Here is a 72,089-nt window from a genome sequence, read left to right as displayed (position 1 = left end):
TGCCACTGTGCAGGAGAATCCGTATAGGTGTTCGAGTGTTCGAACCGTATTGCGCAAGAAATGGTATGTAAACCCCGTATTTACATATCTGTCACTGTGCAGGAGAATCCGTATAGGTGTTCGAGTGTTCGAACCGTATTGCGCAAGAAATGGTACGTAAACCCCGTATTTACATATCTGCCACTGTGCAGGAGAATCCGTATAGGTGTTCGAGTGTTCGAACCGTATTGCGCAAGAAATGGTACGGAAAACCCGTATTTACATATCTGCCACTGCGGAGGAGAATCCGTATAGGTGTTCGAGAGTTCAAAACGTAATGCGCAAGAAATGGTATGTAAACCCCGTATTTACATATCTGCCACTGTGCAGGAGAATCCGTATAGGTGTTCGAGTGTTCGAACCGTAATGCGCAAGAAATGGTATGTAAACCCCGTATTTACATATCTGCCACTGTGCAGGAGAATCCGTATAGGTTTTCGAGTGTTCGAACCGTATTGCGCAAGAAATGGTATGTAAACCCCGTATTTACATATCTGCCACTGTGCAGGAGAATCCGTATAGGTGTTCGAGTGTTCGAACCGTAATGCGCAAGAAATGGTATGTAAACCCCGCATTTACATATCTGCCACTGTGCAGGAGAATCCGTATAGGTTTTCGAGTGTTCGAACCGTATTGCGCAAGAAATGGTATGTAAACCCCGTATTTAAAGATCTGCCACTGTGCAGGAGAATCCGTAGAGGTTTTCGAGTGTTCGAACCGTATTGCGCAAGAAATCGTATGTAAACCCCGTATTTACATATCAGCCACTGTGCAGGAGAATCCGTATAGGTGTTCGAGTGTTCGAACCGTATTGCGCAAGAAATGGTATGTAAACCCCGTATTTACATATCTGCCACTGTGCAGGAGAATCCGTATAGGTGTTCGAGTGTTCGAACTGTAATGCGCAAGAAACGGTATGTAAACCCCGTATTTACATATCTGCCACTGTGCAGGAGAATCCGTATAGGTGTTCGAGTGTTCGAACCGTATTTCGCAAGAAATGGTATGTAAACCCCATATTTACATATCTGCCACTGTGCAGGAGAATCCGTATAGGTGTTCGAGTGTTCGAACCGTATTTCGCAAGAAATGGTAAGTAAACCCCATATTTACATATCTGCCACTGTGCAGGAGAATCCGTATAGGTGTTCGAGTGTTCGAACCGTATTGCGCAAGAAATGGTATGTAAACCCCGTATTTACATATCTGCCACTGTGCAGGAGAATCCGTATAGGTTTTCGAGTGTTCGAACCGTATTGCGCAAGAAATGGTATGTAAACCCCGTATTTACATATCTGCCACTGTGCAGGAGAATCCGTATAGGTTTTCGAGTGTTCGAACCGTATTGCGCAAGAAATGGTACGTAAACCCCGTATTTACATATCTGCCACTGTGCAGGAGAATCCGTATAGGTGTTCGAGTGTTCGAACCGTATTGCGCAAGAAATGGTATGTAAACCACGTATTTACATATCTGCCACTGTGCAGGAGAATCCGTATAGGTGTTCGACTGTTCGAACCGTAATGCGCAAGAAATGGTATGTGAACCCCGTATTTACATATCTGCCACTGTGCACGAGAATCCGTATAGGTGTTCGAGTGTTCGAACCGTATTTCGCAAGAAATGGTAAGTAAACCCCGCATTTACATATCTGCCACTGTGCAGGAGAATCCGTATAGGTGTTCGAGTGTTCGAACCGTATTGCGCAAGAAATGGTATGTAAACCCCGTATTTACATATCTGCGACTGTGCAGGAGAATCCGTATAGGTGTTCGAGTGTTCGAACCGTAATGCGCAAGAAATGGTATGTAAACCCCGTATTTCCATATCTGCCACTGTGCAGGAGAATCCGTATAGGTGTTCGAGTGTTCGACCCGTATTGCGCAAGAAATGGTATGTAAACCCCGTATTTACATATCTGCCACTGTGCTGGAGAATCCGTATAGGTGTTCGAGTGTTCGAACCGTATTGCGCAAGAAATGGTATGTAAACCCCGTATTTACATATCTGCCACTGTGCAGGAGAATCCGTATAGGTGTTCGAGTGTTCGAACCGTAATGCGCAAGAAATGCTATGTAAACCCCGTATTTATATATCTGCCACTGTGCAGGAGAATCCGTATAGGTGTTCGAGTGTTCGAACCGTATTGCGCAAGAAATGGATTGTAAACCCCGTATTTACATATCTGCCACTGTGCAGGAGAATCCGTATAGGTGTTCTAGTGTTCGAACCGTATTGCGCAAGAAATGGTACGGAAAACCCGTATTTACATATCTGCCACTGCGTAGGAGAATCCGTATAGGTGTTCGAGTTTTCGAACCGTAATGCGCAAGAAATGGTATGTAAACCCCGTATTTACATATCTGCCACTGTGCAGGAGAATCCGTATAGGTGTTCGAGTGTTCGAACCGTAATGCGCAAGAAATGGTATGTAAACCCCGTATTTACATATCTGCCACTGTGCAGGAGAATCCGTATAGGTGTTCGAGTGTTCGAACCGTATTGCGCAAGAAATGGTATGTAAACCCCGTATTTACATATCTGCCACTGTGCAGGAGAATCCGTATAGGTTTTCGAGTGTTCGAACCGTATTGCGCAAGAAATGGTATGTAAACCCCGTATTTACATATCTGCCACTGTGCAGGAGAATCCGTATAGGTGTTCGAGTGTTCGAACCGTATTGTGCAAGAAATGGTATGTAAACCACGTATTTACATATCTGCCACTGTGCAGGAGAATCCGTATAGGTGTTCGACTGTTCGAACCGTAATGCGCAAGAAATGGTATGTGAACCCCGTATTTACATATCTGCCACTGTGCACGAGAATCCGTATAGGTGTTCGATTGTTCGAACCGTATTTCGCAAGAAATGGTAAGTAAACCCCGCATTTACATATCTGCCACTGTGCAGGAGAATCCGTATAGGTGTTCGAGTGTTCGAACCGTATTGCGCAAGAAATGGTATGTAAACCCCGTATTTACATATCTGCCATTGTGCAGGAGAATCCGTATAGGTGTTCGAGTGTTCGAACCGTAATGCGCAAGAAATGGTATGTAAACCCCGTGTTTCCATATCTGCCACTGTGCAGGAGAATCCGTAGAGGTGTTCGAGTGTTCGACCCGTATTGCGCAAGAAATGGTATGTAAACCCCGTATTTACATATCTGCCACTGTGCTGGAGAATCCGTATAGGTTTTCGAGTGTTCGAACCGTATTGCGCAAGAAATGGTATGTAAACCCCGTATTTACATATCTGCCACTGTGCAGGAGAATCCGTATAGGTGTTCGAGTGTTCGAACCGTAATGCGCAAGAAATGCTATGTAAACCCCGTATTTATATATCTGCCACTGTGCAGGAGAATCCGTATAGGTGTTCGAGTGTTCGAACCGTATTGCGCAAGAAATGGTATGTAAACCCCGTATTTACATATCTGCCACTGTGCAGGAGAATCCGTATAGGTGTTCTAGTGTTCGAACCGTATTGCGCAAGAAATGGTACGGAAAACCCGTATTTACATATCTGCCACTGCGTAGGAGAATCCGTATAGGTGTTCGAGTGTTCGAACCGTAATGCGCAAGAAATGGTATGTAAACCCCGTATTTGCATATCTGCCACTGTGCAGGAGAATCCGTATAGGTGTTCGAGTGTTCGAACCGTAATGCGCAAGAAATGGTATGTAAACCCCGTATTTACATATCTGCCACTGTGCAGGAGAATCCGTATAGGTGTTCGAGTGTTCGAACCGTATTGCGTAAGAAATGGTATGTAAACCCCGTATTTACATATCTGCCACTGTGCAGGAGAATCCGTATAGGTGTTCGAGTGTTCGAACCGTATTGTGCAAGAAATGGTATGTAAACCCCGTATTTACATATCTGCCACTGTGCAGGAGAATCCGTATAGGTGTTCGAGTGTTCGAACCGTATTTCGCAAGAAATGGTAAGTAAACCTCATATTTACATATCTGCCACTGTGCAGGAGAATCCGTATAGGTGTTCGAGTGTTCGAACCGTATTGCGCAAGAAATGGTATGTAAACCCCGCATTTACATATCTGCCACTGTGCAGGAGAATCCGTATAGGTGTTCGAGTGTTCGAACCGTAATGCGCAAGAAATGGTATGTAAACCCCGTATTTACATATCTGCCACTGTGCAGGAGAATCCGTATAGGTGTTCGAGTGTTCGAACCGTATTGTGCAAGAAATGGTATGTAAACCCCGTATTTACATATCTGCCACTGTGCAGGAGAATCCGTATAGGTGTTCGAGTGTTCGAACCGTATTGCGCAAGAAATGGTACGTAAACCCCGTATTTACATATCTGGCACTGTGCAGGAGAATCCGTATAGGTGTTCGAGTGTTCGAACCGTATTGCAAAAGAAATGGTACGGAAACCCCGTATTTACATATCTGCCACTGCGCAGGAGAATCCGTATAGGTGTTCGAGTGTTCGAACTGTAATGCGCAAGAAATGGTATGTAAACCCCGTATTTACATATCTGCCACTGTGCAGGAGAATCCGTATAGGTGTTCGAGTGTTAGAACCGTAATGCGCAAGAAATGGTATGTAAACCCCGCATTTACATATCTGCCACTGTGCAGGAGAATCCGTATAGGTTTTCGAGTGTTCGAACCGTATTGCGCAAGAAACGGTATGTAAACCCCATATTTACATATCTGCCACTGTGCAGGAGAATCCGTAGAGGTTTTCGAGTGTTCCAACCGTATTGCGCAAGAAATGGTATGTAAACCCCGTATTTACATATCTGCCACTGTGCAGGAGAATCCGTATAGGTGTTCGAGTGTTCGAACCGTATTGCGCAAGAAATGGTATGTAAACCCCGTATTTACATATCTGCCACTATGCAGGAGAATCCGTATAGGTGTTCGAGTGTTCGAACCGTAATGCGCAAGAAATGGTATGTAAACCCCGTATTTACATATCTGCCACTGTGCAGGAGAATCCGTATAGGTGTTCGAGTGTTCAAACCGTAATGCGCAAGAAATGGTATGTAAACCCCGTATTTACATATCTGCCACTGTGCAGGAGAATCCGTATAGGTGTTCGAGTGTTCGAACCGTAATGCGGAAGAAATGGTATGTAAACCCCGTATTTACATATCTGCCACTGTGCAGGAGAATCCGTATAGGTGTTCGAGTGTTCGAACCGTATTTCGCAAGAAATGGTAAGTAAACCCCACATTTACATATCTGCCACTGTGCAGGAGAATCCGTATAGGTGTTCGAGTGTTCGAACCGTATTGCGCAAGAAATGGTATGTAAACCCCGTATTTACATATCTGCCACTGTGCAGGAGAATCTGTATAGGTGTTCGAGTGTTCGAACTGTAATGCGCAAGAAATGGTATGTAAACCCCGTATTTACATATCTGCCACTGTGCAGGAGAATCCGTATAGGTGTTCGAGTGTTCGAACCGTATTGCGCCAGAAATGGTAGGTAAACCCCGTATTTACATATCTGCCACTGTGCAGGAGAATCCGTATAGGTGTTCGAGTGTTCGAACCGTATTGCGCAGGAAATGGTATGTAAACCCCGTATTTACATATCTGCCACTGTGCAGGAGAATCCGTATAGGTGTTCGAGTGTTCGAACCGTATTGCGCAGGAAATGGTATGTAAACCCCGTATTTACATATCTGCCACTGCGCAGGAGAATCCGTATAGGTGTTCGAGTGTTAGAACCGTAATGCGCAAGAAATGGTATGTAAACCCCGCATTTACATATCTGCCACTGTGCAGGAGAATCCGTATAGGTTTTCGAGTGTTCGAACCGTATTGCGCAAGAAATGGTATGTAAACCCCGTATTTACATATCTGCCACTGTGCAGGAGAATCCGTATAGGTGTTCGAGTGTTCGAACCGTATTGCGCAAGAAATGGTATGTAAACCCCACATTTACATATCTGCCACTGTGCAGGAGAATCCGTATAGGTGTTCGAGTGTTCGAACCGTATTGCGCAAGAAATGGTACGTAAACCCCGTATTTACATATCTGCCACTGTGCAGGAGAATCCGTATAGGTGTTCGAGTGTTCGAACCGTATTGCGCAAGAAATGGTACGGAAAACCCGTATTTACATATCTGCCACTGCGTAAGAGAATCCGTATAGGTGTTCGAGTGTTCGAACCGTAATGCGCAAGAAATGGTACGTAAACCCCGTATTTACATATCTGCCACTGTGCAGGACAATCCGTATAGGTGTTCGAGTGTTCGAACCGTAATGCGCAAGAAATGGTATGTAAACCCCGTATTTACATATCTGCCACTGTGCAGGAGAATCCGTATAGGTGTTCGAGTGTTCGAACCGTATTTCGCAAGAAATGGTAAGTAAACCCCATATTTACATATCTGCCACTGTGCAGGAGAATCCGTATAGGTGTTCGAGTGTTCGAACCGTATTGCGCAAGAAATGGTATGTAAACACCGTATTTACATATCTGCCACTGTGCAGGAGAATCCGTATAGGTGTTCGAGTGTTCGAACCGTAATGCGCAAGAAATGGTATGTAAACCCCATATTTACATATCTGCCACTGTGCTGGAGAATCCGTATAGGTGTTCGAGTGTTCGAACCGTATTGCGCAAGAAATGGTATGTAAACCCCGTATTTACATATCTGCCACTGTGCAGGAGAATCCGAATAGGTGTTCGAGTGTTCGAACCGTATTGTGCAAGAAATGGTACGTAAACCCCGTATTTACATATCTGCCACTGTGCAGGAGAATCCGTATAGGTGTTCGAGTGTTCGAACCGTATTGCGCAAGAAATGGTACGGAAAACCCGTATTTACATATCTGCCACTGCGCAGGAGAATCCGTATAGGTGTTCGAGTGTTCGAACCGTATTGCGCAAGAAATGGTATGTAAACCCCGTATTTACATATCTGCCACTGTGCAGGAGAATCCGTATAGGTGTTCGAGTGTTCGAACCGTAATGCGCAAGAAATTGTATGTAAACCCCGCATTTACATATCTGCCACTGTGCAGGAGAATCCGTATAGGTGTTCGAGTGTTCGAACCGTATTGCGCAAGAAATGGTAGGTAAACCCCGTATTTACATATCTGCCACTGTGTAGGAGAATCCGTATAGGTGTTCGAGTGTTCGAACCGTATTGCGCAAGAAATGGTACGTAAACCCCGTATTTACATATCTGCCACTGTGCAGGAGAATCCATATAGGTGTTCGAGTGTTCGAACCGTATTGCGCAAGAAATGGTACGGAAAACCCGTATTTACATATCTGCCACTGCGCAGGAGAATCCGTATAGGTGTTCAAGTGTTCGAACCGTATTGCGCAAGAAATGGTATGTAAACACCGTATTTACATATCTGCCACCGTGCAGGAGAATCCGTATAGGTGTTCGAGTGTTCGAACCGTAATGCGCAAGAAATGGTATGTAAATCCCGTATTTACATATCTGCCACTGTGCAGGAGAATCCGTATAGGTGTTCGAGTGTTCGAACCGTATTGCGCAAGAAATGGTATGTAAACCCCGTATTTACATATCTGCCACTGTGCAGGAGAATCCGTATAGGTGTTCGAGTGTTCGAACCGTAATGCGCAAGAAATGGTTTGTAAACCCCGTATTTACATATCTGCCACTGTGCCGGAGAATCCGTATAGGTGTTCGAGTGTTCGAACCGTATTGCGCAAGAAATGGTATGTAAACCCCGTATTTACATATCTGCCACTGTGCAGGGGAATCCGTATAGGTGTTCGAGTGTTCGAACCGTAATGCGCAAGAAATGGTATGTAAACCCCGTATTTACATATCTGCCACTGTGCAGGAGAATCCGTATAGGTGTTCGAGTGTTCGAACCGTATTGTGCAAGAAATGGTATGTAAACCCCGTATTTACATATCTGCCACTGTGCAGGAGAATCCGTATAGGTGTTCGAGTGTTCGAACCGTATTGCGCAAGAAATGGTACGTAAACCCCGTATTTACATATCTGGCACTGTGCAGGAGAATCCGTATAGGTGTTCGAGTGTTCGAACCGTATTGCAAAAGAAATGGTACGGAAACCCCGTATTTACATATCTGCCACTGCGCAGGAGAATCCGTATAGGTGTTCGAGTGTTCGAACTGTAATGCGCAAGAAATGGTATGTAAACCCCGTATTTACATATCTGCCACTGTGCAGGAGAATCCGTATAGGTGTTCGAGTGTTAGAACCGTAATGCGCAAGAAATGGTATGTAAACCCCGCATTTACATATCTGCCACTGTGCAGGAGAATCCGTATAGGTTTTCGAGTGTTCGAACCGTATTGCGCAAGAAACGGTATGTAAACCCCATATTTACATATCTGCCACTGTGCAGGAGAATCCGTAGAGGTTTTCGAGTGTTCCAACCGTATTGCGCAAGAAATGGTATGTAAACCCCGTATTTACATATCTGCCACTGTGCAGGAGAATCCGTATAGGTGTTCGAGTGTTCGAACCGTATTGCGCAAGAAATGGTATGTAAACCCCGTATTTACATATCTGCCACTATGCAGGAGAATCCGTATAGGTGTTCGAGTGTTCGAACCGTAATGCGCAAGAAATGGTATGTAAACCCCGTATTTACATATCTGCCACTGTGCAGGAGAATCCGTATAGGTGTTCGAGTGTTCAAACCGTAATGCGCAAGAAATGGTATGTAAACCCCGTATTTACATATCTGCCACTGTGCAGGAGAATCCGTATAGGTGTTCGAGTGTTCGAACCGTAATGCGGAAGAAATGGTATGTAAACCCCGTATTTACATATCTGCCACTGTGCAGGAGAATCCGTATAGGTGTTCGAGTGTTCGAACCGTATTTCGCAAGAAATGGTAAGTAAACCCCACATTTACATATCTGCCACTGTGCAGGAGAATCCGTATAGGTGTTCGAGTGTTCGAACCGTATTGCGCAAGAAATGGTATGTAAACCCCGTATTTACATATCTGCCACTGTGCAGGAGAATCTGTATAGGTGTTCGAGTGTTCGAACTGTAATGCGCAAGAAATGGTATGTAAACCCCGTATTTACATATCTGCCACTGTGCAGGAGAATCCGTATAGGTGTTCGAGTGTTCGAACCGTATTGCGCCAGAAATGGTAGGTAAACCCCGTATTTACATATCTGCCACTGTGCAGGAGAATCCGTATAGGTGTTCGAGTGTTCGAACCGTATTGCGCAGGAAATGGTATGTAAACCCCGTATTTACATATCTGCCACTGTGCAGGAGAATCCGTATAGGTGTTCGAGTGTTCGAACCGTATTGCGCAGGAAATGGTATGTAAACCCCGTATTTAGATATCTGCCACTGCGCAGGAGAATCCGTATAGGTGTTCGAGTGTTAGAACCGTAATGCGCAAGAAATGGTATGTAAACCCCGCATTTACATATCTGCCACTGTGCAGGAGAATCCGTATAGGTTTTCGAGTGTTCGAACCGTATTGCGCAAGAAATGGTATGTAAACCCCGTATTTACATATCTGCCACTGTGCAGGAGAATCCGTATAGGTGTTCGAGTGTTCGAACCGTATTGCGCAAGAAATGGTATGTAAACCCCACATTTACATATCTGCCACTGTGCAGGAGAATCCGTATAGGTGTTCGAGTGTTCGAACCGTATTGCGCAAGAAATGGTACGTAAACCCCGTATTTACATATCTGCCACTGTGCAGGAGAATCCGTATAGGTGTTCGAGTGTTCGAACCGTATTGCGCAAGAAATGGTACGGAAAACCCGTATTTACATATCTGCCACTGCGTAAGAGAATCCGTATAGGTGTTCGAGTGTTCGAACCGTAATGCGCAAGAAATGGTACGTAAACCCCGTATTTACATATCTGCCACTGTGCAGGACAATCCGTATAGGTGTTCGAGTGTTCGAACCGTAATGCGCAAGAAATGGTATGTAAACCCCGTATTTACATATCTGCCACTGTGCAGGAGAATCCGTATAGGTGTTCGAGTGTTCGAACCGTATTTCGCAAGAAATGGTAAGTAAACCCCATATTTACATATCTGCCACTGTGCAGGAGAATCCGTATAGGTGTTCGAGTGTTCGAACCGTATTGCGCAAGAAATGGTATGTAAACACCGTATTTACATATCTGCCACTGTGCAGGAGAATCCGTATAGGTGTTCGAGTGTTCGAACCGTAATGCGCAAGAAATGGTATGTAAACCCCATATTTACATATCTGCCACTGTGCTGGAGAATCCGTATAGGTGTTCGAGTGTTCGAACCGTATTGCGCAAGAAATGGTATGTAAACCCCGTATTTACATATCTGCCACTGTGCAGGAGAATCCGAATAGGTGTTCGAGTGTTCGAACCGTATTGTGCAAGAAATGGTACGTAAACCCCGTATTTACATATCTGCCACTGTGCAGGAGAATCCGTATAGGTGTTCGAGTGTTCGAACCGTATTGCGCAAGAAATGGTACGGAAAACCCGTATTTACATATCTGCCACTGCGCAGGAGAATCCGTATAGGTGTTCGAGTGTTCGAACCGTATTGCGCAAGAAATGGTATGTAAACCCCGTATTTACATATCTGCCACTGTGCAGGAGAATCCGTATAGGTGTTCGAGTGTTCGAACCGTAATGCGCAAGAAATTGTATGTAAACCCCGCATTTACATATCTGCCACTGTGCAGGAGAATCCGTATAGGTGTTCGAGTGTTCGAACCGTATTGCGCAAGAAATGGTAGGTAAACCCCGTATTTACATATCTGCCACTGTGTAGGAGAATCCGTATAGGTGTTCGAGTGTTCGAACCGTATTGCGCAAGAAATGGTACGTAAACCCCGTATTTACATATCTGCCACTGTGCAGGAGAATCCATATAGGTGTTCGAGTGTTCGAACCGTATTGCGCAAGAAATGGTACGGAAAACCCGTATTTACATATCTGCCACTGCGCAGGAGAATCCGTATAGGTGTTCAAGTGTTCGAACCGTATTGCGCAAGAAATGGTATGTAAACACCGTATTTACATATCTGCCACCGTGCAGGAGAATCCGTATAGGTGTTCGAGTGTTCGAACCGTAATGCGCAAGAAATGGTATGTAAATCCCGTATTTACATATCTGCCACTGTGCAGGAGAATCCGTATAGGTGTTCGAGTGTTCGAACCGTATTGCGCAAGAAATGGTATGTAAACCCCGTATTTACATATCTGCCACTGTGCAGGAGAATCCGTATAGGTGTTCGAGTGTTCGAACCGTAATGCGCAAGAAATGGTTTGTAAACCCCGTATTTACATATCTGCCACTGTGCCGGAGAATCCGTATAGGTGTTCGAGTGTTCGAACCGTATTGCGCAAGAAATGGTATGTAAACCCCGTATTTACATATCTGCCACTGTGCAGGGGAATCCGTATAGGTGTTCGAGTGTTCGAACCGTAATGCGCAAGAAATGGTATGTAAACCCCGTATTTACATATCTGCCACTGTGCAGGAGAATCCGTATAGGTGTTCGAGTGTTCGAACCGTATTGCGCAAGAAATGGTATGTAAACCCCGTATTTACATATCTGCCACTGTGCAGGAGAATCCGTATAGGTGTTCGAGTGTTCGAACCGTATTGCGCAAGAAATGGTATGTAAACCCCGTATTTACATATCTGCCACTGTGCAGGAGAATCCGTATAGGTGTTCGAGTGTTCGAACCGTATTTCACAAGAAATGGTAAGTAAACCTCATATTTACATATCTGCCACTGTGCTGGAGAATCCGTATAGGTGTTCGAGTGTTCGAACCGTATTGCGCAAGAAACGGTATGTAAACCCCGCATTTACACATCTGCCACTGTGCAGGAGAATCCGTATAGGTGTTCGAGTGTTCGAACCGTAATGCGCAAGAAATGGTATGTAAACCCCGTATTTACATATCTGCCACTGTGCAGGAGAATCCGTATAGGTGTTCGAGTGTTCGAACCGTATTGCGCAAGAAATGGTACGTAAACCCCGTATTTACATATCTGCCACTGTGCAGGAGAATCCGTATAGGTGTTCGAGTGTTCGAACCGTATTGCGCAAGAAATGGTACGTAAACCCCATATTTACATATCTGCCACTGTGCAGGAGAATCCGTATAGGTGTTCGAGTGTTCGAACCGTATTGCGCAAGAAATGGTATGTAAACCCCGTATTTACATATCTGCCACTGTGCAGGAGAATCCGTATAGGTGTTCGAGTGTTCGAACCGTATTGCGCAAGAAATGGTATGTAAACCCCGTATTTACATATCTGCCACTATGCAGGAGAATCCGTATAGGTGTTCGAGTGTTCGAACCGTAATGCGCAAGAAATGGTATGAAAACCCCGTATTTACATATCTGCCACTGTGCAGGAGAATCCGTATAGGTGTTCGAGTGTTCGAACCGTAATGCGCAAGAAATGGTATGTAAACCCCGTATTTACATATCTGCCACTGTGCAGGAGAATCCGTATAGGTGTTCGAGTGTTCGAACCGTATTGCGCAAGAAATGGTACGTAAACCCCGTATTTACATATCTGCCACTGTGCAGGAGAATCCGTATAGGTGTTCGAGTGTTCGAACCGTATTGTGCAAGAAATGGTATGTAAACCCCGTATTTACATATCTGCCACTGTGCAGGAGAATCCGTATAGGTGTTCGAGTGTTCGAACCGTAATGCGCAAGAAATGGTATGTAAACCCCGTATTTACATATCTGCCACTGTGCAGGAGAATCCGTATAGGTGTTCGAGTGTTCGAACCGTATTGCGCAAGAAATGGTATGTAAGCCCCGTATTTACATATCTGCCACTGTGCAGGGGAATCCGTATAGGTGTTCGAGTGTTCGAACCGTAATGCGCAAGAAATGGTATGTAAACCCCGTATTTACATATCTGCCACTGTGCAGGAGAATCCGTATAGGTGTTCGAGTGTTCGAACCGTATTGCGCAAGAAATGGTATGTAAATCCCGTATTTACATATCTGCCACTGTGCAGGAGAATCCGTATAGGTGTTCGAGTGTTCGAACCGTAATGCGCAAGAAATGGTATGTAAACCCCGTATTTACATATCTGCCACTGTGCAGGAGAATCCGTATAGGTGTTCGAGTGTTCGAACCGTAATGCGCAAGAAATGGTATGTAAACCCCGTATTTACATATCTGCCACTGTGCAGGAGAATCCGTATAGGTGTTCGAGTGTTCGAACCGTATTGCGCAAGAAATGGTACGTAAACCCCGTATTTACATATCTGCCACTGTGCAGGAGAATCCGTATAGGTGTTCGAGTGTTCGAACCGTATTGCGCAAGAAATGGTATGTAAACCCCGTATTTACATATCTGCCACTGTGCAGGAGAATCCGTATAGGTGTTCGAGTGTTCGAACCGTATTTCACAAGAAATGGTAAGTAAACCTCATATTTACATATCTGCCACTGTGCTGGAGAATCCGTATAGGTGTTCGAGTGTTCGAACCGTATTGCGCAAGAAACGGTATGTAAACCCCGCATTTACATATCTGCCACTGTGCAGGAGAATCCGTATAGGTGTTCGAGTGTTCGAACCGTAATGCGCAAGAAATGGTATGTAAACCCCGTATTTACATATCTGCCACTGTGCAGGAGAATCCGTATAGGTGTTCGAGTGTTCGAACCGTATTGCGCAAGAAATGGTACGTAAACCCCGTATTTACATATCTGCCACTGTGCAGGAGAATCCGTATAGGTGTTCGAGTGTTCGAACCGTATAGCGCAAGAAATGGTACGTAAACCCCGTATTTACATATCTGCCACTGTGCAGGAGAATCCGTATAGGTGTTCGAGTGTTCGAACCGTATTGTGCAAGAAATTGTATGTAAACCCCGTATTTACATATCTGCCACTGTGCAGGAGAATCCGTATAGGTGTTCGAGTGTTCGAACCGTATTGCGCAAGAAATGGTACGTAAACCCCGTATTTACATATCTGCCACTGTGCAGGAGAATCCGTATAGGTATTCGAGTGTTCGAACCGTATTGCGCAAGAAATGGTATGTAAACCCCGTATTTACATATCTGCCACTGTGCAGGAGAATCCGTATAGGTGTTCGAGTGTTCGAGCCGTAATGCGCAAGAAATGGTATGTAAACCCCGTATTTACATATCTGCCACTGTGCAGGAGAATCCGTATAGGTGTTCGAGTGTTCGAACCGTATTGCGCAAGAAATGGTACGTAAACCCCGTATTTACATATCTGCCACTGTGCAGGAGAATCCGTATAGGTGTTCGAGTGTTCGAACCGTATTGCGCAAGAAATGGTACGTAAACCCCGTATTTACATATCTGCCACTGTGCAGGAGAATCCGTATAGGTGTTCGAGTGTACGAACCGTATTGCGCAAGAAATGGTATGTAAACCCCGTATTTACATATCTGCCACTGTGCAGGAGAATCCGTATAGGTGTTCGAGTGTTCGAACCGTATTGCGCAAGAAATGGTATGTAAACCCCGTATTTACATATCTGCCACTGTGCAGGAGAATCCGTATAGGTGTTCGAGTGTTCGAACCGTATTGCGCAAGAAATGGTACGTAAACCCCGTATTTACATATCTGCCACTGTGCAGGAGAATCCGTATAGGTGTTCGAGTGTTCGAACCGTATTGCGCAAGAAATGGTATGTAAACCCCGTATTTACATATCTGCCACTGTGCAGGAGAATCCGTATAGGTGTTCGAGTGTTCGAACCGTAATGCGCAAGAAATGGTAGGTAAACCCCGTATTTACATATCTGCCACTGTGTAGGAGAATCCGTATAGGTGTTCGAGTGTTCGAACCGTATTGCGCAAGAAATGGTACGTAAACCCCGTATTTACATATCTGCCACTGTGCAGGAGAATCCGTATAGGTGTTCGAGTGTTCGAACCGTATTGCGCAAGAAATGGTACGTAAACCCCGTATTTACATATCTGCCACTGTGCAGGAGAATCCGTATAGGTGTTCGAGTGTTCGAACCGTATTGCGCAAGAAATGGTACGTAAACCCCGTATTTACATATCTGCCACTGTGCAGGAGAATCCGTATAGGTGTTCGAGTGTTCGAACCGTATTGTGCAAGAAATGGTATGTAAACCCCGTATTTACATATCTGCCACTGTGCAGGAGAATCCGTATAGGTGTTCGAGTGTTCGAACCGTAATGCGCAAGAAATGGTATGTAAACCCCGTATTTACATATCTGCCACTGTGCAGGAGAATCCGTATAGGTGTTCGAGTGTTCGAACCGTATTGCGCAAGAAATGGTATGTAAGCCCCGTATTTACATATCTGCCACTGTGCAGGGGAATCCGTATAGGTGTTCGAGTGTTCGAACCGTAATGCGCAAGAAATGGTATGTAAACCCCGTATTTACATATCTGCCACTGTGCAGGAGAATCCGTATAGGTGTTCGAGTGTTCGAACCGTATTGCGCAAGAAATGGTATGTAAATCCCGTATTTACATATCTGCCACTGTGCAGGAGAATCCGTATAGGTGTTCGAGTGTTCGAACCGTAATGCGCAAGAAATGGTATGTAAACCCCGTATTTACATATCTGCCACTGTGCAGGAGAATCCGTATAGGTGTTCGAGTGTTCGAACCGTAATGCGCAAGAAATGGTATGTAAACCCCGTATTTACATATCTGCCACTGTGCAGGAGAATCCGTATAGGTGTTCGAGTGTTCGAACCGTATTGCGCAAGAAATGGTACGTAAACCCCGTATTTACATATCTGCCACTGTGCAGGAGAATCCGTATAGGTGTTCGAGTGTTCGAACCGTATTGCGCAAGAAATGGTATGTAAACCCCGTATTTACATATCTGCCACTGTGCAGGAGAATCCGTATAGGTGTTCGAGTGTTCGAACCGTATTTCACAAGAAATGGTAAGTAAACCTCATATTTACATATCTGCCACTGTGCTGGAGAATCCGTATAGGTGTTCGAGTGTTCGAACCGTATTGCGCAAGAAACGGTATGTAAACCCCGCATTTACATATCTGCCACTGTGCAGGAGAATCCGTATAGGTGTTCGAGTGTTCGAACCGTAATGCGCAAGAAATGGTATGTAAACCCCGTATTTACATATCTGCCACTGTGCAGGAGAATCCGTATAGGTGTTCGAGTGTTCGAACCGTATTGCGCAAGAAATGGTACGTAAACCCCGTATTTACATATCTGCCACTGTGCAGGAGAATCCGTATAGGTGTTCGAGTGTTCGAACCGTATAGCGCAAGAAATGGTACGTAAACCCCGTATTTACATATCTGCCACTGTGCAGGAGAATCCGTATAGGTGTTCGAGTGTTCGAACCGTATTGTGCAAGAAATTGTATGTAAACCCCGTATTTACATATCTGCCACTGTGCAGGAGAATCCGTATAGGTGTTCGAGTGTTCGAACCGTATTGCGCAAGAAATGGTACGTAAACCCCGTATTTACATATCTGCCACTGTGCAGGAGAATCCGTATAGGTATTCGAGTGTTCGAACCGTATTGCGCAAGAAATGGTATGTAAACCCCGTATTTACATATCTGCCACTGTGCAGGAGAATCCGTATAGGTGTTCGAGTGTTCGAGCCGTAATGCGCAAGAAATGGTATGTAAACCCCGTATTTACATATCTGCCACTGTGCAGGAGAATCCGTATAGGTGTTCGAGTGTTCGAACCGTATTGCGCAAGAAATGGTACGTAAACCCCGTATTTACATATCTGCCACTGTGCAGGAGAATCCGTATAGGTGTTCGAGTGTTCGAACCGTATTGCGCAAGAAATGGTACGTAAACCCCGTATTTACATATCTGCCACTGTGCAGGAGAATCCGTATAGGTGTTCGAGTGTACGAACCGTATTGCGCAAGAAATGGTATGTAAACCCCGTATTTACATATCTGCCACTGTGCAGGAGAATCCGTATAGGTGTTCGAGTGTTCGAACCGTATTGCGCAAGAAATGGTATGTAAACCCCGTATTTACATATCTGCCACTGTGCAGGAGAATCCGTATAGGTGTTCGAGTGTTCGAACCGTATTGCGCAAGAAATGGTACGTAAACCCCGTATTTACATATCTGCCACTGTGCAGGAGAATCCGTATAGGTGTTCGAGTGTTCGAACCGTATTGCGCAAGAAATGGTATGTAAACCCCGTATTTACATATCTGCCACTGTGCAGGAGAATCCGTATAGGTGTTCGAGTGTTCGAACCGTAATGCGCAAGAAATGGTAGGTAAACCCCGTATTTACATATCTGCCACTGTGTAGGAGAATCCGTATAGGTGTTCGAGTGTTCGAACCGTATTGCGCAAGAAATGGTACGTAAACCCCGTATTTACATATCTGCCACTGTGCAGGAGAATCCGTATAGGTGTTCGAGTGTTCGAACCGTATTGCGCAAGAAATGGTACGTAAACCCCGTATTTACATATCTGCCACTGTGCAGGAGAATCCGTATAGGTGTTCGAGTGTACGAACCGTATTGCGCAAGAAATGGTATGTAAACCCCGTATTTACATATCTGCCACTGTGCAGGAGAATCCGTATAGGTGTTCGAGTGTTCGAACCGTATTGCGCAAGAAATGGTATGTAAACCCCGTATTTACATATCTGCCACTGTGCAGGAGAATCCGTATAGGTGTTCGAGTGTTCGAACCGTAATGCGCAAGAAATGGTAGGTAAACCCCGTATTTACATATCTGCCACTGTGTAGGAGAATCCGTATAGGTGTTCGAGTGTTCGAACCGTATTGCGCAAGAAATGGTACGTAAACCCCGTATTTACATATCTGCCACTGTACAGGAGAATCCGTATAGGTGTTCGAGTGTTCGAACCGTATTGCGCAAGAAATGGTACGTAAACCCCGTATTTACATATCTGCCACTGTGCAGGAGAATCCGTATAGGTGTTCGAGTGTACGAACCGTATTGCGCAACAAATGGTATGTAAACCCCGTATTTACATATCTGCCACTGTGCAGGAGAATCCGTATAGGTGTTCGAGTGTTCGAACCGTATTGCGCAAGAAATGGTATGTAAACCCCGTATTTACATATCTGCCACTGTGCAGGAGAATCCGTATAGGTGTTCGAGTGTTCGAACCGTAATGCGCAAGAAATGGTATGTAAACCCCGTATTTACATATCTGCCACTGTGCAGGAGAATCCGTATAGGTGTTCGAGTGTTCGAACCGTAATGCGCAAGAAATGGTATGTAAACCCCGTATTTACATATCTGCCACTGTGCAGGAGAATCCGTATAGGTGTTCGAGTGTTCGAACCGTATTGCGCAAGAAATGGTACGTAAACCCCGTATTTACATATCTGCCACTGTGCAGGAGAATCCGTATAGGTGTTCGAGTGTTCGAACCGTATTGCGCAAGAAATGGTATGTAAACCCCGTATTTACATATCTGCCACTGTGCAGGAGAATCCGTATAGGTGTTCGAGTGTTCGAACCGTAATGCGCAAGAAATGGTATGTAAACCCCGTATTTACATATCTGCCACTGTGCAGGAGAATCCGTATAGGTGTTCGAGTGTTCGAACCGTATTGCGCAAGAAATGGTATGTAAGCCCCGTATTTACATATCTGCCACTGTGCAGGGGAATCCGTATAGGTGTTCGAGTGTTCGAACCGTAATGCGCAAGAAATGGTATGTAAACCCCGTATTTACATATCTGCCACTGTGCAGGAGAATCCGTATAGGTATTCGAGTGTTCGAACCGTATTGCGCAAGAAATGGTACGTAAACCCCGTATTTACATATCTGCCACTGTGCAGGAGAATCCGTATAGGTGTTCGAGTGTTTGAACCGTATTGCGCAAGAAATGGTATGTAAACCCCGTATTTACATATCTGCCACTGTGCAGGAGAATCCGTATAGGTGTTCGAGTGTTCGAACCGTATTTCACAAGAAATGGTAAGTAAACCTCATATTTACATATCTGCCACTGTGCTGGAGAATCCGTATAGGTGTTCGAGTGTTCGAACCGTATTGCGCAAGAAACGGTATGTAAACCCCGCATTTACATATCTGCCACTGTGCAGGAGAATCCGTATAGGTGTTCGAGTGTTCGAACCGTAATGCGCAAGCAATGGTATGTAAACCCCGTATTTACATATCTGCCACTGTGCAGGAGAATCCGTATAGGTGTTCGAGTGTTCGAACCGTATTGCGCAAGAAATGGTACGTAAACCCCGTATTTACATATCTGCCACTGTGCAGGAGAATCCGTATAGGTGTTCGAGTGTTCGAACCGTATTGCGCAAGAAATGGTACGTAAACCCCGTATTTACATATCTGCCACTGTGCAGGAGAATCCGTATAGGTGTTCGAGTGTTCGAACCGTATTGCGCAAGAAATGGTATGTAAACCCCGTATTTACATATCTGCCACTGTGCAGGAGAATCCGTATAGGTGTTCGAGTGTTCGAACCGTATTGCGCAAGAAATGGTATGTAAACCCCGCATTTACATATCTGCCACTGTGCAGGAGAATCCGTATAGGTGTTCGAGTGTTCGAACCGTATTTCGCAAGAAATGGTATGTAAATCCCGTATTTACATATCTGCCACTGTGCAGGAGAATCCGTATAGGTGTTCGAGTGTTCGAACCGTAATGCGCAAGAAAGGGTATGTAAACCCCGTATTTACATATCTGCCACTGTGCAGGAGAATCCGTATAGGTGTTCGAGTGTTCGAACCGTAATGCGCAAGAAATGGTATGTAAACCCCGTATTTACATATCTGCCACTGTGCAGGAGAATCCGTATAGGTGTTCGAGTGCTCGAACCGTATTGCGCAAGAAATGGTATGTAAACCCCGTATTTACATATCTGCCACTGTGCAGGAGAATCCGTATAGGTGTTCGAGTGTTCGAACCGTATTGCGCAAGAAATGGTACGTAAACCCCGTATTTACATATCTGCCACTGTGCAGGAGAATCCGTATAGGTGTTCGAGTGTTCGAACCGTAATGCGCAAGAAATGGTATGTAAACCCCGTATTTACATATCTGCCACTGTGCAGGAGAATCCGTATAGGTGTTCGAGTGTTCGAACCGTATTGCGCAAGAAATGGTACGTAAACCCCGTATTTACATATCTGCCACTGTGCAGGAGAATCCGTATAGGTGTTCGAGTGTTCGAACCGTATTGCGCAAGAAATGGTATGTAAACCCCGTATTTACAAATCTGCCACTGTGCAGGAGAATCCGTATAGGTGTTCGAGTGTTCGAACCGTATTTCACAAGAAATGGTAAGTAAACCTCATATTTACATATCTGCCACTGTGCTGGAGAATCCGTATAGGTGTTCGAGTGTTCGAACCGTATTGCGCAAGAAACGGTATGTAAACCCCGCATTTACATATCTGCCACTGTGCAGGAGAATCCGTATAGGTGTTCGAGTGTTCGAACCGTAATGCGCAAGAAATGGTATGTAAACCCCGTATTTACATATCTGCCACTGTGCAGGAGAATCCGTATAGGTGTTCGAGTGTTCGAACCGTATTGCGCAAGAAATGGTACGTAAACCCCGTATTTACATATCTGCCACTGTGCAGGAGAATCCGTATAGGTGTTCGAGTGTTCGAACCGTATTGCGCAAGAAATGGTATGTAAACCCCGTATTTACATATCTGCCACTGTGCAGGAGAATCCGTATAGGTGTTCGAGTGTTCGAACCGTAATGCGCAAGAAATGGTATGTAAACCCCGTATTTACATATCTGCCACTGTGCAGGAGAATCCGTATAGGTGTTCGAGTGTTCGAACCGTATTGCGCAAGAAATGGTATGTAAGCCCCGTATTTACATATCTGCCACTGTGCAGGGGAATCCGTATAGGTGTTCGAGTGTTCGAACCGTAATGCGCAAGAAATGGTATGTAAACCCCGTATTTACATATCTGCCACTGTGCAGGAGAATCCGTATAGGTATTCGAGTGTTCGAACCGTATTGCGCAAGAAATGGTACGTAAACCCCGTATTTACATATCTGCCACTGTGCAGGAGAATCCGTATAGGTGTTCGAGTGTTTGAACCGTATTGCGCAAGAAATGGTATGTAAACCCCGTATTTACATATCTGCCACTGTGCAGGAGAATCCGTATAGGTGTTCGAGTGTTCGAACCGTATTTCACAAGAAATGGTAAGTAAACCTCATATTTACATATCTGCCACTGTGCTGGAGAATCCGTATAGGTGTTCGAGTGTTCGAACCGTATTGCGCAAGAAACGGTATGTAAACCCCGCATTTACATATCTGCCACTGTGCAGGAGAATCCGTATAGGTGTTCGAGTGTTCGAACCGTAATGCGCAAGAAATGGTATGTAAACCCCGTATTTACATATCTGCCACTGTGCAGGAGAATCCGTATAGGTGTTCGAGTGTTCGAACCGTATTGCGCAAGAAATGGTACGTAAACCCCGTATTTACATATCTGCCACTGTGCAGGAGAATCCGTATAGGTGTTCGAGTGTTCGAACCGTATTGCGCAAGAAATGGTATGTAAACCCCGTATTTACATATCTGCCACTGTGCAGGAGAATCCGTATAGGTGTTCGAGTGTTCGAACCGTAATGCGCAAGAAATGGTATGTAAACCCCGTATTTACATATCTGCCACTGTGCAGGAGAATCCGTATAGGTGTTCGAGTGTTCGAACCGTATTGCGCAAGAAATGGTATGTAAGCCCCGTATTTACATATCTGCCACTGTGCAGGGGAATCCGTATAGGTGTTCGAGTGTTCGAACCGTAATGCGCAAGAAATGGTATGTAAACCCCGTATTTACATATCTGCCACTGTGCAGGAGAATCCGTATAGGTATTCGAGTGTTCGAACCGTATTGCGCAAGAAATGGTACGTAAACCCCGTATTTACATATCTGCCACTGTGCAGGAGAATCCGTATAGGTGTTCGAGTGTTTGAACCGTATTGCGCAAGAAATGGTATGTAAACCCCGTATTTACATATCTGCCACTGTGCAGGAGAATCCGTATAGGTGTTCGAGTGTTCGAACCGTATTTCACAAGAAATGGTAAGTAAACCTCATATTTACATATCTGCCACTGTGCTGGAGAATCCGTATAGGTGTTCGAGTGTTCGAACCGTATTGCGCAAGAAACGGTATGTAAACCCCGCATTTACATATCTGCCACTGTGCAGGAGAATCCGTATAGGTGTTCGAGTGTTCGAACCGTAATGCGCAAGCAATGGTATGTAAACCCCGTATTTACATATCTGCCACTGTGCAGGAGAATCCGTATAGGTGTTCGAGTGTTCGAACCGTATTGCGCAAGAAATGGTACGTAAACCCCGTATTTACATATCTGCCACTGTGCAGGAGAATCCGTATAGGTGTTCGAGTGTTCGAACCGTATTGCGCAAGAAATGGTACGTAAACCCCGTATTTACATATCTGCCACTGTGCAGGAGAATCCGTATAGGTGTTCGAGTGTTCGAACCGTATTGCGCAAGAAATGGTATGTAAACCCCGCATTTACATATCTGCCACTGTGCAGGAGAATCCGTATAGGTGTTCGAGTGTTCGAACCGTATTTCGCAAGAAATGGTATGTAAACCCCGTATTTACATATCTGCCACTGTGCAGGAGAATCCGTATAGGTGTTCGAGTGTTCGAACCGTAATGCGCAAGAAAGGGTATGTAAACCCCGTATTTACATATCTGCCACTGTGCAGGAGAATCCGTATAGGTGTTCGAGTGTTCGAACCGTAATGCGCAAGAAATGGTATGTAAACCCCGTATTTACATATCTGCCACTGTGCAGGAGAATCCGTATAGGTGTTCGAGTGCTCGAACCGTATTGCGCAAGAAATGGTATGTAAACCCCGTATTTACATATCTGCCACTGTGCGGGAGAATCCGTATAGGTGTTCGAGTGTTCGAACCGTATTGCGCAAGAAATGGTACGTAAACCCCGTATTTAGATATCTGCCACTGTGCGGGAGAATCCGTATAGGTGTTCGAGTGTTCGAACCGTAATGCGCAAGAAATGGTATGTAAACCCCGTATTTACATATCTGCCACTGTGCAGGAGAATCCGTATAGGTGTTCGAGTGTTCGAACCGTATTGCGCAAGAAATGGTACGTAAACCCCGTATTTACATATCTGCCACTGTGCAGGAGAATCCGTATAGGTGTTCGAGTGTTCGAACCGTATTGCGCAAGAAATGGTACGTAAACCCCGTATTTACATATCTGCCACTGTGCAGGAGAATCCGTATAGGTGTTCGAGTGTTCGAACCGTATTGCGCAAGAAATGGTATGTAAACCCCGTATTTACATATCTGCCACTGTGCAGGAGAATCCGTATAGGTGTTCGAGTGTTCGAACCGTATTTCACAAGAAATGGTAAGTAAACCTCATATTTACATATCTGCCACTGTGCTGGAGAATCCGTATAGGTGTTCGAGTGTTCGAACCGTATTGCGCAAGAAACGGTATGTAAACCCCGCATTTACATATCTGCCACTGTGCAGGAGAATCCGTATAGGTGTTCGAGTGTTCGAACCGTAATGCGCAAGAAATGGTATGTAAACCCCGTATTTACATATCTGCCACTGTGCAGGAGAATCCGTATAGGTGTTCGAGTGTTCGAACCGTAATGCGCAAGAAATGGTATGTAAACCCCGTATTTACATATCTGCCACTGTGCAGGAGAATCCGTATAGGTGTTCGAGTGTTCGAACCGTAATGCGCAAGAAATGGTATGTAAACCCCGTATTTACATATCTGCCACTGTGCAGGAGAATCCGTATAGGTGTTCGAGTGTTCGAACCGTATTGCGCAAGAAATGGTACGTAAACCCCGTATTTACATATCTGCCACTGTGCAGGAGAATCCGTATAGGTGTTCGAGTGTTCGAACCGTATTGCGCAAGAAATGGTATGTAAACCCCGTATTTACATATCTGCCACTGTGCAGGAGAATCCGTATAGGTGTTCGAGTGTTCGAACCGTATTGCGCAAGAAATGGTATGTAAACCCCGTATTTACATATCTGCCACTGTGCAGGAGAATCCGTATAGGTGTTCGAGTGTTCGAACCGTAATGCGCAAGAAATGGTATGTAAACCCCGTATTTACATATCTGCCACTGTGCAGGAGAATCCGTATAGGTGTTCGAGTGTTCGAACCGTAATGCGCAAGAAATGGTATGTAAACCCCGTATTTACATATCTGCCACTGTGCAGGAGAATCCGTATAGGTGTTCGAGTGTTCGAACCGTATTGCGCAAGAAATGGTACGTAAACCCCGTATTTACATATCTGCCACTGTGCAGGAGAATCCGTATAGGTGTTCGAGTGTTCGAACCGTATTGCGCAAGAAATGGTATGTAAACCCCGTATTTACATATCTGCCACTGTGCAGGAGAATCCGTATAGGTGTTCGAGTGTTCGAACCGTAATGCGCAAGAAATGGTATGTAAACCCCGTATTTACATATCTGCCACTGTGCAGGAGAATCCGTATAGGTGTTCGAGTGTTCGAACCGTATTGCGCAAGAAATGGTATGTAAGCCCCGTATTTACATATCTGCCACGGTGCAGGGGAATCCGTATAGGTGTTCGAGTGTTCGAACCGTAATGCACAAGAAATGGTATGTAAACCCCGTATTTACATATCTGCCACTGTGCAGGAGAATCCGTATAGGTGTTCGAGTGTTCGAACCGTATTGCGCAAGAAATGGTATGTAAACCCCGTATTTACATATCTGCCACTGTGCAGGAGAATCCGTATAGGTGTTCGAGTGTTCGAACCGTATTTCACAAGAAATGGTAAGTAAACCTCATATTTACATATCTGCCACTGTGCTGGAGAATCCGTATAGGTGTTCGAGTGTTCGAACCGTATTGCGCAAGAAACGGTATGTAAACCCCGCATTTACATATCTGCCACTGTGCAGGAGAATCCGTATAGGTGTTCGAGTGTTCGAACCGTAATGCGCAAGAAATGGTATGTAAACCCCGTATTTACATATCTGCCACTGTGCAGGAGAATCCGTATAGGTGTTCGAGTGTTCGAACCGTATTGCGCAAGAAATGGTACGTAAACCCCGTATTTACATATCTGCCACTGTGCAGGAGAATCCGTATAGGTGTTCGAGTGTTCGAACCGTATTGCGCAAGAAATGGTACGTAAACCCCGTATTTACATATCTGCCACTGTGCAGGAGAATCCGTATTGGTGTTCGAGTGTTCGAACCGTATTGCGCAAGAAATGGTATGTAAACCCCGTATTTACATATCTGCCACTGTGCAGGAGAATCCGTATAGGTGTTCGAGTGTTCGAACCGTATTGCGCAAGAAATGGTATGTAAACCCCGCATTTACATATCTGCCACTGTGCAGGAGAATCCGTATAGGTGTTCGAGTGTTCGAACCGTATTTCGCAAGAAATGGTATGTAAATCCCGTATTTACATATCTGCCACTGTGCAGGAGAATCCGTATAGGTGTTCGAGTGTTCGAACCGTAATGCGCAAGAAATGGTATGTAAACCCCGTATTTACATATCTGCCACTGTGCAGGAGAATCCGTATAGGTGTTCGAGTGTTCGAACCGTATTGCGCAAGAAATGGTACGTAAACCCCGTATTTACATATCTGCCACTGTGCAGGAGAATCCGTATAGGTGTTCGAGTGTTCGAACCGTATTGCGCAAGAAATGGTACGTAAACCCCGTATTTACATATCTGCCACTGTGCAGGAGAATCCGTATAGGTGTTCGAGTGTTCGAACCGTATTGCGCAAGAAATGGTATGTAACCCCGTATTTACATATCTGCCACTGTGCAGGAGAATCCGTATAGGTGTTCGAGTGTTCGAACCGTATTGCGCAAGAAATGGTATGTAAACCCCGCATTTACATATCTGCCACTGTGCAGGAGAATCCGTATAGGTGTTCGAGTGTTCGAACCGTATTGCGCAAGAAATGGTATGTAAACCCCGCATTTACATATCTGCCACTGTGCAGGAGAATCCGTATAGGTGTTCGAGTGTTCGAACCGTATTTCGCAAGAAATGGTATGTAAATCCCGTATTTACATATCTGCCACGGTGCAGGGGAATCCGTAAAGGTGTTCGAGTGTTCGAACCGTAATGCGCAAGAAATGGTATGTAAACCCCGTATTTACATATCTGCCACTGTGCAGGAGAATCCGTATAGGTGTTCGAGTGTTCGAACCGTACTGCGCAAGAAATGGTATGTAAAACCCGTATTTACATATCTGCCACTGTGCAGGAGAATCCGTATAGGTGTTCGAGTGTTCGAACCGTATTTCACAAGAAATGGTAAGTAAACCTCATATTTACATATATGCCACTGTGCTGGAGAATCCGTATAGGTGTTCGAGTGTTCGAACCGTATTGCGCAAGAAACGGTATGTAAACCCCGCATTTACATATCTGCCACTGTGCAGGAGAATCCGTATAGGTGTTCGAGTGTTCGAACCGTAATGCGCAAGAAATGGTATGTAAACCCCGTATTTACATATCTGCCACTGTGCAGGAGAATCCGTATAGGTGTTCGAGTGTTCGAACCGTATTGCGCAAGAAATGGTACGTAAACCCCGAATTTACATATCTGCCACTGTGCAGGAGAATCCGTATAGGTGTTCGAGTGTTCGAACCGTATTGCGCAAGAAATGGTATGTAAACCCCGTATTTACATATCTGCCACTGTGCAGGAGAATCCGTATAGGTGTTCGAGTGTTCGAACCGTAATGCGCAAGAAATGGTATGTAAACCCCGTATTTACATATCTGCCACTGTGCAGGAGAATCCGTATAGGTGTTCGAGTGTTCGAACCGTATTGCGCAAGAAATGGTATGTAAGCCCCGTATTTACATATCTGCCACGGTGCAGGGGAATCCGTATAGGTGTTCGAGTGTTCGAACCGTAATGCGCAAGAAATGGTATGTAAACCCCGTATTTACATATCTGCCACTGTGCAGGAGAATCCGTATAGGTGTTCGAGTGTTCGAACCGTATTGCGCAAGAAATGGTATGTAAACCCCGTATTTACATATCTGCCACTGTGCAGGAGAATCCGTATAGGTGTTCGAGTGTTCGAACCGTATTTCACAAGAAATGGTAAGTAAACCTCATATTTACATATCTGCCACTGTGCTGGAGAATCTGTATAGGTGTTCGAGTGTTCGAACCGTATTGCGCAAGAAACGGTATGTAAACCCCGCATTTACATATCTGCCACTGTGCAGGAGAATCCGTATAGGTGTTCGAGTGTTCGAACCGTAATGCGCAAGAAATGGTATGTAAACCCCGTATTTACATATCTGCCACTGTGCAGGAGAATCCGTATAGGTGTTCGAGTGTTCGAACCGTATTGCGCAAGAAATGGTACGTAAACCCCGTATTTACATATCTGCCACTGTGCAGGAGAATCCGTATAGGTGTTCGAGTGTTCGAACCGTATTGCGCAAGAAATGGTACGTAAACCCCGTATTTACATATCTGCCACTGTGCAGGAGAATCCGTATAGGTGTTCGAGTGTTCGAACCGTATTGCGCAAGAAATGGTATGTAAACCCCGTATTTACATATCTGCCACTGTGCAGGAGAATCCGTATAGGTGTTCGAGTGTTCGAACCGTATTGCGCAAGAAATGGTACGTAAACCCCGTATTTACATATCTGCCACTGTGCAGGAGAATCCGTATAGGTGTTCGAGTGTTCGAACCGTATTGCGCAAGAAATGGTACGTAAACCCCGTATTTACATATCTGCCACTGTGCAGGAGAATCCGTATAGGTGTTCGAGTGTTCGAACCGTATTGCGCAAGAAATGGTATGTAACCCCGTATTTACATATCTGCCACTGTGCAGGAGAATCCGTATAGGTGTTCGAGTGTTCGAACCGTATTGCGCAAGAAATGGTATGTAAACCCCGCATTTACATATCTGCCACTGTGCAGGAGAATCCGTATAGGTGTTCGAGTGTTCGAACCGTATTGCGCAAGAAATGGTATGTAAACCCCGCATTTACATATCTGCCACTGTGCAGGAGAATCCGTATAGGTGTTCGAGTGTTCGAACCGTATTTCGCAAGAAATGGTATGTAAATCCCGTATTTACATATCTGCCACGGTGCAGGGGAATCCGTAAAGGTGTTCGAGTGTTCGAACCGTAATGCGCAAGAAATGGTATGTAAACCCCGTATTTACATATCTGCCACTGTGCAGGAGAATCCGTATAGGTGTTCGAGTGTTCGAACCGTACTGCGCAAGAAATGGTATGTAAAACCCGTATTTACATATCTGCCACTGTGCAGGAGAATCCGTATAGGTGTTCGAGTGTTCGAACCGTATTTCACAAGAAATGGTAAGTAAACCTCATATTTACATATATGCCACTGTGCTGGAGAATCCGTATAGGTGTTCGAGTGTTCGAACCGTATTGCGCAAGAAACGGTATGTAAACCCCGCATTTACATATCTGCCACTGTGCAGGAGAATCCGTATAGGTGTTCGAGTGTTCGAACCGTAATGCGCAAGAAATGGTATGTAAACCCCGTATTTACATATCTGCCACTGTGCAGGAGAATCCGTATAGGTGTTCGAGTGTTCGAACCGTATTGCGCAAGAAATGGTACGTAAACCCCGAATTTACATATCTGCCACTGTGCAGGAGAATCCGTATAGGTGTTCGAGTGTTCGAACCGTATTGCGCAAGAAATGGTATGTAAACCCCGTATTTACATATCTGCCACTGTGCAGGAGAATCCGTATAGGTGTTCGAGTGTTCGAACCGTAATGCGCAAGAAATGGTATGTAAACCCCGTATTTACATATCTGCCACTGTGCAGGAGAATCCGTATAGGTGTTCGAGTGTTCGAACCGTATTGCGCAAGAAATGGTATGTAAGCCCCGTATTTACATATCTGCCACGGTGCAGGGGAATCCGTATAGGTGTTCGAGTGTTCGAACCGTAATGCGCAAGAAATGGTATGTAAACCCCGTATTTACATATCTGCCACTGTGCAGGAGAATCCGTATAGGTGTTCGAGTGTTCGAACCGTATTGCGCAAGAAATGGTATGTAAACCCCGTATTTACATATCTGCCACTGTGCAGGAGAATCCGTATAGGTGTTCGAGTGTTCGAACCGTATTTCACAAGAAATGGTAAGTAAACCTCATATTTACATATCTGCCACTGTGCTGGAGAATCTGTATAGGTGTTCGAGTGTTCGAACCGTATTGCGCAAGAAACGGTATGTAAACCCCGCATTTACATATCTGCCACTGTGCAGGAGAATCCGTATAGGTGTTCGAGTGTTCGAACCGTAATGCGCAAGAAATGGTATGTAAACCCCGTATTTACATATCTGCCACTGTGCAGGAGAATCCGTATAGGTGTTCGAGTGTTCGAACCGTATTGCGCAAGAAATGGTACGTAAACCCCGTATTTACATATCTGCCACTGTGCAGGAGAATCCGTATAGGTGTTCGAGTGTTCGAACCGTATTGCGCAAGAAATGGTACGTAAACCCCGTATTTACATATCTGCCACTGTGCAGGAGAATCCGTATAGGTGTTCGAGTGTTCGAACCGTATTGCGCAAGAAATGGTATGTAAACCCCGTATTTACATATCTGCCACTGTGCAGGAGAATCCGTATAGGTGTTCGAGTGTTCGAACCGTATTGCGCAAGAAATGGTATGTAAACCCCGCATTTACATATCTGCCACTGTGCAGGAGAATCCGTATAGGTGTTCGAGTGTTCGAACCGTATTTCGCAAGAAATGGTATGTAAATCCCGTATTTACATATCTGCCACTGTGCAGGAGAATCCGTATAGGTGTTCGAGTGTTCGAACCGTAATGCGCAAGAAATGGTATGTAAACCCCGTATTTACATATCTGCCACTGTGCAGGAGAATCCGTATAGGTGTTCGAGTGTTCGAACCGTAATGCGCAAGAAATGGTATGTAAACCCCGTATTTACATATCTGCCACTGTGCAGGAGAATCCGTATAGGTGTTCGAGTGCTCGAACCGTATTGCGCAAGAAATGGTATGTAAACCCCGTATTTACATATCTGCCACTGTGCAGGAGAATCCGTATAGGTGTTCGAGTGTTCGAACCGTATTGCGCAAGAAATGGTACGTAAACCCCGTATTTACATATCTGCCACTGTGCAGGAGAATCCGTATAGGTGTTCGAGTGTTCGAACCGTATTGCGCAAGAAATGGTACGTAAACCCCGTATTTACATATCTGCCACTGTGCAGGAGAATCCGTATAGGTGTTCGAGTGTTCGAACCGTATTGCGCAAGAAATGGTATGTAAACCCCGTATTTACATATCTGCCACTGTGCAGGAGAATCCGTATAGGTGTTCGAGTGTTCGAACCGTAATGCGCAAGAAATGGTATGTAAACCCCGTATTTACATATCTGCCACTGTGCAGGAGAATCCGTATAGGTGTTCGAGTGTTCGAACCGTATTGCGCAAGAAATGGTATGTAAGCCCCGTATTTACATATCTGCCACGGTGCAGGGGAATCCGTATAGGTGTTCGAGTGTTCGAACCGTAATGCGCAAGAAATGGTATGTAAACCCCGTATTTACATATCTGCCACTGTGCAGGAGAATCCGTATAGGTGTTCGAGTGTTCGAACCGTAATGCGCAAGAAATGGTATGTAAACCCCATATTTACATATCTGCCACTGTGCAGGAGAATCCGTATAGGTGTTCGAGTGTTCGAACCGTATTGCGCAAGAAATGGTACGTAAACCCCGTATTTACATATCTGCCACTGTGCAGGAGAATCCGTATAGGTGTTCGAGTGTTCGAACCGTAATGCGCAAGAAATGGTATGTAAACCCCGTATTTACATATCTGCCACTGTGCAGGAGAATCCGTATAGGTGTTCGAGTGTTCGAACCGTATTGCGCAAGAAATGGTATGTAAGCCCCGTATTTACATATCTGCCACGGTGCAGGGGAATCCGTATAGGTGTTCGAGTGTTCGAACCGTAATGCGCAAGAAATGGTATGTAAACCCCGTATTTACATATCTGCCACTGTGCAGGAGAATCCGTATAGGTGTTCGAGTGTTCGAACCGTATTGCGCAAGAAATGGTATGTAAACCCCGTATTTACATATCTGCCACTGTGCAGGAGAATCCGTATAGGTGTTCGAGTGTTCGAACCGTATTTCACAAGAAATGGTAAGTAAACCTCATATTTACATATCTGCCACTGTGCTGGAGAATCCGTATAGGTGTTCGAGTGTTCGAACCGTATTGCGCAAGAAACGGTATGTAAACCCCGCATTTACATATCTGCCACTGTGCAGGAGAATCCGTATAGGTGTTCGAGTGTTCGAACCGTAATGCGCAAGAAATGGTATGTAAACCCCGTATTTACATATCTGCCACTGTGCAGGAGAATCCGTATAGGTGTTCGAGTGTTCGAACCGTATTGCGCAAGAAATGGTACGTAAACCCCGTATTTACATATCTGCCACTGTGCAGGAGAATCCGTATAGGTGTTCGAGTGTTCGAACCGTATTGCGCAAGAAATGGTACGTAAACCCCGTATTTACATATCTGCCACTGTGCAGGAGAATCCGTATAGGTGTTCGAGTGTTCGAACCGTATTGCGCAAGAAATGGTATGTAAACCCCGTATTTACATATCTGCCACTGTGCAGGAGAATCCGTATAGGTGTTCGAGTGTTCGAACCGTATTGCGCAAGAAATGGTATGTAAACCCCGCATTTACATATCTGCCACTGTGCAGGAGAATCCGTATAGGTGTTCGAGTGTTCGAACCGTATTTCGCAAGAAATGGTATGTAAATCCCGTATTTACATATCTGCCACTGTGCAGGAGAATCCGTATAGGTGTTCGAGTGTTCGAACCGTAATGCGCAAGAAATGGTATGTAAACCCCGTATTTACATATCTGCCACTGTGCAGGAGAATCCGTATAGGTGTTCGAGTGTTCGAACCGTAATGCGCAAGAAATGGTATGTAAACCCCGTATTTACATATCTGCCACTGTGCAGGAGAATCCGTATAGGTGTTCGAGTGCTCGAACCGTATTGCGCAAGAAATGGTATGTAAACCCCGTATTTACATATCTGCCACTGTGCAGGAGAATCCGTATAGGTGTTCGAGTGTTCGAACCGTATTGCGCAAGAAATGGTACGTAAACCCCGTATTTACATATCTGCCACTGTGCAGGAGAATCCGTATAGGTGTTCGAGTGTTCGAACCGTATTGCGCAAGAAATGGTACGTAAACCCCGTATTTACATATCTGCCACTGTGCAGGAGAATCCGTATAGGTGTTCGAGTGTTCGAACCGTATTGCGCAAGAAATGGTATGTAAACCCCGTATTTACATATCTGCCACTGTGCAGGAGAATCCGTATAGGTGTTCGAGTGTTCGAACCGTAATGCGCAAGAAATGGTATGTAAACCCCGTATTTACATATCTGCCACTGTGCAGGAGAATCCGTATAGGTGTTCGAGTGTTCGAACCGTATTGCGCAAGAAATGGTATGTAAGCCCCGTATTTACATATCTGCCACGGTGCAGGGGAATCCGTATAGGTGTTCGAGTGTTCGAACCGTAATGCGCAAGAAATGGTATGTAAACCCCGTATTTACATATCTGCCACTGTGCAGGAGAATCCGTATAGGTGTTCGAGTGTTCGAACCGTAATGCGCAAGAAATGGTATGTAAACCCCATATTTACATATCTACCACTGTGCAGGAGAATCCGTATAGGTGTTCGAGTGTTCGAACCGTATTGCGCAAGAAATGGTACGTAAACCCCGTATTTACATATCTGCCACTGTGCAGGAGAATCCGTATAGGTGTTCGAGTGTTCGAACCGTAATGCGCAAGAAATGGTATGTAAACCCCGTATTTACATATCTGCCACTGTGCAGGAGAATCCGTATAGGTGTTCGAGTGTTCGAACCGTATTGCGCAAGAAATGGTACGTAAACCCCGTATTTACATATCTGCCACTGTGCAGGAGAATCCGTATAGGTGTTCGAGTGTTCGAACCGTATTGCGCAAGAAATGGTATGTAAACCCCGTATTTACATATCTGCCACTGTGCAGGAGAATCCGTATAGGTGTTCGAGTGTTCGAACCGTAATGCGCAAGAAATGGTATGTAAACCCCGTATTTACATATCTGCCACTGTGCAGGAGAATCCGTATAGGTGTTCGAGTGTTCGAACCGTATTGCGCAAGAAATGGTATGTAAGCCCCGTATTTACATATCTGCCACTGTGCAGGGGAATCCGTATAGGTGTTCGAGTGTTCGAACCGTAATGCGCAAGAAATGGTATGTAAACCCCGTATTTACATATCTGCCACTGTGCAGGAGAATCCGTATAGGTGTTCGAGTGTTCGAACCGTATTGCGCAAGAAATGGTACGTAAACCCCGTATTTACATATCTGCCACTGTGCAGGAGAATCCGTAAAGGTGTTCGAGTGTTCGAACCGTATTGCGCAAGAAATGGTATGTAAACCCCGTATTTACATATCTGCCACTGTGCAGGAGAATCCGTATAGGTGTTCGAGTGTTCGAACCGTAATGCGCAAGAAATGGTATGTAAACCCCGTATTTACATATCTGCCACTGTGCAGGAGAATCCGTATAGGTGTTCGAGTGTTCGAACCGTATTGCGCAAGAAATGGTATGTAAGCCCCGTATTTACATATCTGCCACGGTGCAGGGGAATCCGTATAGGTGTTCGAGTGTTCGAACCGTAATACGCAAGAAATGGTATGTAAACCCCGTATTTACATATCTGCCACTGTGCAGGAGAATCCGTATAGGTGTTCGAGTGTTCGAACCGTATTGCGCAAAAAATGGTACGTAAACCCCGTATTTACATATCTGCCACTGTGCAGGAGAATCCGTATAGGTGTTCGAGTGTTCGAACCGTATTGCGCAAGAAATGGTATGTAAACCCCGTATTTACATATCTGCCACTGTGCAGGAGAATCCGTATAGGTGTTCGAGTGTTCGAACCGTATTTCACAGGAAATGGTAAGTAAACCTCATATTTACATATCTGCCACTGTGCTGGAGAATCCGTATAGGTGTTCGAGTGTTCGAACCGTATTGCGCAAGAAACGGTATGTAAACCCCGCATTTACATATCTGCCACTGTGCAGGAGAATCCGTATAGGTGTTCGAGTGTTCGAACCGTAATGCGCAAGAAATGGTATGTAAACCCCATATTTACATATCTGCCACTGTGCAGGAGAATCCGTATAGGTGTTCGAGTGTTCGAACCGTATTGCGCAAGAAATGGTACGTAAACCCCGTATTTACATATCTGCCACTGTGCAGGAGAATCCGTATAGGTGTTCGAGTGTTCGAACCGTATTGCGCAAGAAATGGTACGTAAACCCCGTATTTACATATCTGCCACTGTGCAGGAGAATCCGTATAGGTGTTCGAGTGTTCGAACCGTATTGCGCAAGAAATGGTATGTAAACCCCGTATTTACATATCTGCCACTGTGCAGGAGAATCCGTATAGGTGTTCGAGTGTTCGAACCGTATTGCGCAAGAAATGGTATGTAAACCCCGCATTTACATATCTGCCACTGTGCAGGAGAATCCGTATAGGTGTTCGAGTGTTCGAACCGTAATGCGCAAGAAATGGTATGTAAACCCCGTATTTACATATCTGCCACTGTGCAGGAGAATCCGTATAGGTGTTCGAGTGTTCGAACCGTAATGCGCAAGAAATGGTATGTAAACCCCGTATTTACATATCTGCCACTGTGCAGGAGAATCCGTATAGGTGTTCGAGTGTTCGAACCGTATTGCGCAAGAAATGGTACGTAAACCCCGTATTTACATATCTGCCACTGTGCAGGAGAATCCGTATAGGTGTTCGAGTGTTCGAACCGTAATGCGCAAGAAATGGTATGTAAACCCCGTATTTACATATCTGCCACTGTGCAGGAGAATCCGTATAGGTGTTCGAGTGTTCGAACCGTATTGCGCAAGAAATGGTACGTAAACCCCGTATTTACATATCTGCCACTGTGCAGGAGAATCCGTATAGGTGTTCGAGTGTTCGAACCGTATTGCGCAAGAAATGGTATGTAAACCCCGTATTTACATATCTGCCACTGTGCAGGAGAATCCGTATAGGTGTTCGAGTGTTCGAACCGTAATGCGCAAGAAATGGTATGTAAACCCCGTATTTACATATCTGCCACTGTGCAGGAGAATCCGTATAGGTGTTCGAGTGTTCGAACCGTATTGCGCAAGAAATGGTATGTAAGCCCCGTATTTACATATCTGCCACTGTGCAGGGGAATCCGTATAGGTGTTCGAGTGTTCGAACCGTAATGCGCAAGAAATGGTATGTAAACCCCGTATTTACATATCTGCCACTGTGCAGGAGAATCCGTATAGGTGTTCGAGTGTTCGAACCGTATTGCGCAAGAAATGGTACGTAAACCCCGTATTTACATATCTGCCACTGTGCAGGAGAATCCGTAAAGGTGTTCGAGTGTTCGAACCGTATTGCGCAAGAAATGGTATGTAAACCCCGTATTTACATATCTGCCACTGTGCAGGAGAATCCGTATAGGTGTTCGAGTGTTCGAACCGTAATGCGCAAGAAATGGTATGTAAACCCCGTATTTACATATCTGCCACTGTGCAGGAGAATCCGTATAGGTGTTCGAGTGTTCGAACCGTATTGCGCAAGAAATGGTATGTAAGCCCCGTATTTACATATCTGCCACGGTGCAGGGGAATCCGTATAGGTGTTCGAGTGTTCGAACCGTAATACGCAAGAAATGGTATGTAAACCCCGTATTTACATATCTGCCACTGTGCAGGAGAATCCGTATAGGTGTTCGAGTGTTCGAACCGTATTGCGCAAAAAATGGTACGTAAACCCCGTATTTACATATCTGCCACTGTGCAGGAGAATCCGTATAGGTGTTCGAGTGTTCGAACCGTATTGCGCAAGAAATGGTATGTAAACCCCGTATTTACATATCTGCCACTGTGCAGGAGAATCCGTATAGGTGTTCGAGTGTTCGAACCGTATTTCACAGGAAATGGTAAGTAAACCTCATATTTACATATCTGCCACTGTGCTGGAGAATCCGTATAGGTGTTCGAGTGTTCGAACCGTATTGCGCAAGAAACGGTATGTAAACCCCGCATTTACATATCTGCCACTGTGCAGGAGAATCCGTATAGGTGTTCGAGTGTTCGAACCGTAATGCGCAAGAAATGGTATGTAAACCCCATATTTACATATCTGCCACTGTGCAGGAGAATCCGTATAGGTGTTCGAGTGTTCGAACCGTATTGCGCAAGAAATGGTACGTAAACCCCGTATTTACATATCTGCCACTGTGCAGGAGAATCCGTATAGGTGTTCGAGTGTTCGAACCGTATTGCGCAAGAAATGGTACGTAAACCCCGTATTTACATATCTGCCACTGTGCAGGAGAATCCGTATAGGTGTTCGAGTGTTCGAACCGTATTGCGCAAGAAATGGTATGTAAACCCCGTATTTACATATCTGCCACTGTGCAGGAGAATCCGTATAGGTGTTCGAGTGTTCGAACCGTATTGCGCAAGAAATGGTATGTAAACCCCGCATTTACATATCTGCCACTGTGCAGGAGAATCCGTATAGGTGTTCGAGTGTTCGAACCGTAATGCGCAAGAAATGGTATGTAAACCCCGTATTTACATATCTGCCACTGTGCAGGAGAATCCGTATAGGTGTTCGAGTGTTCGAACCGTAATGCGCAAGAAATGGTATGTAAACCCCGTATTTACATATCTGCCACTGTGCAGGAGAATCCGTATAGGTGTTCGAGTGTTCGAACCGTATTGCGCAAGAAATGGTACGTAAACCCCGTATTTACATATCTGCCACTGTGCAGGAGAATCCGTATAGGTGTTCGAGTGTTCGAACCGTATTGCGCAAGAAATGGTATGTAAACCCCGTATTTACATATCTGCCACTGTGCAGGAGAATCCGTATAGGTGTTCGAGTGTTCGAACCGTATTGCGCAAGAAATGGTATGTAAACCCCGCATTTACATATCTGCCACTGTGCAGGAGAATCCGTATAGGTGTTCGAGTGTTCGAACCGTATTTCGCAAGAAATGGTATGTAAATCCCGTATTTACATATCTGCCACTGTGCAGGAGAATCCGTATAGGTGTTCGAGTGTTCGAACCGTAATGCGCAAGAAATGGTATGTAAACCCCGTATTTACATATCTGCCACTGTGCAGGAGAATCCGTATAGGTGTTCGAGTGTTCGAACCGTAATGCGCAAGAAATGGTATGTAAACCCCGTATTTACATATCTGCCACTGTGCAGGAGAATCCGTATAGGTGTTCGAGTGCTCGAACCGTATTGCGCAAGAAATGGTATGTAAACCCCGTATTTACATATCTGCCACTGTGCAGGAGAATCCGTATAGGTGTTCGAGTGTTCGAACCGTATTGCGCAAGAAATGGTACGTAAACCCCGTATTTACATATCTGCCACTGTGCAGGAGAATCCGTATAGGTGTTCGAGTGTTCGAACCGTATTGCGCAAGAAATGGTACGTAAACCCCGTATTTACATATCTGCCACTGTGCAGGAGAATCCGTATAGGTGTTCGAGTGTTCGAACCGTATTGCGCAAGAAATGGTATGTAAACCCCGTATTTACATATCTGCCACTGTGCAGGAGAATCCGTATAGGTGTTCGAGTGTTCGAACCGTAATGCGCAAGAAATGGTATGTAAACCCCGTATTTACATATCTGCCACTGTGCAGGAGAATCCGTATAGGTGTTCGAGTGTTCGAACCGTATTGCGCAAGAAATGGTATGTAAGCCCCGTATTTACATATCTGCCACGGTGCAGGGGAATCCGTATAGGTGTTCGAGTGTTCGAACCGTAATGCGCAAGAAATGGTATGTAAACCCCGTATTTACATATCTGCCACTGTGCAGGAGAATCCGTATAGGTGTTCGAGTGTTCGAACCGTAATGCGCAAGAAATGGTATGTAAACCCCATATTTACATATCTACCACTGTGCAGGAGAATCCGTATAGGTGTTCGAGTGTTCGAACCGTATTGCGCAAGAAATGGTACGTAAACCCCGTATTTACATATCTGCCACTGTGCAGGAGAATCCGTATAGGTGTTCGAGTGTTCGAACCGTAATGCGCAAGAAATGGTATGTAAACCCCGTATTTACATATCTGCCACTGTGCAGGAGAATCCGTATAGGTGTTCGAGTGTTCGAACCGTATTGCGCAAGAAATGGTACGTAAACCCCGTATTTACATATCTGCCACTGTGCAGGAGAATCCGTATAGGTGTTCGAGTGTTCGAACCGTATTGCGCAAGAAATGGTATGTAAACCCCGTATTTACATATCTGCCACTGTGCAGGAGAATCCGTATAGGTGTTCGAGTGTTCGAACCGTAATGCGCAAGAAATGGTATGTAAACCCCGTATTTACATATCTGCCACTGTGCAGGAGAATCCGTATAGGTGTTCGAGTGTTCGAACCGTATTGCGCAAGAAATGGTATGTAAGCCCCGTATTTACATATCTGCCACTGTGCAGGGGAATCCGTATAGGTGTTCGAGTGTTCGAACCGTAATGCGCAAGAAATGGTATGTAAACCCCGTATTTACATATCTGCCACTGTGCAGGAGAATCCGTATAGGTGTTCGAGTGTTCGAACCGTATTGCGCAAGAAATGGTACGTAAACCCCGTATTTACATATCTGCCACTGTGCAGGAGAATCCGTAAAGGTGTTCGAGTGTTCGAACCGTATTGCGCAAGAAATGGTATGTAAACCCCGTATTTACATATCTGCCACTGTGCAGGAGAATCCGTATAGGTGTTCGAGTGTTCGAACCGTAATGCGCAAGAAATGGTATGTAAACCCCGTATTTACATATCTGCCACTGTGCAGGAGAATCCGTATAGGTGTTCGAGTGTTCGAACCGTATTGCGCAAGAAATGGTATGTAAGCCCCGTATTTACATATCTGCCACGGTGCAGGGGAATCCGTATAGGTGTTCGAGTGTTCGAACCGTAATACGCAAGAAATGGTATGTAAACCCCGTATTTACATATCTGCCACTGTGCAGGAGAATCCGTATAGGTGTTCGAGTGTTCGAACCGTATTGCGCAAAAAATGGTACGTAAACCCCGTATTTACATATCTGCCACTGTGCAGGAGAATCCGTATAGGTGTTCGAGTGTTCGAACCGTATTGCGCAAGAAATGGTATGTAAACCCCGTATTTACATATCTGCCACTGTGCAGGAGAATCCGTATAGGTGTTCGAGTGTTCGAACCGTATTTCACAGGAAATGGTAAGTAAACCTCATATTTACATATCTGCCACTGTGCTGGAGAATCCGTATAGGTGTTCGAGTGTTCGAACCGTATTGCGCAAGAAACGGTATGTAAACCCCGCATTTACATATCTGCCACTGTGCAGGAGAATCCGTATAGGTGTTCGAGTGTTCGAACCGTAATGCGCAAGAAATGGTATGTAAACCCCATATTTACATATCTGCCACTGTGCAGGAGAATCCGTATAGGTGTTCGAGTGTTCGAACCGTATTGCGCAAGAAATGGTACGTAAACCCCGTATTTACATATCTGCCACTGTGCAGGAGAATCCGTATAGGTGTTCGAGTGTTCGAACCGTATTGCGCAAGAAATGGTACGTAAACCCCGTATTTACATATCTGCCACTGTGCAGGAGAATCCGTATAGGTGTTCGAGTGTTCGAACCGTATTGCGCAAGAAATGGTATGTAAACCCCGTATTTACATATCTGCCACTGTGCAGGAGAATCCGTATAGGTGTTCGAGTGTTCGAACCGTATTGCGCAAGAAATGGTATGTAAACCCCGCATTTACATATCTGCCACTGTGCAGGAGAATCCGTATAGGTGTTCGAGTGTTCGAACCGTAATGCGCAAGAAATGGTATGTAAACCCCGTATTTACATATCTGCCACTGTGCAGGAGAATCCGTATAGGTGTTCGAGTGTTCGAACCGTAATGCGCAAGAAATGGTATGTAAACCCCGTATTTACATATCTGCCACTGTGCAGGAGAATCCGTATAGGTGTTCGAGTGTTCGAACCGTATTGCGCAAGAAATGGTACGTAAACCCCGTATTTACATATCTGCCACTGTGCAGGAGAATCCGTATAGGTGTTCGAGTGTTCGAACCGTAATGCGCAAGAAATGGTATGTAAACCCCGTATTTACATATCTGCCACTGTGCAGGAGAATCCGTATAGGTGTTCGAGTGTTCGAACCGTATTGCGCAAGAAATGGTACGTAAACCCCGTATTTACATATCTGCCACTGTGCAGGAGAATCCGTATAGGTGTTCGAGTGTTCGAACCGTATTGCGCAAGAAATGGTATGTAAACCCCGTATTTACATATCTGCCACTGTGCAGGAGAATCCGTATAGGTGTTCGAGTGTTCGAACCGTAATGCGCAAGAAATGGTATGTAAACCCCGTATTTACATATCTGCCACTGTGCAGGAGAATCCGTATAGGTGTTCGAGTGTTCGAACCGTATTGCGCAAGAAATGGTATGTAAGCCCCGTATTTACATATCTGCCACTGTGCAGGGGAATCCGTATAGGTGTTCGAGTGTTCGAACCGTAATGCGCAAGAAATGGTATGTAAACCCCGTATTTACATATCTGCCACTGTGCAGGAGAATCCGTATAGGTGTTCGAGTGTTCGAACCGTATTGCGCAAGAAATGGTACGTAAACCCCGTATTTACATATCTGCCACTGTGCAGGAGAATCCGTAAAGGTGTTCGAGTGTTCGAACCGTATTGCGCAAGAAATGGTATGTAAACCCCGTATTTACATATCTGCCACTGTGCAGGAGAATCCGTATAGGTGTTCGAGTGTTCGAACCGTAATGCGCAAGAAATGGTATGTAAACCCCGTATTTACATATCTGCCACTGTGCAGGAGAATCCGTATAGGTGTTCGAGTGTTCGAACCGTATTGCGCAAGAAATGGTATGTAAGCCCCGTATTTACATATCTGCCACGGTGCAGGGGAATCCGTATAGGTGTTCGAGTGTTCGAACCGTAATACGCAAGAAATGGTATGTAAACCCCGTATTTACATATCTGCCACTGTGCAGGAGAATCCGTATAGGTGTTCGAGTGTTCGAACCGTATTGCGCAAAAAATGGTACGTAAACCCCGTATTTACATATCTGCCACTGTGCAGGAGAATCCGTATAGGTGTTCGAGTGTTCGAACCGTATTGCGCAAGAAATGGTATGTAAACCCCGTATTTACATATCTGCCACTGTGCAGGAGAATCCGTATAGGTGTTCGAGTGTTCGAACCGTATTTCACAGGAAATGGTAAGTAAACCTCATATTTACATATCTGCCACTGTGCTGGAGAATCCGTATAGGTGTTCGAGTGTTCGAACCGTATTGCGCAAGAAACGGTATGTAAACCCCGCATTTACATATCTGCCACTGTGCAGGAGAATCCGTATAGGTGTTCGAGTGTTCGAACCGTAATGCGCAAGAAATGGTATGTAAACCCCATATTTACATATCTGCCACTGTGCAGGAGAATCCGTATAGGTGTTCGAGTGTTCGAACCGTATTGCGCAAGAAATGGTACGTAAACCCCGTATTTACATATCTGCCACTGTGCAGGAGAATCCGTATAGGTGTTCGAGTGTTCGAACCGTATTGCGCAAGAAATGGTACGTAAACCCCGTATTTACATATCTGCCACTGTGCAGGAGAATCCGTATAGGTGTTCGAGTGTTCGAACCGTATTGCGCAAGAAATGGTATGTAAACCCCGTATTTACATATCTGCCACTGTGCAGGAGAATCCGTATAGGTGTTCGAGTGTTCGAACCGTATTGCGCAAGAAATGGTATGTAAACCCCGCATTTACATATCTGCCACTGTGCAGGAGAATCCGTATAGGTGTTCGAGTGTTCGAACCGTAATGCGCAAGAAATGGTATGTAAACCCCGTATTTACATATCTGCCACTGTGCAGGAGAATCCGTATAGGTGTTCGAGTGTTCGAACCGTAATGCGCAAGAAATGGTATGTAAACCCCGTATTTACATATCTGCCACTGTGCAGGAGAATCCGTATAGGTGTTCGAGTGTTCGAACCGTATTGCGCAAGAAATGGTACGTAAACCCCGTATTTACATATCTGCCACTGTGCAGGAGAATCCGTATAGGTGTTCGAGTGTTCGAACCGTATTGCGCAAGAAATGGTATGTAAACCCCGTATTTACATATCTGCCACTGTGCAGGAGAATCCGTATAGGTGTTCGAGTGTTCGAACCGTATTGCGCAAGAAATGGTATGTAAACCCCGCATTTACATATCTGCCACTGTGCAGGAGAATCCGTATAGGTGTTCGAGTGTTCGAACCGTATTTCGCAAGAAATGGTATGTAAATCCCGTATTTACATATCTGCCACTGTGCAGGAGAATCCGTATAGGTGTTCGAGTGTTCGAACCGTAATGCGCAAGAAATGGTATGTAAACCCCGTATTTACATATCTGCCACTGTGCAGGAGAATCCGTATAGGTGTTCGAGTGTTCGAACCGTAATGCGCAAGAAATGGTATGTAAACCCCGTATTTACATATCTGCCACTGTGCAGGAGAATCCGTATAGGTGTTCGAGTGCTCGAACCGTATTGCGCAAGAAATGGTATGTAAACCCCGTATTTACATATCTGCCACTGTGCAGGAGAATCCGTATAGGTGTTCGAGTGTTCGAACCGTATTGCGCAAGAAATGGTACGTAAACCCCGTTTTTACATATCTGCCACTGTGCAGGAGAATCCGTATAGGTGTTCGAGTGTTCGAACCGTATTACGCAAGAAATGGTACGTAAACCCCGTATTTACATATCTGCCACTGTGCAGGAGAATCCGTATAGGTGTTCGAGTGTTCGAACCGTATTGCGCAAGAAATGGTATGTAAACCCCGTATTTACATATCTGCCACTGTGCAGGAGAATCCGTATAGGTGTTCGAGTGTTCGAACCGTATTGCGCAAGAAATGGTATGTAAACCCCGTATTTACATATCTGCCACTGTGCAGGAGAATCCGTATAGGTGTTCGAGTGTTCGAACCGTAATGCGCAAGAAATGGTATGTAAACCCCGTATTTACATATCTGCCACTGTGCAGGAGAATCCGTATAGGTGTTCGAGTGTTCGAACCGTAATGCGCAAGAAATGGTATGTAAACCCCGTATTTACATATCTGCCACTGTGCAGGAGAATCCGTATAGGTGTTCGAGTGTTCGAACCGTATTGCGCAAGAAATGGTACGTAAACCCCGTATTTACATATCTGCCACTGTGCAGGTGAATCCGTATAGGTGTTCGAGTGTTCGAACCGTATTGCGCAAGAAATGGTATGTAAACCCCGTATTTACATATCTGCCACTGTGCAGGAGAATCCGTATAGGTGTTCGAGTGTTCGAACCGTAATGCGCAAGAAATGGTATGTAAACCCCGTATTTACATATCTGCCACTGTGCAGGAGAATCCGTATAGGTGTTCGAGTGTTCGAACCGTATTGCGCAAGAAATGGTATGTAAGCCCCGTATTTACATATCTGCCACGGTGCAGGGGAATCCGTATAGGTGTTCGAGTGTTCGAACCGTAATACGCAAGAAATGGTATGTAAACCCCGTATTTACATATCTGCCACTGTGCAGGAGAATCCGTATAGGTGTTCGAGTGTTCGAACCGTATTGCGCAAAAAATGGTACGTAAACCCCGTATTTACATATCTGCCACTGTGCAGGAGAATCCGTATAGGTGTTCGAGTGTTCGAACCGTATTGCGCAAGAAATGGTATGTAAACCCCGTATTTACATATCTGCCACTGTGCAGGAGAATCCGTATAGGTGTTCGAGTGTTCGAACCGTATTTCACAGGAAATGGTAAGTAAACCTCATATTTACATATCTGCCACTGTGCTGGAGAATCCGTATAGGTGTTCGAGTGTTCGAACCGTATTGCGCAAGAAACGGTATGTAAACCCCGCATTTACATATCTGCCACTGTGCAGGAGAATCCGTATAGGTGTTCGAGTGTTCGAACCGTAATGCGCAAGAAATGGTATGTAAACCCCATATTTACATATCTGCCACTGTGCAGGAGAATCCGTATAGGTGTTCGAGTGTTCGAACCGTATTGCGCAAGAAATGGTACGTAAACCCCGTATTTACATATCTGCCACTGTGCAGGAGAATCCGTATAGGTGTTCGAGTGTTCGAACCGTATTGCGCAAGAAATGGTACGTAAACCCCGTATTTACATATCTGCCACTGTGCAGGAGAATCCGTATAGGTGTTCGAGTGTTCGAACCGTATTGCGCAAGAAATGGTATGTAAACCCCGTATTTACATATCTGCCACTGTGCAGGAGAATCCGTATAGGTGTTCGAGTGTTCGAACCGTATTGCGCAAGAAATGGTATGTAAACCCCGCATTTACATATCTGCCACTGTGCAGGAGAATCCGTATAGGTGTTCGAGTGTTCGAACCGTAATGCGCAAGAAATGGTATGTAAACCCCGTATTTACATATCTGCCACTGTGCAGGAGAATCCGTATAGGTGTTCGAGTGTTCGAACCGTAATGCGCAAGAAATGGTATGTAAACCCCGTATTTACATATCTGCCACTGTGCAGGAGAATCCGTATAGGTGTTCGAGTGTTCGAACCGTATTGCGCAAGAAATGGTACGTAAACCCCGTATTTACATATCTGCCACTGTGCAGGAGAATCCGTATAGGTGTTCGAGTGTTCGAACCGTATTGCGCAAGAAATGGTACGTAAACCCCGTATTTACTTATCTGCCACTGTGCAGGAGAATCCGTAAAGGTGTTCGAGTGTTCGAACCGTATTGCGCAAGAAATGGTATGTAAACCCCGTATTTACATATCTGCCACTGTGCAGGAGAATCCGTATAGGTGTTCGAGTGTTCGAACCGTATTGCGCAAGAAATGGTATGTAAACCCCGTATTTACATATCTGCCACTGTGCAGGAGAATCCGTATAGGTGTTCGAGTGTTCGAACCATAATGCGCAAGAAATGGTATGTAAACCCCGTATTTACATATCTGCCACTGTGCAGGAGAATCCGTATAGGTGTTCGAGTGTTCGAACCGTAATGCGCAAGAAATGGTATGTAAACCCCGTATTTACATATCTGCCACTGTGCAGGAGAATCCGTATAGGTGTTCGAGTGTTCGAACCGTATTGCGCAAGAAATGGTATGTAAACCCCGTATTTACATATCTGCCACTGTGCAGGAGAATCCGTATAGGTGTTCGAGTGTTCGAACCGTATTGCGCAAGAAATGGTACGTAAACCCCGTATTTACATATCTGCCACTGTGCAGGAGAATCCGTATAAGTGTTCGAGTGTTCGAACCGTATTGCGCAAGAAATGGTACGTAAACCCCGTATTTACATATCTGCCACTGTGCAGGAGAATCCGTAAAGGTGTTCGAGTGTTCGAACCGTATTGCGCAAGAAATGGTATGTAAACCCCGTATTTACATATCTGCCACTGTGCAGGAGAATCCGTATAGGTGTTCGAGTGTTCGAACCGTATTGCGCAAGAAATGGTATGTAAACCCCGTATTTACATATCTGCCACTGTGCAGGAGAATCCGTATAGGTGTTCGAGTGTTCGAACCGTAATGCGCAAGAAATGGTATGTAAACCCCGTATTTACATATCTGCCACTGTGCAGGAGAATCCGCATAGGTGTTCGAGTGTTCGAACCGTAATGCGCAAGAAATGGTATGTAAACCCCGTATTTACATATCTGCCACTGTGCAGGAGAATCCGTATAGGTGTTCGAGTGTTCGAACCGTATTGCGCAAGAAATGGTACGTAAACCCCGTATTTACATATCTGCCACTGTGCAGGAGAATCCGTATAGGTGTTCGAGTGTTCGAACCGTATTGCGCAAGAAATGGTATGTAAACCCCGTATTTACATATCTGCCACTGTGCAGGAGAATCCGTATAGGTGTTCGAGTGTTCGAACCGTAATGCGCAAGAAATGGTATGTAAACCCCGTATTTACATATCTGCCACTGTGCAGGAGAATCCGTATAGGTGTTCGAGTGTTCGAACCGTATTGCGCAAGAAATGGTATGTAAGCCCCGTATTTACATATCTGCCACTGTGCGGGGGAATCCGTATAGGTGTTCGAGTGTTCGAACCGTAATGCGCAAGAAATGGTATGTAAACCCCGTATTTACATATCTGCCACTGTGCAGGAGAATCCGTATAGGTGTTCGAGTGTTCGAACCGTATTGCACAAGAAATGGTACGTAAACCCCGTATTTACATATCTGCCACTGTGCAGGAGAATCCGTATAGGTGTTCGAGTGTTCGAACCGTATTGCGCAAGAAATGGTATCTAAACCCCGTATTTACATATCTGCCACTGTGCAGGAGAATCCGTATAGGCGTTCGAGTGTTCGAACCGTATTTCACAAGAAATGGTAAGTAAACCTCATATTTACATATCTGCCACTGTGCTGTAGAATCCGTATAGGTGTTCGAGTGTTCGAACCGTATTGCGCAAGAAACGGTATGTAAACCCCGCATTTACATATCTGCCACTGTGCAGGAGAATCCGTATAGGTGTTCGAGTGTTCGAACCGTAATGCGCAAGAAATGGTATGTAAACCCCGTATTTACATATCTGCCACTGTGCAGGAGAATCCGTATAGGTGTTCAAGTGTTCGAACCGTATTGCGCAAGAAATGGTACGTAAACCCCGTATTTACTTATCTGCCACTGTGCAGGAGAATCCGTAAAGGTGTTCGAGTGTTCGAACCGTATTGCGCAAGAAATGGTATGTAAACCCCGTATTTACATATCTGCCACTGTGCAGGAGAATCCGTATAGGTGTTCGAGTGTTCGAACCGTATTGCGCAAGAAATGGTACGTAAATCCCGTATTTACATATCTGCCACTGTGCAGGAGAATCCGTATAGGTGTTCGAGTGTTCGAACCGTAATGCGCAAGAAATGGTATGTAAACCCCGTATTTACATATCTGCCACTGTGCAGGAGAATCCGTATAGGTGTTCGAGTGTTCGAACCGTAATGCGCAAGAAATGGTATGTAAACCCCGTATTTACATATCTGCCACTGTGCAGGAGAATCCGTATAGGTGTTCGAGTGTTCGAACCGTATTGCGCAAGAAATGGTACGTAAACCCCGTATTTACATATCTGCCACTGTGCAGGTGAATCCGTATAGGTGTTCGAGTGTTCGAACCGTATTGCGCAAGAAATGGTATGTAAACCCCGTATTTACATATCTGCCACTGTGCAGGAGAATCCGTATAGGTGTTCGAGTGTTCGAACCGTAATGCGCAAGAAATGGTATGTAAACCCCGTATTTACATATCTGCCACTGTGCAGGAGAATCCGTATAGGTGTTCGAGTGTTCGAACCGTATTGCGCAAGAAATGGTATGTAAGCCCCGTATTTACATATCTGCCACGGTGCAGGGGAATCCGTATAGGTGTTCGAGTGTTCGAACCGTAATACGCAAGAAATGGTATGTAAACCCCGTATTTACATATCTGCCACTGTGCAGGAGAATCCGTATAGGTGTTCGAGTGTTCGAACCGTATTGCGCAAAAAATGGTACGTAAACCCCGTATTTACATATCTGCCACTGTGCAGGAGAATCCGTATAGGTGTTCGAGTGTTCGAACCGTATTGCGCAAGAAATGGTATGTAAACCCCGTATTTACATATCTGCCACTGTGCAGGAGAATCCGTATAGGTGTTCGAGTGTTCGAACCGTATTTCACAGGAAATGGTAAGTAAACCTCATATTTACATATCTGCCACTGTGCTGGAGAATCCGTATAGGTGTTCGAGTGTTCGAACCGTATTGCGCAAGAAACGGTATGTAAACCCCGCATTTACATATCTGCCACTGTGCAGGAGAATCCGTATAGGTGTTCGAGTGTTCGAACCGTAATGCGCAAGAAATGGTATGTAAACCCCATATTTACATATCTGCCACTGTGCAGGAGAATCCGTATAGGTGTTCGAGTGTTCGAACCGTATTGCGCAAGAAATGGTACGTAAACCCCGTATTTACATATCTGCCACTGTGCAGGAGAATCCGTATAGGTGTTCGAGTGTTCGAACCGTATTGCGCAAGAAATGGTACGTAAACCCCGTATTTACATATCTGCCACTGTGCAGGAGAATCCGTATAGGTGTTCGAGTGTTCGAACCGTATTGCGCAAGAAATGGTATGTAAACCCCGTATTTACATATCTGCCACTGTGCAGGAGAATCCGTATAGGTGTTCGAGTGTTCGAACCGTATTGCGCAAGAAATGGTATGTAAACCCCGCATTTACATATCTGCCACTGTGCAGGAGAATCCGTATAGGTGTTCGAGTGTTCGAACCGTAATGCGCAAGAAATGGTATGTAAACCCCGTATTTACATATCTGCCACTGTGCAGGAGAATCCGTATAGGTGTTCGAGTGTTCGAACCGTAATGCGCAAGAAATGGTATGTAAACCCCGTATTTACATATCTGCCACTGTGCAGGAGAATCCGTATAGGTGTTCGAGTGTTCGAACCGTATTGCGCAAGAAATGGTACGTAAACCCCGTATTTACATATCTGCCACTGTGCAGGAGAATCCGTATAGGTGTTCGAGTGTTCGAACCGTATTGCGCAAGAAATGGTACGTAAACCCCGTATTTACTTATCTGCCACTGTGCAGGAGAATCCGTAAAGGTGTTCGAGTGTTCGAACCGTATTGCGCAAGAAATGGTATGTAAACCCCGTATTTACATATCTGCCACTGTGCAGGAGAATCCGTATAGGTGTTCGAGTGTTCGAACCGTATTGCGCAAGAAATGGTATGTAAACCCCGTATTTACATATCTGCCACTGTGCAGGAGAATCCGTATAGGTGTTCGAGTGTTCGAACCATAATGCGCAAGAAATGGTATGTAAACCCCGTATTTACATATCTGCCACTGTGCAGGAGAATCCGTATAGGTGTTCGAGTGTTCGAACCGTAATGCGCAAGAAATGGTATGTAAACCCCGTATTTACATATCTGCCACTGTGCAGGAGAATCCGTATAGGTGTTCGAGTGTTCGAACCGTATTGCGCAAGAAATGGTATGTAAACCCCGTATTTACATATCTGCCACTGTGCAGGAGAATCCGTATAGGTGTTCGAGTGTTCGAACCGTATTGCGCAAGAAATGGTACGTAAACCCCGTATTTACATATCTGCCACTGTGCAGGAGAATCCGTATAAGTGTTCGAGTGTTCGAACCGTATTGCGCAAGAAATGGTACGTAAACCCCGTATTTACATATCTGCCACTGTGCAGGAGAATCCGTAAAGGTGTTCGAGTGTTCGAACCGTATTGCGCAAGAAATGGTATGTAAACCCCGTATTTACATATCTGCCACTGTGCAGGAGAATCCGTATAGGTGTTCGAGTGTTCGAACCGTATTGCGCAAGAAATGGTATGTAAACCCCGTATTTACATATCTGCCACTGTGCAGGAGAATCCGTATAGGTGTTCGAGTGTTCGAACCGTAATGCGCAAGAAATGGTATGTAAACCCCGTATTTACATATCTGCCACTGTGCAGGAGAATCCGCATAGGTGTTCGAGTGTTCGAACCGTAATGCGCAAGAAATGGTATGTAAACCCCGTATTTACATATCTGCCACTGTGCAGGAGAATCCGTATAGGTGTTCGAGTGTTCGAACCGTATTGCGCAAGAAATGGTACGTAAACCCCGTATTTACATATCTGCCACTGTGCAGGAGAATCCGTATAGGTGTTCGAGTGTTCGAACCGTATTGCGCAAGAAATGGTATGTAAACCCCGTATTTACATATCTGCCACTGTGCAGGAGAATCCGTATAGGTGTTCGAGTGTTCGAACCGTAATGCGCAAGAAATGGTATGTAAACCCCGTATTTACATATCTGCCACTGTGCAGGAGAATCCGTATAGGTGTTCGAGTGTTCGAACCGTATTGCGCAAGAAATGGTATGTAAGCCCCGTATTTACATATCTGCCACTGTGCGGGGGAATCCGTATAGGTGTTCGAGTGTTCGAACCGTAATGCGCAAGAAATGGTATGTAAACCCCGTATTTACATATCTGCCACTGTGCAGGAGAATCCGTATAGGTGTTCGAGTGTTCGAACCGTATTGCGCAAGAAATGGTACGTAAACCCCGTATTTACATATCTGCCACTGTGCAGGAGAATCCGTATAGGTGTTCGAGTGTTCGAACCGTATTGCGCAAGAAATGGTATCTAAACCCCGTATTTACATATCTGCCACTGTGCAGGAGAATCCGTATAGGTGTTCGAGTGTTCGAACCGTATTTCACAAGAAATGGTAAGTAAACCTCATATTTACATATCTGCCACTGTGCTGTAGAATCCGTATAGGTGTTCGAGTGTTCGAACCGTATTGCGCAAGAAACGGTATGTAAACCCCGCATTTACATATCTGCCACTGTGCAGGAGAATCCGTATAGGTGTTCGAGTGTTCGAACCGTAATGCGCAAGAAATGGTATGTAAACCCCGTATTTACATATCTGCCACTGTGCAGGAGAATCCGTATAGGTGTTCAAGTGTTCGAACCGTATTGCGCAAGAAATGGTACGTAAACCCCGTATTTACATATCTGCCACTGTGCAGGAGAATCCGTATAGGTGTTCGAGTGTTCGAACCGTATTGCGCAAGAAATGGTACATAAACCCCGTATTTACATATCTGCCACTGTGCAGGAGAATCCGTATAGGTGTTCGAGTGTTCGAACCATATTGCGCAAGAAATGGTATGTAAACCCCGTATTTACATATCTGCCACTGTGCAGGAGAATCCGTATAGGTGTTCGAGTGTTCGAACCGTATTGCGCAAGAAATGGTATGTAAATCCCGTATTTACATATCTGCCACTGTGCAGGAGAATCCGTATAGGTGTTCGAGTGTTCGAACCGTAATGCGCAAGAAATGGTATGTAAACCCCGTATTTACATATCTGCCACTGTGCAGGAGAATCCGTATAGGTGTTCGAGTGTTCGAACCGTAATGCGCAAGAAATGGTATGTAAACCCCGTATTTACATATCTGCCACTGTGCAGGAGAATCCGTATAGGTGTTCGAGTGTTCGAACCGTATTGCGCAAGAAATGGTACGTAAACCCCGTATTTACATATCTGCCACTGTGCAGGAGAATCCGTATAGGTGTTCGAGTGTTCGAACCGTATTGCGCAAGAAATGGTATGTAAACCCCGTATTTACATATCTGCCACTGTGCAGGAGAATCCGTATAGGTGTTCGAGTGTTCGAACCGTATTTCACAAGAAATGGTAAGTAAACCTCATATTTACATATCTGCCACTGTGCTGGAGAATCCGTATAGGTGTTCGAGTGTTCGAACCGTATTGCGCAAGAAACGGTATGTAAACCCCGCATTTACATATCTGCCACTGTGCAGGAGAATCCGTATAGGTGTTCGAGTGTTCGAACCGTAATGCGCAAGAAATGGTATGTAAACCCCGTATTTACATATCTGCCACTGTGCAGGAGAATCCGTATAGGTGTTCGAGTGTTCGAACCGTATTGCGCAAGAAATGGTACGTAAACCCCGTATTTACATATCTGCCACTGTGCAGGAGAATCCGTATAGGTGTTCGAGTGTTCGAACCGTATAGCGCAAGAAATGGTACGTAAACCCCGTATTTACATATCTGCCACTGTGCAGGAGAATCCGTATAGGTGTTCGAGTGTTCGAACCGTATTGTGCAAGAAATTGTATGTAAACCCCGTATTTACATATCTGCCACTGTGCAGGAGAATCCGTATAGGCGTTCGAGTGTTCGAACCGTATTGCGCAAGAAATGGTACGTAAACCCCGTATTTACATATCTGCCACTGTGCAGGAGAATCCGTATAGGTATTCGAGTGTTCAAACCGTATTGCGCAAGAAATGGTATGTAAACCCCGTATTTACATATCTGCCACTGTGCAGGAGAATCCGTATAGGTGTTCGAGTGTTCGAGCCGTAATGCGAAGAGAAATGGTATGTAAACCCCGTATTTACATATCTGCCACTGTGCAGGAGAATCCGTATAGGTGTTCGAGTGTTCGGACCGTATTGCGCAAGAAATGGTATGTAAATCCCGTATTTACATATCTGCCACTGTGCAAGAGAATCCGTATAGGTGTTCGAGTGTTCGAACCGTAATGCGGAAGAAATGGTATGTAAACCCCGTATTTACATATCTGCCACTGTGCAGGAGAATCCGTATAGGTGTTCGAGTGTTCGAACCGTATTTCGCAAGAAATGGTAAGTAAACCCCACATTTACATATCTGCCACTGTGCAGGAGAATCCGTATAGGTGTTCGAGTGTTCGAACCGTATTGCGCAAGAAATGGTATGTAAACCCCGTATTTACATATCTGCCACTGTGCAGGAGAATCCGTATAGGTGTTCGAGTGTTCGAACCGTATTGCGCAAGAAATGGTATGTAAACCCCGTATTTACATATCTGCCACTGTGCAGGAGAATCCGTATAGGTGTTCGAGTGTTCGAACCGTAATGCGCAAGAAATGGTATGTAAACCCCGTATTTACATATCTGCCACTGTGCAGGAGAATCCGTATAGGTGTTCGAGTGTTCGAACCGTATTGCGCAAGAAATGGTATGTAAACCCCGTATTTACATATCTGCCACTGTGCAGGAGAATCCGTATAGGTGTTCGAGTGTTCGAACCGTATTGCGCAAGAAATGGTATGTAAACCCCGCATTTACATATCTGCCACTGTGCAGGAGAATCCGTATAGGTGTTCGAGTGTTCGAACCGTATTTCGCAAGAAATGGTATGTAAATCCCGTATTTACATATCTGCCACTGTGCAGGAGAATCCGTATAGGTGTTCGAGTGTTCGAACCGTAATGCGCAAGAAATGGTATGTAAACCCCGTATTTACATATCTGCCACTGTGCAGGAGAATCCGTATAGGTGTTCGAGTGTTCGAACCGTAATGCGCAAGAAATGGTATGTAAACCCCGTATTTACATATCTGCCACTGTGCAGGAGAATCCGTATAGGTGTTCGAGTGCTCGAACCGTATTGCGCAAGAAATGGTATGTAAACCCCGTATTTACATATCTGCCACTGTGCAGGAGAATCCGTATAGGTGTTCGAGTGTTCGAACCGTATTGCGCAAGAAATGGTACGTAAACCCCGTTTTTACATATCTGCCACTGTGCAGGAGAATCCGTATAGGTGTTCGAGTGTTCGAACCGTATTACGCAAGAAATGGTACGTAAACCCCGTATTTACATATCTGCCACTGTGCAGGAGAATCCGTATAGGTGTTCGAGTGTTCGAACCGTATTGCGCAAGAAATGGTATGTAAACCCCGTATTTACATATCTGCCACTGTGCAGGAGAATCCGTATAGGTGTTCGAGTGTTCGAACCGTATTGCGCAAGAAATGGTATGTAAACCCCGTATTTACATATCTGCCACTGTGCAGGAGAATCCGTATAGGTGTTCGAGTGTTCGAACCGTAATGCGCAAGAAATGGTATGTAAACCCCGTATTTACATATCTGCCACTGTGCAGGAGAATCCGTATAGGTGTTCGAGTGTTCGAACCGTAATGCGCAAGAAATGGTATGTAAACCCCGTATTTACATATCTGCCACTGTGCAGGAGAATCCGTATAGGTGTTCGAGTGTTCGAACCGTATTGCGCAAGAAATGGTACGTAAACCCCGTATTTACATATCTGCCACTGTGCAGGTGAATCCGTATAGGTGTTCGAGTGTTCGAACCGTATTGCGCAAGAAATGGTATGTAAACCCCGTATTTACATATCTGCCACTGTGCAGGAGAATCCGTATAGGTGTTCGAGTGTTCGAACCGTAATGCGCAAGAAATGGTATGTAAACCCCGTATTTACATATCTGCCACTGTGCAGGAGAATCCGTATAGGTGTTCGAGTGTTCGAACCGTATTGCGCAAGAAATGGTATGTAAGCCCCGTATTTACATATCTGCCACGGTGCAGGGGAATCCGTATAGGTGTTCGAGTGTTCGAACCGTAATACGCAAGAAATGGTATGTAAACCCCGTATTTACATATCTGCCACTGTGCAGGAGAATCCGTATAGGTGTTCGAGTGTTCGAACCGTATTGCGCAAAAAATGGTACGTAAACCCCGTATTTACATATCTGCCACTGTGCAGGAGAATCCGTATAGGTGTTCGAGTGTTCGAACCGTATTGCGCAAGAAATGGTATGTAAACCCCGTATTTACATATCTGCCACTGTGCAGGAGAATCCGTATAGGTGTTCGAGTGTTCGAACCGTATTTCACAGGAAATGGTAAGTAAACCTCATATTTACATATCTGCCACTGTGCTGGAGAATCCGTATAGGTGTTCGAGTGTTCGAACCGTATTGCGCAAGAAACGGTATGTAAACCCCGCATTTACATATCTGCCACTGTGCAGGAGAATCCGTATAGGTGTTCGAGTGTTCGAACCGTAATGCGCAAGAAATGGTATGTAAACCCCATATTTACATATCTGCCACTGTGCAGGAGAATCCGTATAGGTGTTCGAGTGTTCGAACCGTATTGCGCAAGAAATGGTACGTAAACCCCGTATTTACATATCTGCCACTGTGCAGGAGAATCCGTATAGGTGTTCGAGTGTTCGAACCGTATTGCGCAAGAAATGGTACGTAAACCCCGTATTTACATATCTGCCACTGTGCAGGAGAATCCGTATAGGTGTTCGAGTGTTCGAACCGTATTGCGCAAGAAATGGTATGTAAACCCCGTATTTACATATCTGCCACTGTGCAGGAGAATCCGTATAGGTGTTCGAGTGTTCGAACCGTATTGCGCAAGAAATGGTATGTAAACCCCGCATTTACATATCTGCCACTGTGCAGGAGAATCCGTATAGGTGTTCGAGTGTTCGAACCGTAATGCGCAAGAAATGGTATGTAAACCCCGTATTTACATATCTGCCACTGTGCAGGAGAATCCGTATAGGTGTTCGAGTGTTCGAACCGTAATGCGCAAGAAATGGTATGTAAACCCCGTATTTACATATCTGCCACTGTGCAGGAGAATCCGTATAGGTGTTCGAGTGTTCGAACCGTATTGCGCAAGAAATGGTACGTAAACCCCGTATTTACATATCTGCCACTGTGCAGGAGAATCCGTATAGGTGTTCGAGTGTTCGAACCGTATTGCGCAAGAAATGGTACGTAAACCCCGTATTTACTTATCTGCCACTGTGCAGGAGAATCCGTAAAGGTGTTCGAGTGTTCGAACCGTATTGCGCAAGAAATGGTATGTAAACCCCGTATTTACATATCTGCCACTGTGCAGGAGAATCCGTATAGGTGTTCGAGTGTTCGAACCGTATTGCGCAAGAAATGGTATGTAAACCCCGTATTTACATATCTGCCACTGTGCAGGAGAATCCGTATAGGTGTTCGAGTGTTCGAACCATAATGCGCAAGAAATGGTATGTAAACCCCGTATTTACATATCTGCCACTGTGCAGGAGAATCCGTATAGGTGTTCGAGTGTTCGAACCGTAATGCGCAAGAAATGGTATGTAAACCCCGTATTTACATATCTGCCACTGTGCAGGAGAATCCGTATAGGTGTTCGAGTGTTCGAACCGTATTGCGCAAGAAATGGTATGTAAACCCCGTATTTACATATCTGCCACTGTGCAGGAGAATCCGTATAGGTGTTCGAGTGTTCGAACCGTATTGCGCAAGAAATGGTACGTAAACCCCGTATTTACATATCTGCCACTGTGCAGGAGAATCCGTATAAGTGTTCGAGTGTTCGAACCGTATTGCGCAAGAAATGGTACGTAAACCCCGTATTTACATATCTGCCACTGTGCAGGAGAATCCGTAAAGGTGTTCGAGTGTTCGAACCGTATTGCGCAAGAAATGGTATGTAAACCCCGTATTTACATATCTGCCACTGTGCAGGAGAATCCGTATAGGTGTTCGAGTGTTCGAACCGTATTGCGCAAGAAATGGTATGTAAACCCCGTATTTACATATCTGCCACTGTGCAGGAGAATCCGTATAGGTGTTCGAGTGTTCGAACCGTAATGCGCAAGAAATGGTATGTAAACCCCGTATTTACATATCTGCCACTGTGCAGGAGAATCCGTATAGGTGTTCGAGTGTTCGAACCGTAATGCGCAAGAAATGGTATGTAAACCCCGTATTTACATATCTGCCACTGTGCAGGAGAATCCGTATAGGTGTTCGAGTGTTCGAACCGTATTGCGCAAGAAATGGTACGTAAACCCCGTATTTACATATCTGCCACTGTGCAGGAGAATCCGTATAGGTGTTCGAGTGTTCGAACCGTATTGCGCAAGAAATGGTATGTAAACCCCGTATTTACATATCTGCCACTGTGCAGGAGAATCCGTATAGGTGTTCGAGTGTTCGAACCGTAATGCGCAAGAAATGGTATGTAAACCCCGTATTTACATATCTGCCACTGTGCAGGAGAATCCGTATAGGTGTTCGAGTGTTCGAACCGTATTGCGCAAGAAATGGTATGTAAGCCCCGTATTTACATATCTGCCACTGTGCGGGGGAATCCGTATAGGTGTTCGAGTGTTCGAACCGTAATGCGCAAGAAATGGTATGTAAACCCCGTATTTACATATCTGCCACTGTGCAGGAGAATCCGTATAGGTGTTCGAGTGTTCGAACCGTATTGCGCAAGAAATGGTACGTAAACCCCGTATTTACATATCTGCCACTGTGCAGGAGAATCCGTATAGGTGTTCGAGTGTTCGAACCGTATTGCGCAAGAAATGGTATCTAAACCCCGTATTTACATATCTGCCACTGTGCAGGAGAATCCGTATAGGTGTTCGAGTGTTCGAACCGTATTTCACAAGAAATGGTAAGTAAACCTCATATTTACATATCTGCCACTGTGCTGTAGAATCCGTATAGGTGTTCGAGTGTTCGAACCGTATTGCGCAAGAAACGGTATGTAAACCCCGCATTTACATATCTGCCACTGTGCAGGAGAATCCGTATAGGTGTTCGAGTGTTCGAACCGTAATGCGCAAGAAATGGTATGTAAACCCCGTATTTACATATCTGCCACTGTGCAGGAGAATCCGTATAGGTGTTCAAGTGTTCGAACCGTATTGCGCAAGAAATGGTACGTAAACCCCGTATTTACATATCTGCCACTGTGCAGGAGAATCCGTATAGGTGTTCGAGTGTTCGAACCGTATTGCGCAAGAAATGGTACATAAACCCCGTATTTACATATCTGCCACTGTGCAGGAGAATCCGTATAGGTGTTCGAGTGTTCGAACCATATTGCGCAAGAAATGGTATGTAAACCCCGTATTTACATATCTGCCACTGTGCAGGAGAATCCGTATAGGTGTTCGAGTGTTCGAACCGTATTGCGCAAGAAATGGTATGTAAATCCCGTATTTACATATCTGCCACTGTGCAGGAGAATCCGTATAGGTGTTCGAGTGTTCGAACCGTAATGCGCAAGAAATGGTATGTAAACCCCGTATTTACATATCTGCCACTGTGCAGGAGAATCCGTATAGGTGTTCGAGTGTTCGAACCGTAATGCGCAAGAAATGGTATGTAAACCCCGTATTTACATATCTGCCACTGTGCAGGAGAATCCGTATAGGTGTTCGAGTGTTCGAACCGTATTGCGCAAGAAATGGTACGTAAACCCCGTATTTACATATCTGCCACTGTGCAGGAGAATCCGTATAGGTGTTCGAGTGTTCGAACCGTATTGCGCAAGAAATGGTATGTAAACCCCGTATTTACATATCTGCCACTGTGCAGGAGAATCCGTATAGGTGTTCGAGTGTTCGAACCGTATTTCACAAGAAATGGTAAGTAAACCTCATATTTACATATCTGCCACTGTGCTGGAGAATCCGTATAGGTGTTCGAGTGTTCGAACCGTATTGCGCAAGAAACGGTATGTAAACCCCGCATTTACATATCTGCCACTGTGCAGGAGAATCCGTATAGGTGTTCGAGTGTTCGAACCGTAATGCGCAAGAAATGGTATGTAAACCCCGTATTTACATATCTGCCACTGTGCAGGAGAATCCGTATAGGTGTTCGAGTGTTCGAACCGTATTGCGCAAGAAATGGTACGTAAACCCCGTATTTACATATCTGCCACTGTGCAGGAGAATCCGTATAGGTGTTCGAGTGTTCGAACCGTATAGCGCAAGAAATGGTACGTAAACCCCGTATTTACATATCTGCCACTGTGCAGGAGAATCCGTATAGGTGTTCGAGTGTTCGAACCGTATTGTGCAAGAAATTGTATGTAAACCCCGTATTTACATATCTGCCACTGTGCAGGAGAATCCGTATAGGCGTTCGAGTGTTCGAACCGTATTGCGCAAGAAATGGTACGTAAACCCCGTATTTACATATCTGCCACTGTGCAGGAGAATCCGTATAGGTATTCGAGTGTTCAAACCGTATTGCGCAAGAAATGGTATGTAAACCCCGTATTTACATATCTGCCACTGTGCAGGAGAATCCGTATAGGTGTTCGAGTGTTCGAGCCGTAATGCGCAAGAAATGGTATGTAAACCCCGTATTTACATATCTGCCACTGTGCAGGAGAATCCGTATAGGTGTTCGAGTGTTCGGACCGTATTGCGCAAGAAATGGTATGTAAATCCCGTATTTACATATCTGCCACTGTGCAAGAGAATCCGTATAGGTGTTCGAGTGTTCGAACCGTAATGCGGAAGAAATGGTATGTAAACCCCGTATTTACATATCTGCCACTGTGCAGGAGAATCCGTATAGGTGTTCGAGTGTTCGAACCGTATTTCGCAAGAAATGGTAAGTAAACCCCACATTTACATATCTGCCACTGTGCAGGAGAATCCGTATAGGTGTTCGAGTGTTCGAACCGTATTGCGCAAGAAATGGTATGTAAACCCCGTATTTACATATCTGCCACTGTGCAGGAGAATCCGTATAGGTGTTCGAGTGTTCGAACCGTATTGCGCAAGAAATGGTATGTAAACCCCGTATTTACATATCTGCCACTGTGCAGGAGAATCCGTATAGGTGTTCGAGTGTTCGAACCGTAATGCGCAAGAAATGGTATGTAAACCCCGTATTTACATATCTGCCACTGTGCAGGAGAATCCGTATAGGTGTTCGAGTGTTCGAACCGTAATGCGCAAGAAATGGTATGTAAACCCCGTATTTACATATCTGCCACTGTGCAGGAGAATCCGTATAGGTGTTCGAGTGTTCGAACCGTATTGCGCAAGAAATGGTACGTAAACCCCGTATTTACATATCTGCCACTGTGCAGGAGAATCCGTATAGGTGTTCAAGTGTTCGAACCGTATTGCGCAAGAAATGGTACGTAAACCCCGTATTTACATATCTGCCACTGTGCAGGAGAATCCGTATAGGTGTTCGAGTGTTCGAACCGTATTGCGCAAGAAATGGTACGTAAACCCCGTATTTACATATCTGCCACTGTGCAGGAGAATCCGTATAGGTGTTCGAGTGTTCGAACCATATTGCGCAAGAAATGGTATGTAAACCCCGTATTTACATATCTGCCACTGTGCAGGAGAATCCGTATAGGTGTTCGAGTGTTCGAACCGTATTGCGCAAGAAATGGTATGTAAATCCCGTATTTACATATCTGCCACTGTGCAGGAGAATCCGTATAGGTGTTCGAGTGTTCGAACCGTAATGCGCAAGAAATGGTATGTAAACCCCGTATTTACATATCTGCCACTGTGCAGGAGAATCCGTATAGGTGTTCGAGTGTTCGAACCGTAATGCGCAAGAAATGGTATGTAAACCCCGTATTTACATATCTGCCACTGTGCAGGAGAATCCGTATAGGTGTTCGAGTGTTCGAACCGTATTGCGCAAGAAATGGTACGTAAACCCCGTATTTACATATCTGCCACTGTGCAGGAGAATCCGTATAGGTGTTCGAGTGTTCGAACCGTATTGCGCAAGAAATGGTATGTAAACCCCGTATTTACATATCTGCCACTGTGCAGGAGAATCCGTATAGGTGTTCGAGTGTTCGAACCGTATTTCACAAGAAATGGTAAGTAAACCTCATATTTACATATCTGCCACTGTGCTGGAGAATCCGTATAGGTGTTCGAGTGTTCGAACCGTATTGCGCAAGAAACGGTATGTAAACCCCGCATTTACATATCTGCCACTGTGCAGGAGAATCCGTATAGGTGTTCGAGTGTTCGAACCGTAATGCGCAAGAAATGGTATGTAAACCCCGTATTTACATATCTGCCACTGTGCAGGAGAATCCGTATAGGTGTTCGAGTGTTCGAACCGTATTGCGCAAGAAATGGTACGTAAACCCCGTATTTACATATCTGCCACTGTGCAGGAGAATCCGTATAGGTGTTCGAGTGTTCGAACCGTATAGCGCAAGAAATGGTACGTAAACCCCGTATTTACATATCTGCCACTGTGCAGGAGAATCCGTATAGGTGTTCGAGTGTTCGAACCGTATTGTGCAAGAAATTGTATGTAAACCCCGTATTTACATATCTGCCACTGTGCAGGAGAATCCGTATAGGTGTTCGAGTGTTCGAACCGTATTGCGCAAGAAATGGTACGTAAACCCCGTATTTACATATCTGCCACTGTGCAGGAGAATCCGTATAGGTATTCGAGTGTTCAAACCGTATTGCGCAAGAAATGGTATGTAAACCCCGTATTTACATATCTGCCACTGTGCAGGAGAATCCGTATAGGTGTTCGAGTGTTCGAGCCGTAATGCGCAAGAAATGGTATGTAAACCCCGTATTTACATATCTGCCACTGTGCAGGAGAATCCGTATAGGTGTTCGAGTGTTCGGACCGTATTGCGCAAGAAATGGTATGTAAATCCCGTATTTACATATCTGCCACTGTGCAAGAGAATCCGTATAGGTGTTCGAGTGTTCGAACCGTAATGCGGAAGAAATGGTATGTAAACCCCGTATTTACATATCTGCCACTGTGCAGGAGAATCCGTATAGGTGTTCGAGTGTTCGAACCGTATTTCGCAAGAAATGGTAAGTAAACCCCACATTTACATATCTGCCACTGTGCAGGAGAATCCGTATAGGTGTTCGAGTGTTCGAACCGTATTGCGCAAGAAATGGTATGTAAACCCCGTATTTACATATCTGCCACTGTGCAGGAGAATCCGTATAGGTGTTCGAGTGTTCGAACCGTATTGCGCAAGAAATGGTATGTAAACCCCGTATTTACATATCTGCCACTGTGCAGGAGAATCCGTATAGGTGTTCGAGTGTTCGAACCGTAATGCGCAAGAAATGGTATGTAAACCCCGTATTTACATATCTGCCACTGTGCAGGAGAATCCGTATAGGTGTTCGAGTGTTCGAACCGTAATGCGCAAGAAATGGTATGTAAACCCCGTATTTACATATCTGCCACTGTGCAGGAGAATCCGTATAGGTGTTCGAGTGTTCGAACCGTATTGCGCAAGAAATGGTACGTAAACCCCGTATTTACATATCTGCCACTGTGCAGGAGAATCCGTATAGGTGTTCGAGTGTTCGAACCGTATTGCGCAAGAAATGGTATGTAAACCCCGTATTTACATATCTGCCACTGTGCAGGAGAATCCGTATAGGTGTTCGAGTGTTCGAACCGTAATGCGCAAGAAATGGTATGTAATCCCCGTATTTACATATCTGCCACTGTGCAGGAGAATCCGTATAGGTGTTCGAGTGTTCGAACCGTATTGCGCAAGAAATGGTATGTAAGCCCCGTATTTACATATCTGCCACTGTGCAGGGGAATCCGTATAGGTGTTCGAGTGTTCGAACCGTAATGCGCAAGAAATGGTATGTAAACCCCGTATTTACATATCTGCCACTGTGCTGGAGAATCCGTATAGGTGTTCGAGTGTTCGAACCGTATTGCGCAAGAAATGGTACGTAAACCCCGTATTTACATATCTGCCACTGTGCAGGAGAATCCGTATAGGTGTTCGAGTGTTCGAACCGTATTACGCAAGAAGTGGTATGTAAACCCCGTATTTACATATCTGCCTCTGTGCAGGAGAATCCGTACAGGTGTTCGAGTGTTCGAACCGTATTTCACAAGAAATGGTAAGTAAACCTCATATTTACATATCTGCCACTGTGCTGGAGAATCCGTATAGGTGTTCGAGTGTTCGAACCGTATTGCGCAAGAAACGGTATGTAAACCCCGCATTTACATATCTGCCACTGTGCAGGAGAATCCGTATAGGTGTTCGAGTGTTCGAACCGTAATGCGCAAGAAATGGTATGTAAACCCCGTATTTACATATCTGCCACTGTGCAAGAGAATCCGTATAGGTGTTCGAGTGTTCGAACCGTATTGCGCAAGAAATGGTACGTAAACCCCGTATTTACATATCTGCCACTGTGCAGGAGAATCCGTATAGGTGTTCGAGTGTTCGAACCGTATTGCGCAAGAAATGGTACGTAAACCCCGTATTTACATATCTGCCACTGTGCAGGAGAATCCGTATAGGTGTTCGAGTGTTCGAACCGTATTGCGCAAGAAATGGTATGTAAACCCCGTATTTACATATCTGCCACTGTGCAGGAGAATCCGTATAGGTGTTCGAGTGTTCGAACCGTATTGCGCAAGAAATGGTATGTAAATCCCGTATTTACATATCTGCCACTGTGCAGGAGAATCCGTATAGGTGTTCGAGTGTTCGAACCGTAATGCGCAAGAAATGGTATGTAAACCCCGTATTTACATATCTGCCACTGTGCAGGAGAATCCGTATAGGTGTTCGAGTGTTCGAACCGTATTTCACAAGAAATGGTAAGTAAACCTCATATTTACATATCTGCCACTGTGCTGGAGAATCCGTATAGGTGTTCGAGTGTTCGAACCGTATTGCGCAAGAAACGGTATGTAAACCCCGCATTTACATATCTGCCACTGTGCAGGAGAATCCGTATAGGTGTTCGAGTGTTCGAACCGTAATGCGCAAGAAATGGTATGTAAACCCCGTATTTACATATCTGCCACTGTGCAGGAGAATCCGTATAGGTGTTCGAGTGTTCGAACCGTATTGCGCAAGAAATGGTACGTAAACCCCGTATTTACATATCTGCCACTGTGCAGGAGAATCCGTATAGGTGTTCGAGTGTTCGAACCGTATAGCGCAAGAAATGGTACGTAAACCCCGTATTTACATATCTGCCACTGTGCAGGACAATCCGTATAGGTGTTCGAGTGTTCGAACCGTATTGTGCAAGAAATTGTATGTAAACCCCGTATTTACATATCTGCCACTGTGCAGGAGAATCCGTATAGGTGTTCGAGTGTTCGAACCGTATTGCGCAAGAAATGGTACGTAAACCCCGTATTTACATATCTGCCACTGTGCAGGAGAATCCGTATAGGTATTCGAGTGTTCGAACCGTATTGCGCAAGAAATGGTATGTAAACCCCGTATTTACATATCTGCCACTGTGCAGGAGAATCCGTATAGGTGTTCGAGTGTTCGAGCCGTAATGCGCAAGAAATGGTATGTAAACCCCGTATTTACATATCTGCCACTGTGCAGGAGAATCCGTATAGGTGTTCGAGTGTTCGGACCGTATTGCGCAAGAAATGGTATGTAAATCCCGTATTTACATATCTGCCACTGTGCAAGAGAATCCGTATAGGTGTTCGAGTGTTCGAACCGTAATGCGGAAGAAATGGTATGTAAACCCCGTATTTACATATCTGCCACTGTGCAGGAGAATCCGTATAGGTGTTCGAGTGTTCGAACCGTATTTCGCAAGAAATGGTAAGTAAACCCCACATTTACATATCTGCCACTGTGCAGGAGAATCCGTATAGGTGTTCGAGTGTTCGAACCGTATTGCGCAAGAAATGGTATGTAAACCCCGTATTTACATATCTGCCACTGTGCAGGAGAATCCGTATAGGTGTTCGAGTGTTCGAACCGTATTGCGCAAGAAATGGTATGTAAACCCCGTATTTACATATCTGCCACTGTGCAGGAGAATCCGTATAGGTGTTCGAGTGTTCGAACCGTAATGCGCAAGAAATGGTATGTAAACCCCGTATTTACATATCTGCCACTGTGCAGGAGAATCCGTATAGGTGTTCGAGTGTTCGAACCGTAATGCGCAAGAAATGGTATGTAAACCCCGTATTTACATATCTGCCACTGTGCAGGAGAATCCGTATAGGTGTTCGAGTGTTCGAACCGTATTGCGCAAGAAATGGTACGTAAACCCCGTATTTACATATCTGCCACTGTGCAGGAGAATCCGTATAGGTGTTCGAGTGTTCGAACCGTATTGCGCAAGAAATGGTATGTAAACCCCGTATTTACATATCTGCCACTGTGCAGGAGAATCCGTATAGGTGTTCGAGTGTTCGAACCGTAATGCGCAAGAAATGGTATGTAAACCCCGTATTTACATATCTGCCACTGTGCAGGAGAATCCGTATAGGTGTTCGAGTGTTCGAACCGTATTGCGCAAGAAATGGTATGTAAGCCCCGTATTTACATATCTGCCACTGTGCAGGGGAATCCGTATAGGTGTTCGAGTGTTCGAACCGTAATGCGCAAGAAATGGTATGTAAATCCCGTATTTACATATCTGCCACTGTGCTGGAGAATCCGTATAGGTGTTCGAGTGTTCGAACCGTATTGCGCAAGAAATGGTACGTAAACCCCGTATTTACATATCTGCCACTGTGCAGGAGAATCCGTATAGGTGTTCGAGTGTTCGAACCGTATTGCGCAAGAAATGGTATGTAAACCCCGTATTTACATATCTGCCACTGTGCAGGAGAATCCGTACAGGTGTTCGAGTGTTCGAACCGTATTTCACAAGAAATGGTAAGTAAACCTCATATTTACATATCTGCCACTGTGCTGGAGAATCCGTATAGGTGTTCGAGTGTTCGAACCGTATTGCGCAAGAAACGGTATGTAAACCCCGCATTTACATATCTGCCACTGTGCAGGAGAATCCGTATAGGTGTTCGAGTGTTCGAACCGTAATGCGCAAGAAATGGTATGTAAACCCCGTATTTACATATCTGCCACTGTGCAGGAGAATCCGTATAGGTGTTCGAGTGTTCGAACCGTATTGCGCAAGAAATGGTACGTAAACCCCGTATTTACATATCTGCCACTGTGCAGGAGAATCCGTATAGGTGTTCGAGCGTTCGAACCGTATTGCGCAAGAAATGGTACGTAAACCCCGTATTTACATATCTGCCACTGTGCAGGAGAATCCGTATAGGTGTTCGAGTGTTCGAACCGTATTGCGCAAGAAATGGTATGTAAACCCCGTATTTACATATCTGCCACTGTGCAGGAGAATCCGTATAGGTGTTCGAGTGTTCGAACCGTATTGCGCAAGAAATGGTATGTAAATCCCGTATTTACATATCTGCCACTGTGCAGGAGAATCCGTATAGGTGTTCGAGTGTTCGAACCGTAATGCGCAAGAAATGGTATGTAAACCCCGTATTTACATATCTGCCACTATGCAGGAGAATCCGTATAGGTGTTCGAGTGTTCGAACCGTAATGCGCAAGAAATGGTATGTAAACCCCGTATTTACATATCTGCCACTGTGCAGGAGAATCCGTATAGGTGTTCGAGTGTTCGAACCGTATTGCGCAAGAAATGGTACGTAAACCCCGTATTTACATATCTGCCACTGTGCAGGAGAATCCGTATAGGTGTTCGAGTGTTCGAACCGTATTGCGCAAGAAATGGTATGTAAACCCCGTATTTACATATCTGCCACTATGCAGGAGAATCCGTATAGGTGTTCGAGTGTTCGAACCGTATTTCACAAGAAATGGTAAGTAAACCTCATATTTACATATCTGCCACTGTGCTGGAGAATCCGTATAGGTGTTCGAGTGTTCGAACCGTATTGCGCAAGAAACGGTATGTAAACCCCGCATTTACATATCTGCCACTATGCAGGAGAATCCGTATTGGTGTTCGAGTGTTCGAACCGTAATGCGCAAGAAATGGTATGTAAACCCCGTATTTACATATCTGCCACTGTGCAGGAGAATCCGTATAGGTGTTCGAGTGTTCGAACCGTATTCCGCAAGAAATGGTACGTAAACCCCGTATTTACATATCTGCCACTGTGCTGGAGAATCCGTATAGGTGTTCGAGTGTTCGAACCGTATAGCGCAAGAAATGGTACGTAAACCCCGTATTTACATATCTGCCACTGTGCAGGAGAATCCGTATAGGTGTTCGAGTGTTCGAACCGTATTGTGCAAGAAATTGTATGTAAACCCCGTATTTACATATCTGCCACTGTGCAGGAGAATCCGTATAGGTGTTCGAGTGTTCGAACCGTATTGCGCAAGAAATGGTACGTAAACCCCGTATTTACATATCTGCCACTGTGCAGGAGAATCCGTATAGGTATTCGAGTGTTCGAACCGTATTGCGCAAGAAATGGTATGTAAACCCCGTATTTACATATCTGCCACTGTGCAGGAGAATCCGTATAGGTGTTCGAGTGTTCGAGCCGTAATGCGGAAGAAATGGTATGTAAACCCCGTATTTACATATCTGCCACTGTGCAGGAGAATCCGTATAGGTGTTCGAGTGTTCGAACCGTATTTCGCAAGAAATGGTAAGTAAACCCCACATTTACATTTCTGCCACTGTGCAGGAGAATCCGTATAGGTGTTCGAGTGTTCGAACCGTATTGCGCAAGAAATGGTATGTAAACCCCGTATTTACATATCTGCCACTGTGCAGGAGAATCCGTATAGGTGTTCGAGTGTTCGAACCGTAATGCGCAAGAAATGGTATGTAAACCCCGTATTTACATATCTGCCACTGTGCAGGAGAATCCGTATAGGTGTTCGAGTGTTCGAACCGTATTGCGCAAGAAATGGTAGGTAAACCCCGTATTTACATATCTGCCACTGTGCAGGAGAATCCGTATAGGTGTTCGAGTGTTCGAGCCGTATTGCGCAGGAAATGGTATGTAAACCCCGTATTTACATATCTGCCACTGTGCAGGAGAATCCGTATAGGTGTTCGAGTGTTCGAACCGTATTGCGCAAGAAATGGTATGTAAACCCCGTATTTACATATCTGCCACTGTGCAGGAGAATCCGTATAGGTGTTCGAGTGTTCGAACCGTATTGCGCAGGAAATGGTATGTAAACCCCGTATTTACATATCTGCCACTGCGCAGGAGAATCCGTATAGGTGTTCGAGTGTTAGAACCGTAATGCGCAAGAAATGGTATGTAAACCCCGCATTTACATATCTGCCACTGTGCAGGAGAATCCGTATAGGTTTTCGAGTGTTCGAACCGTATTGCGCAAGAAATGGTATGTAAACCCCGTATTTACATATCTGCCACTGTGCAGGAGAATCCGTATAGGTGTTCGAGTGTTCGAACCGTATTGCGCAAGAAATGGTATGTAAACCCCACATTTACATATCTGCCACTGTGCAGGAGAATCCGTATAGGTGTTCGAGTGTTCGAACCGTATTGCGCAAGAAATGGTACGTAAACCCCGTATTTACATATCTGCCACTGTGCAGGAGAATCCGTATAGGTGTTCGAGTGTTCGAACCGTATTGCGCAAGAAATGGTACGGAAAACCCGTATTTACATATCTGCCACTGCGTAAGAGAATCCGTATAGGTGTTCGAGTGTTCGAACCGTAATGCGCAAGAAATGGTACGTAAACCCCGTATTTACATATCTGCCACTGTGCAGGAGAATCCGTATAGGTGTTCGAGTGTTCGAACCGTAATGCGCAAGAAATGGTATGTAAACCCCGTATTTACATATCTGCCACTGTGCAGAAGAATCCGTATAGGTGTTCGAGTGTTCGAACCGTATTTCGCAAGAAATGGTAAGTAAACCCCATATTTACATATCTGCCACTGTGCAGGAGAATCCGTATAGGTGTTCGAGTGTTCGAACCGTATTGCGCAAGAAATGGTATGTAAACACCGTATTTACATATCTGCCACTGTGCAGGAGAATCCGTATAGGTGTTCGAGTGTTCGAACCGTAATGCGCAAGAAATGGTATGTAAACCCCGTATTTACATATCTGCCACTGTGCTGGAGAATCCGTATAGGTGTTCGAGTGTTCGAACCGTATTGCGCAAGAAATGGTATGTAAACCCCGTATTTACATATCTGCCACTGTGCAGGAGAATCCGAATAGGAGTTCGAGTGTTCGAACCGTATTGTGCAAGAAATGGTACGTAAACCCCGTATTTACATATCTGCCACTGTGCAGGAGAATCCGTATAGGTGTTCGAGTGTTCGAACCGTATTGCGCAAGAAATGGTACGGAAAACCCGTATTTACATATCTGCCACTGCGCAGGAGAATCCGTATAGGTGTTCGAGTGTTCGAACCGTATTGCGCAAGAAATGGTATGTAAACACCGTATTTACATATCTGCCACTGTGCAGGAGAATCCGTATAGGTGTTCGAGTGTTCGAACCGTAATGCGCAAGAAATGGTATGTAAACCCCGTATTTACATATCTGCCACTGTGCAGGAGAATCCGTATAGGTGTTCGAGTGTTCGAACCGTATTCCGCAAGAAGTGGTATGTAAACCCCGTATTTACATATCTGCCACTGTGCAGGAGAATCCGTATAGGTGTTCGAGTGTTCGAACCGTAATGCGCAAGAAATGGTATGTAAACCCCGTATTTACATATCTGCCACTGTGCAGGAGAATCCGTATAGGTGTTCGAGTGTTCGAACCGTAATGCGGAAGAAATGGAAATTAAACCCCGTATTTACATATCTGCCACTGTGCAGGAGAATCCGTATAGGTGTTCGAGTGTTCGAACCGTATTTCGCAAGAAATGGTAAGTAAACCCCACATTTACATATCTGCCACTGTGCAGGAGAATCCGTATAGGTGTTCGAGTGTTCGAACCGTATTGCGCAAGAAATGGTATGTAAACCCCGTATTTACATATCTGCCACTGTGCAGGAGAATCCGTATAGGTGTTCGAGTGTTCGAACCGTAATGCGCAAGAAATGGTATGTAAACCCCGTATTTACATATCTGCCACTGTGCAGGAGAATCCGTATAGGTGTTCGAGTGTTCGAACCGTATTGCGCAAGAAATGGTATGTAAACCCCACATTTACATATCTGCCACTGTGCAGGAGAATCCGTATAGGTGTTCGAGTGTTCGAACCGTATTGCGCAAGAAATGGTACGTAAACCCCGTATTTACATATCTGCCACTGTGCAGGAGAATCCGTATAGGTGTTCGAGTGTTCGAACCGTATTGCGCAAGAAATGGTATGTAAACCCCGTATTTACATATCTGCCACTATGCAGGAGAATCCGTATAGGTGTTCGAGTGTTCGAACCGTATTTCACAAGAAATGGTAAGTAAACCTCATATTTACATATCTGCCACTGTGCTGGAGAATCCGTATAGGTGTTCGAGTGTTCGAACCGTATTGCGCAAGAAACGGTATGTAAACCCCGCATTTACATATCTGCCACTATGCAGGAGAATCCGTATTGGTGTTCGAGTGTTCGAACCGTAATGCGCAAGAAATGGTATGTAAACCCCGTATTTACATATCTGCCACTGTGCAGGAGAATCCGTATAGGTGTTCGAGTGTTCGAACCGTATTCCGCAAGAAATGGTACGTAAACCCCGTATTTACATATCTGCCACTGTGCTGGAGAATCCGTATAGGTGTTCGAGTGTTCGAACCGTATAGCGCAAGAAATGGTACGTAAACCCCGTATTTACATATCTGCCACTGTGCAGGAGAATCCGTATAGGTGTTCGAGTGTTCGAACCGTATTGTGCAAGAAATTGTATGTAAACCCCGTATTTACATATCTGCCACTGTGCAGGAGAATCCGTATAGGTGTTCGAGTGTTCGAACCGTATTGCGCAAGAAATGGTACGTAAACCCCGTATTTACATATCTGCCACTGTGCAGGAGAATCCGTATAGGTATTCGAGTGTTCGAACCGTATTGCGCAAGAAATGGTATGTAAACCCCGTATTTACATATCTGCCACTGTGCAGGAGAATCCGTATAGGTGTTCGAGTGTTCGAGCCGTAATGCGGAAGAAATGGTATGTAAACCCCGTATTTACATATCTGCCACTGTGCAGGAGAATCCGTATAGGTGTTCGAGTGTTCGAACCGTATTTCGCAAGAAATGGTAAGTAAACCCCACATTTACATTTCTGCCACTGTGCAGGAGAATCCGTATAGGTGTTCGAGTGTTCGAACCGTATTGCGCAAGAAATGGTATGTAAACCCCGTATTTACATATCTGCCACTGTGCAGGAGAATCCGTATAGGTGTTCGAGTGTTCGAACCGTAATGCGCAAGAAATGGTATGTAAACCCCGTATTTACATATCTGCCACTGTGCAGGAGAATCCGTATAGGTGTTCGAGTGTTCGAACCGTATTGCGCAAGAAATGGTAGGTAAACCCCGTATTTACATATCTGCCACTGTGCAGGAGAATCCGTATAGGTGTTCGAGTGTTCGAGCCGTATTGCGCAGGAAATGGTATGTAAACCCCGTATTTACATATCTGCCACTGTGCAGGAGAATCCGTATAGGTGTTCGAGTGTTCGAACCGTATTGCGCAAGAAATGGTATGTAAACCCCGTATTTACATATCTGCCACTGTGCAGGAGAATCCGTATAGGTGTTCGAGTGTTCGAACCGTATTGCGCAGGAAATGGTATGTAAACCCCGTATTTACATATCTGCCACTGCGCAGGAGAATCCGTATAGGTGTTCGAGTGTTAGAACCGTAATGCGCAAGAAATGGTATGTAAACCCCGCATTTACATATCTGCCACTGTGCAGGAGAATCCGTATAGGTTTTCGAGTGTTCGAACCGTATTGCGCAAGAAATGGTATGTAAACCCCGTATTTACATATCTGCCACTGTGCAGGAGAATCCGTATAGGTGTTCGAGTGTTCGAACCGTATTGCGCAAGAAATGGTATGTAAACCCCACATTTACATATCTGCCACTGTGCAGGAGAATCCGTATAGGTGTTCGAGTGTTCGAACCGTATTGCGCAAGAAATGGTACGTAAACCCCGTATTTACATATCTGCCACTGTGCAGGAGAATCCGTATAGGTGTTCGAGTGTTCGAACCGTATTGCGCAAGAAATGGTACGGAAAACCCGTATTTACATATCTGCCACTGCGTAAGAGAATCCGTATAGGTGTTCGAGTGTTCGAACCGTAATGCGCAAGAAATGGTACGTAAACCCCGTATTTACATATCTGCCACTGTGCAGGAGAATCCGTATAGGTGTTCGAGTGTTCGAACCGTAATGCGCAAGAAATGGTATGTAAACCCCGTATTTACATATCTGCCACTGTGCAGAAGAATCCGTATAGGTGTTCGAGTGTTCGAACCGTATTTCGCAAGAAATGGTAAGTAAACCCCATATTTACATATCTGCCACTGTGCAGGAGAATCCGTATAGGTGTTCGAGTGTTCGAACCGTATTGCGCAAGAAATGGTATGTAAACACCGTATTTACATATCTGCCACTGTGCAGGAGAATCCGTATAGGTGTTCGAGTGTTCGAACCGTAATGCGCAAGAAATGGTATGTAAACCCCGTATTTACATATCTGCCACTGTGCTGGAGAATCCGTATAGGTGTTCGAGTGTTCGAACCGTATTGCGCAAGAAATGGTATGTAAACCCCGTATTTACATATCTGCCACTGTGCAGGAGAATCCGAATAGGAGTTCGAGTGTTCGAACCGTATTGTGCAAGAAATGGTACGTAAACCCCGTATTTACATATC

This window comes from Camellia sinensis, chromosome 10 (genome assembly GCF_055761805.1).
Source record: "Camellia sinensis isolate YWXY chromosome 10, ASM5576180v1, whole genome shotgun sequence".
Taxonomy (NCBI): Eukaryota; Viridiplantae; Streptophyta; class Magnoliopsida; order Ericales; family Theaceae; genus Camellia; species Camellia sinensis.
The sequence above is the reverse complement of the archived record's forward strand: the minus strand, read 5'-3'. Positions refer to the sequence as shown.